At 49.0% G+C, this 70612-nt stretch overlaps 1 protein-coding gene and 1 long non-coding RNA gene across 4 annotated transcripts; both read right to left on the bottom strand.

The window, feature by feature from the left end:
• Positions 1-10953: 10953 nt before the first annotated feature.
• On the bottom strand, positions 10954-26439 carry C21H16orf78 (chromosome 21 C16orf78 homolog). Of its 3 annotated transcripts, none has more exons than XM_087853345.1 (5): positions 26209-26439; positions 22523-22632; positions 21853-21995; positions 13256-13514; positions 10954-11101 (listed from the first exon to the last, which is right to left on the bottom strand). In XM_087853345.1, the coding sequence occupies exons 1-5, from the start codon at positions 26362-26364 to the stop codon at positions 10954-10956; spliced, it is 816 nt and encodes a 271-aa protein (XP_087709471.1). In that variant the 5' UTR covers positions 26365-26439. The 3 variants fall into 3 exon arrangements, with proteins under 3 accessions (XP_087709471.1, XP_087709470.1, XP_087709469.1); XM_087853344.1 differs by having other exon boundaries at positions 21853-21982; positions 22522-22632; positions 26209-26364; XM_087853343.1 differs by having other exon boundaries at positions 21853-21990; positions 22518-22629; positions 26209-26364.
• A 12713-nt stretch (positions 26440-39152) lies between these two features.
• Positions 39153-63882, bottom strand: LOC148108212 (uncharacterized). Its single transcript, XR_015720840.1, has 4 exons — positions 63665-63882; positions 62908-63042; positions 57420-57589; positions 39153-39452 (listed from the first exon to the last, which is right to left on the bottom strand). It is a non-coding gene; the product is annotated as an uncharacterized LOC148108212 (long non-coding RNA).
• Between the last annotated feature and the right edge of the window lie 6730 nt (positions 63883-70612).

Raw genomic sequence — 70612 nt, 5'->3', positions numbered from 1 at the left:
GGGCTGGGACAAGCTCTGGGAAAATGCATCTCTGGGAGCAAAGCCTCCCCCTCCTCTCCTTACAGAGACACCAATCGGCTCAGCCCCCGAAAGCCTTCGGCTTTAGGAATGTTAAGACTTAATTGCCTCATGGACATGGAAAGAATGGAGGGGCTTCTCCAGGGAGTGGTTTCTCTCCCCCATTGGACAAGGACAGGACTTGTGACTGATGAGAGAGGGAGGCGAGCCCCCTCCTGGGGGCCGTGACAGGTTCCGCCGACATCGAGAGCGCGCACCCTCGGTGGTTCCACTCTTCTTCCTGCTGACTTTTCAGAGGTGATTTCTCATGGCGTTTTCCTGATCCGGAAGAGGAGCCCGGGGCCGGGGACTTTCTCAGCGCCGGGGACAAGTCTCAGCCACTTTCCCCAGCACCCCATTCTTACCGGGGCACGCAGGTCTTGTAGGGTTTGGATTCTTGGTAAATTTGCACAGGAGGCCAGCGTGAAGAGTAAAGGGTGGCACGCAAATTCACTGTCCTGGCCCCTCCTGCCTCCCAGGAAGCTCACTCACCTCCCTGCCCTCGCTGCCCTGCGCACCCCCTCGCTCTCCTCCTAACACCCCCAGCTCACCCCCAGCTCGGGCCTCCACCCTTGCCCGTTCCCCGCCCTGCAAAACCAGCTCCTAGACCTTCGTGTGACTCACTCTGTCTTCTCATCTGCAGGTTGCTTCCCATGACCTTGACGACCCATCCATATAGAAGGGCCAGGTACACCCGCAGGGGGCGCTCGCCCCCATTTCACGTCTTTGTGTGTTTATCAAGGGCCGGTCTCCCCTCACTGAAACACAGCTCCTGCTAGCTGGCTAGTCCGCCCGCCCTGGTTTCCCCAGGGCCTAGTGCAGTGCCTGGTCCGTAAATATTTGTGGAAAAGGGAGCGCAACTTCTCCTTCTTGCCCCGCAAAAGCTCTTCTGGCCCCGCAGAAAGCCTCGCCTTGCTGGAGCGGACCCCTCCCAGGGCTTTGCTGTTGACAATGGTGCCTTCTTGAAGTCACCTCCACTTCCAAGCTTGGCCCAGTGGGGCCAGGATAACGAAGCTGCTTTAACATAAATAATTTGCTTCCGAGGTGTAAGAAATGGGGAATATTTTTAGAAGGCCTGCCCTCCTAGGGGAAGTAAATGACTTATGAAAACGGGATTTTTCAAAGTGGCCTTCAAGAGAAAAGGGAGCCGTGTGTGATGGCCAAAATGGAATTCTATGAATTAGTGCGACTCATTATTCTGGTCGTACGCACGCAGACACACGCACACACACACACACACACGCACACACACTCGCTCGCTCACTCACTTTTCCTCCTGCCTTCCATTTCATGGCCTTAGCTCAAATCTGAAATAAAACCACCGCAGCCCTCCCCCCCTGGCCCTCAGCGGCGGCCTGTCTGATTGGATGCCTCCCACAGCCCTCAAGACCAGAGCTTCAAGGAGGAAGCTGCGGGGGCACGCTGAGCCCTCGCTTCTTAAAGTGCGCGCCGTAAGTTACCTTGAAATGTTATATTTAAAAAAAAAAAGTATTTTAGGTTCAACAGACACTTGGGTTCCTGTTAACAACTCATTTAAGGAGAAAGTGGGGGGAAGGCATTCAGTTCAAGGCTTCTTTGACGACGTGAACCTCCTTACTTTGAATCCTTACACTGTGGATGGGATGAAAGATTTCGTGGAGGCGCAGATGGGTAAATGTGCAGGTGAGCAAAGACAGATGTTCCCGACAACGGGGTGGCGGGCATCTTGGGATGGGCTTTGTCTGGCCAATAATGGAGAACAGATACTGGCGGGAGGGGGGGAATGGGAGACCCAGAAAACCAAGACACAAAACCCACTTTTGTGGCCATTGTGTTTCCACCGGACTCTTGATCTAGGGAAGACGTGCTGTTTGGAGAACTAATAAGGCGCCCGGTCCCTTTGATGAGGCACGGGCTGAAAACCAGGTTCTGGAGGAGTTATCCATCGCCGGCTCCCTGAGGCCTTTCTCCCCTTGTCTACAAAATCTGGCCTCCAAGGGGGCACGGATGTGTCTCCTGCCCACCACTTCTGAAGGCCCAGACAACCAGCTCTGGGCTCTTTGTCTAGAAGAGTCATGGTGGCTTCCCATTGTCCGTAAGCTCCGACTATGACTCCGAACTCGCAGGCTAAAAACCAAGGTCCACCGTGAGTTGGCTTCGCTCTGCCTTTCCTTCGCAGTCCCCTAACCTACTTAAGATCTCCACTCCCAACACAGCCATCTCCTTCCTTATCCCACTGCACTCTTCTCCTCTCCCCTTCTCCCTGTAGTCTTTCCTCCTCTTGTCTAAGGTCTCCGCGTCCTGACAGACCTGACTGCCAGGCGCCTTCTGAGACGAGCCCATCCACACTGAACTCCTGTGGTGGGTTCTCAGACACTGATTCGATGTGTATTTGACCTATCTCGCTGCCAGGCTAGACTACTCTCCCAAAAGGTCCATCAGCTTCCTAGGCATTTGCCTGACAGGTGTCGGCACATGGCCCGGGGTGAGCAGAATGGGCACAGTAAGAAGCATTGGCTTCTACTAAACTGCGAGAAGAGGCCTAGCGGTGGGTCAGAGATGCAAGGGATATGGGCTCACTGCCTGCCCCTGGGGCTCTTCCCTCCCTGAGGCTGGGACGTAGGATTCGACCGCCACCATGTGTTGTTACCCTCCGCTATCACACTAAAACCTGGAGGACCCGCTGGTCCCTGGGCAAAGCCAAAACCGCTCAGCTTCTCAACGTTGGTCCAATTCTTTCTGTTCTCTAACAGCTCGTTCCATCAATAAATGGTTGTTGAGTGCCCCACCACGTGCCAGGCACTGGGGATCTGGCAGTGAATATCCCAGACATTGTCCCCATTCTCTTGGGACTTAGAGACAATGAATTAAGAGGCACAAAAAGATTGATTACGGTTGTGATAAATGCAAGTAGGTGCGGGCTGTTCTACAAGCATCTGGAGAGATACAACAGTGGCTTCTCAAGGACCTTGTTTTACATTTGGTGGGGTTTGAGCAGGCTGCCGGCTGTGGGGGGAATGGGGAGCCCTGATTTGCCTTGATGGACCACTCGATGGAATGCTGGGTGGGGGCGCGATGGAAGAAGGTCAGTTCTCACTGAGGTCTGTGGTGAGGCTGGTGAAGGGTCTCCAGGCAGGGATCACACTTACGAATGGAGAGGCAACCAGAGCAGAAATCGGCAGTCCCTCCAATTAAGGTCATCACCAGAGATGTTCCAGCATTCTCTGATGCTAAGCACCTTCTCCTTTTTAAAACGAGGGCCTTCTTTTCAACAAGCTCCCAAGTCCCGCGTCCTTCAAGGCCTCACTAACATCCCCCTAGTGGCTACAGATCATTCCCCCACTGGTTCTCGTTCACTTCCTTAGGTTTCTACTAATTAAAGCTGGTGAGCTGTCATCGATCCCGGCTTCCTCTGCAAATGTTCCTCCACTCGATCTCACAGTGAATTCCAGGAGAATTAGAATCACATCTAGCTCTTCTCTGGGTAGCAGGGATCCTAGATGAGGGCATAAGCCAGGGGAAGAAAGCGTCTGGCATGCATGCCACCCCCACTTGCTAATACGGTGGCCGCGGCAGACATTATCAATCAATCCCCACACTCATCTCTGCTGTGCTTGGACAGGGTTGAAAAGCACCTTCTCAGAAGCATCTTCTCTGGTCACCCACTGAAGGAGGTCACTCCCCCCCAGTTGTTTTCTATGACTAAACCCATCCTTTTCTTCACAGTGCTCTAATTACATATTTTTAAAGACATATTCAAGACCCGTTTCCCCAGTGACCCTGTGAGCTCCATGCAGGGGGAGCCTGCCTGTTTCTGCTCATCACACAATCTCTGGGGCTGAGCGGTCTCGGTCACAGACAAAGAGCTCCGTCACTATTTGCTGCAAGTCCACTTAACGCTTTAGTCAGTTAGAAGGAAAACCCAGTCTCCTTGTCAACACACCTGGGCTGAGTCCCGGCTCTGCACCTTCCTGACTGGGTGTGTGGGGCAATCCCCTCCCTTCTCCATCTCAGGTCCTGGAGCCGTGTCAGTGGGACTGTTACCTCCTACCTCGGACGTTCCAGCAGATCTGGGACAAAGCCTGTCCCTCCGAGATTGGGGGCCACAGGGAATTTTATTTTGGATTCGAGAGTTGGTTTATTTTGGAGCTGGCGGGCCCTCCGTGGCAGAGGTCCTGGGTCCTGGCTGGCAGGCTCTGCAACTGCCGGGAGCCTGTGGGCGGGGACGTTGGCTCCCAGGCACCGGGTTCTGCTGCAGGAGGTGTGGACTTGACTACTTAGCGTGCGGCAGGGGCATTGCTGCCCGCGTCTTACTTCCCTCCTCCTGCACCCCTGTGGGAGAGCAGGGAGAAGGGCTCTGTGTGCACACATGCCTGCTTGTTGTTTCTACAGCTGGGGCCCGACGCACCCCCCCCCCCCCGGGGATTTGAGCCCTCCTGAGCCTGGGTCTCCGCAGACTTGCCCTGCTCTGGCCAGCGAAGCCTGCCTAATGCGTCCTGGGGGAGGTGGACGCCTTAGGCAAAGCGGCTCCTCTGGCTCTGCTGAATTCAGCTCCTGGCCCACAGGCCTGGAGCCACTGGGAATTTGTGTGTGTGTTTGAGGGGTGGGGGCGCCAGGGATGGTCCAAATGGATCAACTGGGCTCTGACGGGCTGTCTGCAACCCCAGAAAGGGTGGGGTGTGCTGAGGCTGGGCCCAGTGACACTGGGAAGCCATAGAGAGACCCCCTCACCCCTCCACACCCCTTCACCCCGCACCCCGGCCCTCCATGGTGGTACAGGGCAGGGCCCTGCAGGAGTCCAGCCTTTCTCCTAGAAGGGGGTGGCCTCATGACGCATCCTCCCAGAAGGCCCCTGAGCTGGGGGAAGGCGGTTCTTCCTGCAGAGACACCAAGCCCGTTCTCTCTTAGCAGCCAGACCTGGAGTCTGGGGGCAGGAAGCAAAGGAGGGCCAGGTAGCAGGCCCCAGAGCGGCAGGCAGGTCTGGGGGGCCCTTCCCCGGGCTTCTCTTCTACTCAGCAGCACCGACTCACCACGCCCCTCTTCCGAGAGTGCCCGTCCTCCCATCTCCGCCTGGTGAACTTCTCACTCTCAACGTCCAACTCAAACGTCACCTCCTCTGAGAAGCCTCCCTTGATCCTTTCAGCCAAGGTTACTTGCTACTTCTTTGGGTTCCTACCCTCTTCCCATTACTGTGCATGTCTCAGCCGAGTAATTTCTAATTCACTGGGACCTTCTTATCTTCTGTCCTCCCCTGGACCGTGAGCTCCAAGGGCATCATCTGTGTGCTGAGCCAAGCCCCACCATGGCCCCCGGTGACACTCCACTCCTGAGCTTCCTGTTCTCTGTCGTGCTGAATGGGGCCGAACCGCGTGACCGGCAAGACCGTCGCCTTCGTGATGGTGTGCGTGACTTCAGGGACGAGAGTGAGGAGGACCCTGGAGCGTCTGCCTTGCTCTATTTTGGGTGGTGAGGGAGCCACGTCACCCCCCGGGCCCCTGCGGAGAGGTCCTGGGGCCTCCTCCCCACAGCCAGCGCCGACCAGCCACCCCTGTGACGAGCCAGCGTGTCCTCCGGGCCTGGCCAAGCCTGCAGACGGCGTGACTGCCACCTCACGAGCGCTCCGGAGCCAGGACCTCCTGCCAGGCTGCCCCCCACTCCCGCCCTACAGAAACGGTGAGAGATGGTCCGTGTTGGTTGTTAGTGGGGGAACAGTCTTACCTGGCAGTAGGTAACCCGTAAGCACCTCAGTTTCCTTCGGGGAACTACCCTGCTTCCCTGCGTGTGTCTTTGGTGGAACTGTCTGTCCTGGGGCTCCATCCTCTCTGGGGCCCTGACCCTGGGGAGGGCAATCAGACCCTCTGCCTGGCAATTGTGTTTGCAGCAGAAATACTCGCCTGGGAGTGGAGGGTAAGACTAATTCTAGAAACGACTCGATGCCACACAAACACACACATACGTACGTTCACACAAACAACACACACGTTTGTGTCCACGCATGCATCACATATGTGTGTGTACAATGCACCAGACACACGCATGTATGCAGGAGACACATGTTTCTATTATATACACACGCACATAAATACATGCATTTTCTTTTTTTTGCAGCGTCGACTATTTTTGGCAGCCAGATAAACTGGACGGGGACAGTTGCCTCCCTCTCACCGTCCTCACAGTGCCATCAACCACCACACCCATCACTGAAGCCCCCCAAGTGCCTAGAACACACGTCATTCAGTAAGCGCTCAGCCACTGTGTTGAATAAGTAAGAGCCCAGAAATATGAATCATGTCAGGGCTATTTATCATGATTTAAATTTGTGTTTTTGTTTGCACCCTGGGAAAAGAATTTAAAAGCCGGAGAATTCTTTATGCTTGCTTCTCTGAATTTCTCCCTCCCTCCCCTACCTTCCCAGAGGCCAGCGGCTCCGGCTCACCATCTATAGGCCACTTCTGTTGCCAGGCCAGGGGCTGAAGGGGTCTGCAGACAGCTGCGTGCCCTGGCCCGGTACCCTGGGTGTTTTGAGGTAGGAACTGGGGGGAGGAGAAGCATAAGCCATGGAAAAGGGAGCCAGCACAGCGGTGATGGAAATGGATCTCCCTCGTCAGCATCCTGGAGGGGACAGGTCCTTCCTGGGAGCCATGGCTGTGTGGCCCTTCTCAGGAGGTGGGATCATAGCCTGGGGGCCTCCCTGCAGAAATCCTTGAGCCAGCTTGGTGCAGAACCAAATGGAGCTTCCCATCTGCAGGGAATTTGGGGCTTTTGTGGACTGTGACCCACAGTGAGTCAGCAGTGACCGGTGTAGACTGACACCAGGGACAGGGAATCCTATACCCCGGGGTACCGCTCTGTGTTACATCCCAGGACCTGGGGCTGCGCCAGGGGGAATCCCACCGATGACTGAAATGGAGTTTCCCACCAGTCCAGCTTAGCCGGGGCACAAAATCAGACTAATAGTCCTTTGCTTTAGGAAAACGTGACATTTCTTTCACACCCAGGTTTGTGGAATAAGGCTCAAAGCTCACAGTGGCAGGAATTTTTCTTTTTGTCTGTTTTGTTTATTATTGTTTTACAGAGCCTAGGACATTGCTTAACACGCAATAGGCCTTCAAGAAATATTAATGTATAAAGGCACACATAGGAAACAATTTGTTGGGTGCCCACGAAATGCTAGAGATTTTACAGAAGCTTCCCTTAGATTCTCTTTTCACAACCACCTTAGACACTTGGTGTTCTTGTCCACATTTTCCTTCCTTCCCTTCCTCCCTCTGTCCCTCCCTCCCTCCCGTCCTTCCCTCCCTCTCCTACTTCAGCCGTCCCAATGCATTTACACATGTTCATATAAGCAGGCATTTTTTACGGGTACATCTTTTAGTTTGTATGAAGGTTAGTGTGTCACAGTTCATCCCACCACGTTTTGCAGCCCGCCTTCCCATGCATGGTCGGCCCCAGCACCCAAGCACCTGTCAACACTGGGGGGAGAGTAAACAGATCCCCTGTGATGGAACTTCTCTGGACTGTCTACTCAGGAGTGGAATAGCTAGTCACTGTGATGTCCGTGTGACTTCACCAAGAAAGGCCACGATGGCCTGCACTACCCACCGGTGAGGCTGGAAGCTCCTTGATTTCCATATCTGGGCCAACCCTGGCATTCCCCAGTTTACTAATATTTTCCCAGTTAATTAGGTGTAAAGTGATACCTCATTGTTGCTTTAAATTGCACGTGTCTTCCCCATTTTGGAGGAAGGCTTGAAGCTTCAGAGAAGTGACATGGCCAGGGGCCCTCCGCTGGTGCATGCTTAGCTGGGCTTTGCCCATCAGCTCTGGGGTCAGGCTGGAGTCACCTGGGGCTCCGCTGACCCTCACCTGGGCTGAACGCCTCTGCCAGCAATCGCCGGACAGGCGTGGGTGCCGCTCTTCTGCTGTGATCGAGCCCCACCTGGTGGCGCTGAGGGGGAACTGCAGCTGTGGAAGGGATGGGGGAGGGGAGGGGAGGAACTCTGAACTACCTCCGCTTTTGAGGCTCCTATTTTTTTTTTTAAATAATTTTTCTAATTTTATTTTTTATCGAGATATAATTATCATATAACGTATTAGTTTCTGGTGCGCAAGATAAATTTTTTTGTGATGAGAATTTTCAAGATCCAAATATACCTCCATCCCCAAATATACAGCACCCTATTATTAACCGAAGTTACCGTGATGTATACTCCCCAGGACTTATTTTTCTTATAACTGGAAGTTTCTACCCCCCTGGCCAGCTTCCCCTCGCAGGTGGAGGGAACCTGAACTGCTTCACTTTTGAGGCTATTTCTGTTTTAGCAAACAAAACCAGAACTCTGTACTTTAAAAGATGTACTTTTAATTAAAGTATACACCTGCCTAAAAGGCATAAATCCCAAGCGTACAGAGAACGAACTTCACAAGGGAACACCTGTGCAGCCAGCACTGCAGGTGCCCCTCCAGCCATGACACACCCTCCTCCAGGGGCTGCCACTACCCTGGCTTCTAACTGGGTCGATTCGTCTCACCTGGGGGACTGTTGAATACACGCACACAGTTGTTCTCTTTAGTATCTTGCCACTTCCGCACGATACGGTGTGCTTCGTTCATCCATATTTGTTCATCCCAGTTGTTATGCAGTATCGCATTGTATGAATATACCGCGAGTTATCCTTTCTACTGCCGAAGGACGTTTGGGTGGATTCCAGCATTCGGCTGTATTGAATAAAGCCGCAATGAACTTTCCGGGATCGTCTTTCGGTGCACATATTGGTACGATCCTGCGAAGTATGTATCTAGGAATGGAAGCACTGGGCCACAGCATAGGTGTATATGCAACTTTGGTAGATACTGCCAGTTTTCCAAAGTGGTCGTGCCCATCTCCCACCCCAACCACGTGTTGAGTGTTCTCCTTGCCCTACACTTTCAACTATAACTGATATCGTCACTTTTTATTTTATTTATTGTATTTTTTAATGATTTTACTTATTTATTTGAGAGAGAGAGACAACAAGCAGGGGGGAGAGGCAGAGGGAAAGGGAGAAGCAGGCTCCCCCTGAGCAGGGAGCGGGACGTGGGACCTGATCCCAGGACCCCGAGATCGTCACCTGAGCCGAAGGCAGATGCTTAACTGACTGAGCCACCCAGGCGCCCCCTGTCACTCTTTTTAGCCATCTCGATGGGTGTTCGTGGTATTTCCTTGTACTTTTCATGTGCATATTCCTGATAACTAATGACATTTCTTACGTTTGTTGGCCACTTACCTCAACACTTAACGAAGTGCCCTGTACAAGGCCCATTTGTTTATTGAGTTTGGCCCATTTTTTGATGGAGCTACCTGCCCTTTTCATACTGATTTATGGGAGGTGAAAGCAGGTCACCTGGGTATGAGCCCTTCATCAGAGCTATCTTCTCCCACCGTGGTCACTCTCTTTCTCGCTCTCTTACTGATGGGTTTTGATGAGGAGACGTTCTACTTTCACTATGATAGAATTTATTAATATTTTCTTCTGTAGCTGAGGCTTTCTGTGTTGTTTAAAATTTTTTGGCGTATCCCAAGGTCATGGAGATTGTCTTGTACGCTTCTTCTAGAAGCTTTCGCAATCTGCATCCATCTGGACCTGATTTTTGCATACGGCGGGAGGCGGGGGGCCGGTATTTTTTTCCATATGGACATTTAATTGATCAGCCTGATTTATTGAAAAGATTGTCTTTTCCCCGCTGCGCCACAGTGTCATCTTTGCCATAAGCCAGGGGACTGTACCTGTGTGGATCTGTTCTCCGGGTATCTGTCTGTGCCTGTGTCTGGTGACAATTCTGCTGGAAAATGTAATCTCGAGGCCACTTCCGAGTTTGTCAAGTACTAGTGCAGACCGAGCTGCGGGTGGGGCTGTCCGCCACGGGACCCTGGCTTTGGGTGGCTTTGCATTTGCTCTCCTTTTTTTTTTTTTTTTTAAGATTTTATTTATTTATTTGACAGAGAGAGACAGCCAGCGAGAGAGGGAACACAAGCAGGGGGAGTGGGAGAAGAAGAAGCAGGCTCATAGCGGAGGAGCCTGACGTGGGGCTCGATCCCAGAACGCTGGGATCACGCCCTGAGCCGAAGGCAGACGCTTAACACCTGCGCTACCCAGGTGCCCCTGTATTTGCTTTCCTGATAAACAACCACAATTGTCACTTTCTCAATGTTAGTTATGCATCTTGGAGCTCACTGGAGGCTTATTTCGTCAGAACGTCAAGAAGCTGAGTTGGAAGCTCCTTGTGCCTGTGGAGTCCACACAGGAAAGCCCCCTGGACCCCAGCAGAGCACCCAGGGGACCCTAGCCACTGGGGTGGGGCAAGGTCTCTCCTGTGCATTCCTTTCCCCTCTCTTTTCGGGTCTCTGCTGAACCCCGGGGGAAGCCTGAACCCAGACTCTGCAGGAGCAGCTGGGGTCTGAGAGGTGAGGCTCCCACAGCAGCCCCCCACCCCCCACCCCTTGAGGGTCTGGAAGCACCAAGCGGTCCCGTGAAGGTGTGGCATTCAGCTCCCCAGGGTCCCACATGGGCAGGGGTGGGGTGGGGTGTAAGACCTGTGGTGTGTGTGTCCCCAACCAGCCTCTGAGCCCTTTGCCCCTCCTGATGTCCCTCTGGGGACTCTGGGTCTCCATTTCTCCTTCCTAAGACTTCTTTTCTAAGAAGGCCTTTCTACAGAGTCTTCTTTTGGTGGGGAGAAGATCCACCGATCCCCCTACGTTGGTTCTGACTCGGGTCAAGGACAAAGGCGACATTCGCACGATGATCCACGCAGTTTAGCCTTGTTCTCTGATGGCTAGTGTCTAAAAGGGACACCCCAGGTCTGGAGGCCTAGGCTTGGCATACCAGAGGATGCCGTCTGGGGGCCGAGGTCCCCACGGCAGAGGGAGCCTGAGGTGACCTAGAGGGCCACGCTGGGGTTTGAGGCGAACACCTTTTTAGCATCTATCTCTCCTTCGACCATGTGGGGGTGGATGTCCACGTTCAGGCCTGCGTCTCTGCACAGCTTGAGCAAAGTGCGAATGTTGTTCTTGGATAGCCTTAGGTATCTGTGTGAGACAAGGCCAGAGAGCTCAGTTGAGCGCAGCGTCACCGTACTGAAAAGAGCTTAGATTTAAGCCCTGTGGGATCTTGCACGGGAACTGGCTCTGCAGACATTTCTGGAGCTGACAGAGATCCTAGAAAAGAGTGGGACACCCTAAGGAGTCGGTGGGAGTTTTTATCGGTAGAACTCTTGCAAGTTCATTTGGCAACATATGTGCCAGGTATCATCCCTGCCCCCACAAGTCCCCCCCCCCTCCCCCCCCCCCCCAATTTCCTTCATTATCTTTGACTCAGGAACTCCACTGGGGCCTTCAACTAATCCTGAGGAGAGAAGTCAATGGAATGAAAAACTGTATAAATGCAAGTGTTCATTTCGGGATTATCCACAACAGGGAAAGGGGCGATTCCATTAACCGAGGAGTGGTCAAGCAGATAATGGGATCTCCATCTCAAGGACGCTCCTGCCAAAGGACGTGGCTTGGGGCGGAAGCAGGTGCACCACGGTGATGGTGAGACTCGATGCCACGTGGGGAGAGAGGCAATTGTCAGGGCTTCCATCACGAACAGCTGTGCGTGACCTCAGCCCTGCCAAGGCCTGGGCGAAATACAGAACAGTGGCAATAAAAGCTGGGTAAAATCATAGGAAAAGGGAGGCTTTTCTTTTAATAATATTCAAGCAATTAAAAAACCAGGCCATTGATTTAAAATCTTAGCTGAAGCCCCACAATTCTGACTGACACCGGAGAGTGGAACTGATCCCATCGACACTGTGTGGTCTAGAGAGTATCTGCTGTCCTCTCCTCCGAGCTCCTTATTCTACCAGCGGCTTTGACCTTGTCCCCAGCTTTAGTGTAAGGAGGTGGGTCCCCTACTCAGGCCACCTGCTGCTGGGTTGCTTTGCTACAGAGGGTGGGGGAGGAGCTGCCTATTGATAGAACCTGAGTTTTCAACCCATTGGGAATGGCTCCCCTGTCCGTCAAGATCTACCCGGCGCTTACCTGTTTTTACAGCCATCTGACACCCCACCCCCCAGCCCTGTGTCTAGACTACCTTTCTCTGACAGCGCCAGGCAGGGTCTGCTCCTTCCCTCTCTGCCTGAACCCAGCCCTGGAGGGTCTCACACACGTGTTTATGTGAGCACTCACGAAGATTCCATTCTGGACAACTTCATCTTTTCCTTGGATATTTTTCTGTCTTGTTCAATGCCATCTCTCCAAATATTCTCTCTCCCTCTTTGGAGGGTAGGGGCCCTGTCCAAATCTCTTTTCTGCCCACCCTAAAGCCCAGGTAGGCTGTCTGTTGACCAGAGCCAACGAGCATCCCCCTGTCAAACTGAAAGCCATTGCCAAAGTCATCCATCCAGGGAGAGGTCAAGCAAGAAGCCCCCTTTGGCTGGGGAGGCCGCCATTCTACCCATCCATCTCTCAGCCAGTCGGGGAGCAGAGCAGGACTTCGTAACGGGGTCGCTGGATGCCAGGCATCTGAGGCTGTCTGAAACCTACAGAGGAGCACACTGCTGTTCTGTCTATATGGACATCCACATTATTCTGTTGTCCGTGAAGTTTCTGAGCCTTGTCAGTCACATCTTTACGGGAAAAGCTAGCACCGGGCTTGGGAGGGGTACTTGGAAAGCGGCAGGTCCCGATAAATAAGACAGCACGGGAGAAGGAAGACCTCTGATAAGAGCAGTGATACTGAACGGCTTCACACTCTGTTCACAGCACCTCCGGGAGCTTAAACCCCCACCTGCAGAGCAGATGGCCCCCGGCGATGGTGGCGATGGTGGCGAGGACCACCAGGCACTCCACACCACAATGTGAAGGCTCTTAGGGGGATTTCCTGTTAAAGATAGGCCACAGACAACACATTCCTTCTTTTTGGATAATATTCATGGTTTCTATTGTGAAACGTACGGAAATATTGGAAGGGTGGTGCCAGTGTCCAAAGGCGTGGCATCCAAATGGCAACACCCAAACGGCGTGCCCATCCCAGAGCCCGTCCACCTGCCGGGGAGGCTGCCGAGGAACCTGGGGAACGGCCCTCCAGGACACAAAGGCAGAGCCGTCCAGCCACCGCCGCCCTCCCCTCGTGCAGGCTCAGCCCAGGTGTGTGCAGCAGACAGCGGGGACCAAAGCCTGTCCCCCGGGCACCCCACTCACCGGCAGCTCAGCACCTCCTCGGGCTTCAGCATCCTCACCAGCTCCATCTTGGGCTCGGCACCCTTCTCCATGAGGCTCTTCAGCTTGCGCTCGTAGGAGACCTCGGGCGTCCTGCTGGTCACCCAGTCTCTCAGGAGGGTCGACTTCCGACCGCCGAAGGCGGGCGGCTCCTGCAACATGGGGTCCAGGGCGCTTTGGCGGCGGTAGGTCAGGGGCCGCTGGGCGGACTCCAGGGCGATGGCATCTTTGATGTCGAGCTCTGAAATCGAAATCGGACAGATGTCACCAGGGAGTTAGAGCTGGGGGAAGGGGAGAGGCAGGACGGGCTGAAACTGGGGGAGGCCAGCAGGATGGCCCAGGCTTCAAACAAACACCTGTTCTGAGATTCGAGGGCTCTTCAAGACTCTTCTTTTTTTTTTTTTTTAAGATTTTATTTATTTGACAGAGACAGAGACAGAGACAGCCAGCGAGAGAGGGAACACAAGCAGGGGGAGTGGGAGAGGAAGAAGCAGGCTCATAGCGGAAGAGCCCGATGTGGGGCTCGATCCCAGAACACCGGGATCACGTCCTGAGCCAAAGGCAGACGCTTAACCTCTGTGCCACCCAGGCGCCCCCTCTTCAAGGCTCTTCTGAGCATTGGTTTAATTCTCACACGTCTTTACCTCCCTCCTTTCTCGCTGCCTCCTTGGCTCCCTCCCCTTCCCTCCTTCTTTGTCCCCTTCTCTCCATCTTCTCTTCTGTCCCTCCTCCCCTAAAGGGAACCTCTGCCTGGAGGAGGTAGGGGAAGCTAGGGGAAGCTATCGAAGATCAACTTTGAGATGATTTTTTTTGTTTGGTTGGGTAAGATGGGGTTTTTAAAGGAAAAGCAATTTATTGGATGAAAGGGGAGAAAGGTATTGCAGGCAGGAGGAACAGCAAGTACAGGCGGGGAGACAGCATGAACAAAGACACAAATACAGGGGCGCCTGTGTGGCTCAGTCGTTAAGCATCTGCCTTTGGCTCAGGTCATGATTCCAGGGTCCTGGGATCGAGTCCTTCATCAGGCTCCCTTCTCAGTGGGGAGCCTGCTTCTCCCTTTCCCACCCCCCTGCTTGTGTTCCCTCTCTTCCTGTCTCTCTCCGTCAAATAAATAAATAAAATCTTAAAAAAAAAAGACACAAATATATGAAATCAAATGTGAGTGTCTGATGTTACCCAAATATGGAGTTTGTACTGAATTAAATACTGTGGGGGCTGGTGCTGAGAGAACTTAATTTTTTTCTTCTTGCTAAGTTTACCACTAAGTATTTTATAGATTTTTACTGATAAGAATGGGATATTTTCTTCCTATTTCCATTTCTGGAAATGGGGCTAGTAGAGAGAAAAGGCTATTGTGTTACAGTGTGTTTTTTTTTCTAATAAGAATTTCTTGAGTTTTACAGATATGTAATAATATCAGGAGAAAAATGAAAATACCTTCCCTCTAACATTTAGCAAAATCATATACTCTTCTTGACATACTGCATTTGACAGACATTCTAACACAATGTCAATAATGCTGATAGCAGTCATGCCTCATTTTGTTCCTGATTTTAATTAAAATAATTAGCATGTCATCATTTAGAATGATAATTGCCACTATTTGGGTAAGTTTTATAGTATTAGGAGTTTAATTCTTAGTTTACATCGAGTTTTTATTAGTAATAATTGCTTGATTCTACTTTTTGCTTTTCTCTCATTTACTGACATGCTCGTATGGTTTTTCCTTTATTGATGGAATAAATTATGTTCTTAGATATTCTGATAGTGATAACCTAACCATTCCTAACCTGCTGTAAGAAATCGTACGTGTCACCAAATCCTACCCCTGAAACTAATACTACACTCTACGTGAACTAACTTGAATTTAAATAAAATCTTGAAAGAAAAAAAATTAAAAAAAAATAAATAAACTTCATTCTCTCAAAAAAAGGAAAAAAAGAAATCCCATTGGTCATGGCATGTTATCGATTTCATACACTGATATGTTTTCATACATTTGGTATATTTGTTAAAATGTTTAATATATTTTTTACATCTCTATTACGTTTTTGCAAATATTTTAATATTGTGGTTCTGATGGCCTGTTGGATTAATGCAGACGTGCATGTGTTTCATATGGTCTGGAATAGTTGATGTGACATTGGGATTACTCATTTTTTTAAAATTTATTTATTTGAGAGAGAGAGGGGGCACAAGCAGGGGGAGGGGGCAGAGGCAGAGGGAGAAGTAGGCTCCTGGCTGAGCAAGGAGCCCGATGTGGGGCTCGATCCCAGAACCCTGAGATCATGACCTGAGCCGAAGGCAGATGCTCAACCGACTGAGCCACCCAGGTGCCCCGGGGATTACTCATTTTTGAAAAGGTAGATAGAACCTGGTGTGAAGCCTTTTGTCCTGGTGACTTGTTCTGTGAGAAAGGGCCAACCAGCTTTCCATTTTTACTTCAGAAATTGCTCTCTTCGGGGCGCCTGGGTGGCTCAGTCGTTAAGTGTCTGCCTTCGGCTCAGGGCGTGATCCCAGAGTTCTGGGATCGAGCCCCACATCAGGCTCCTCCGCTATGAGCCTGCTTCTTCCTCTCCCACTCCCCCTGCTTGTGTTCCCTCTCTCGCTGGCTGTCTCTATCTCTGTCGAATAAATAAATAAAATCTTTAAAAAAGAAAACAGCACATCTGCCTTTAAAAAAAAAAAGAAATTGCTCTCTCCAACTTTATTATGTCAATTTTAATCATTTATGGTATGAGAGGAAATGATCTATTTCTTCTGGGTTTTCAAATATATCGGAGAAAGATGCATCTAGTGTTCTAGTACAGCTCCGTTCACGTATTTCTCATCTTTGCTCACGCGTTCTTTCTCATGCCAAATCTTGCACATTATTACTCTTCTTTTTTAAAAGGTTTTATTTATTTATTTATTTATTTATTTATTTATTTATTTATTTATTTATAGCATGAGCAGGGGGAAAGGTCGAGGGGGAGGGAGAGGGAAAGAATCTCAAGCAGACTCTCTGCCGGGCATGGAGCCTGATGCGGGGCTCGATCTCACGGCCCTGAGATCATAACCTGAGCCCAAATCAAGAGTCAGATGCTCAACCAACCGAGCCACCCAGACACCTCTTTACTCTTCTTTTTAACAATGGTCATGAGGAGTTCACACTATTCATCTCTTGCTTTTGCAAAAAGCTAACTTTGGATTTAAGGCTTACACTTTTAAGTAGTTTTTATCTTGGGTTTCATTAATCTCAGCTGGTATTTAATGAATGAAAGCTCTCTTTTTCATATTAATGATTCCTCCTATCTTATTATAAATAATAAATTGCTAAAAGTATTCATTTTTTCTTCTGTGTTTTTTTGTGTTATAAAGACAGGAATTAAGAATTTTAGGTGTTACTATAAATTTTCTTCTGAGGATAGATTTCGCCTTTATTCCCATAGTAAGAAACAGGCTTATTTTCATGAGTTTTTTTTTTTCTCTGATATAGAGTATTTTACGAGTGTATTTCTTAATTTCTGACTGTTAAGTTGGGAATATATTTTAATTTAAATTTTATTTCTAATTATTGCTTCAGGATAATGTAGGCCACCCTAAAATCTTTAATTTTTGAAAGGTAATGTTTTCTTAGCAGTGAATATGCAGATGAGTTTTGTAGATATTCTTTGGCCGCATAAAAATGCGTTCTTTATTCAAATATAAAGTTATGTTTATTTGATTCTAAAAGAGGTGTATTAAAATCTCCCACTGTAACTGAATTTTATTAGGTTCTTTTTGCAGTTCTCAATAATTACCTATTTAGCTACTGTATTTTTTGGTCCATGTAGGCTTGTGATTACTATTTATTCTCTTTAACATTTAAAAATACCCCTCTTTTACCCTGTTTCTTTTAGCCTTAATCCCACCTCATCTGTTTGCATTTCACGTTTCCTCTTGGCCTATCTTTTTGTTTTCCATCTTTCTATATTAAACCTGATTTTAGGTGTATCTAGGTTCTGATTTTTTTTTTTAAAGATTTTATTTATTTATTCGACAGAGAGAGAGAGAGACAGCCAGTGAGAGAAGGAACACAAGCAGGGGAAGTGGGAGAGGAAAAAGCAGGCTTCCAGCGGAGGAGCCTGATGTGGGGCTCGATCCCAGGACTCTGGGATCACGCCCTGAGCCGAAGGCAGACGCTTAATGACTGAGCCACCCAGGTGCCCCTAGATTCTGACTTTATTTTTTATTTTATTTTATTTTAATAATTTTTATTTTGTTATATTAGTCACCATACAGTACATCCCTAGTTTTTGATGCAATGTTCCATGATTCATTAGTTGCGTATAACACCCACTGCACCATGCAATACGTGCCCTCCTTACTACCCATCACCGGCCTGTCCCATTTCCCCACCCCCCTCCCCTCTGAAGCCCTCAGTTTGTTTCCCAGAGTCCATAGTCTCTCAAGGTTCATTCCCCCTTCTGTTTTTTTAAACCAATTATTGCCTAGTTCGGTGCCTCTGCTGTCACCTTAAGCATTTTTTTTTCTTTTGTGAGTAAATCATTCTTCCTGTAAACCCGCAAGATTTCATCAATAAAGTTCAGGAATTTTACTGGGGTAAGTCTAGGGAGAATGCGTCTAGATCTCCCCCCCAGTTATATAAATGGAGGAACAGCCTCCTGGAAAGAGGCTGTGATTTGCCCAAGGTCTCATGTGAATGCGTGGCTGAATTGTGACTCTGTTTGCCCATTTTGGTGCTCTGCACGGACAGGTCCCTGACCAGGGGGCCTCAGCAGTCCCTGTTTATGCACAGTGGAAACTGGTGCTATGTTCCAGAAGAATCATGAGCTGCATAGCCTCATTAACACAAATGGGAGATCCCTCGGAGAAAGAACCATAGCCTTTCCAAGCACCCTCTGGGTCAAGCTAGGTCTCACGTAGGAAAGAACAACAGTCATATAAATGGCAATGATCATTAAACATATGAACTAATGTTTAGGGAGTGACTTATGTGCCAGGCCGTGTAGAAGGAGCTTTCCAGGGAGGGAGGCACTACGCTCTCACAGCCATATCATGCCCATTTAACAGACGAGCAAGTTGAGGATCAGAGAGATGAAATCGTGTCCCCAAGACGCCAGGGTTAATTAGTGGTGGATCCAGGAAAATGGGAACCTAGGTTGCTGGTCCCTTTTTCTGGGCACCCATCCTGGCTACCATCTGAGCAAAAATGACACATACTCCCGAGTCTGCGGCTGAACAGGTAAGCTCGGCTTCTAGCGGGCTGTGTCTGGGACCCCAGGGGCTCCCTCTGTACTCATGGAGACAGAGGGTGATTATTGCCCCCAGACCTCCGCGTCAGGGATGCACTCCTGTGCGGCCATCTACAGAATGCCCGGGGCGCAGGAGCCCAGGGAGAGGAAGCCAGGTGAACGCCCCTTTTCTATCTAGCTGCTCAGACGTCACCAAGATTTACTTTGGAACTGTGTTCCGATGCTTTCCCAGCATCTTTTGCTGGCCCAACGCTGGAGTGACATTTTACAAATTCAAAACCAACAGGGTGGCCCTCGGAGGGGGGCCAGGGGAGTGGCCAAAGAGGAAGGGGCAACAGAAAAGGCTGTTCGCAGGAAATTCGAGGGAGGAGAGGTGGTAGGGAGAGGGGAGTGGCCCATGGCACACAGCGTCAGTGTGGCAGAGGCTGACGGCAGGGTGGCGGCCAGCAGCGGGATGGACCTGACGTTTCAGCTGGTAATAGGAGTGAATGGGAGCTTCTGTGAAAATGGGGAGAGGGGACAAGATGAAATGGTCGGCTTTGGAAAACACCGTGCTCCGCATTTGGGGCTGTCACTGCTGTGTTCTATTAGAGTTGGGGCTCTGGAGCTGGAGACAGTTATCTGTCCCTCATGGGGGACACACCATGTTTCACAGATTTTGATCCTGTGGCCGTCACAACACTACACATGTGGCCGAGTGGGAGCTGTTGTGTTTGTACAGACCGAGTGGCCGCGTTCAGTGCTGTGTCTGAGGGTCTTGCCTCCCAGAGCCTTGCTCCCCGGATCACAGAGAAACGTCCCATCAGGAGTGCAAAGAGCTTACTCTGCTGCTAGGGAAACCAGGACACCGATGGTTCAGGGACTGAGTGGGGCTGGGGAGGCCAGAACCAGAAGTCCTGGTCTAGAATACCCCTCCTTGATCTGTTTGTATCTCGTCGTGCACTCCTGCCATAGCCCTTAACGGGCCCCATGCCCTTCCTAGGGGCTGCTTTGTCTTGAACTTGACTCCAAAACCCGATCCTGCCCACTCGTGTTAGGCCTCTTGCTGGCCTGCACGGGAAGCTGCCCTTGCTGTGTTCAGATGCAGCCCTGACCCAGTTCCTGGGTGCCACACTTGGATGCCCAAGCGGTTCCTGGGTGCCTCTGAGCACCTGCTGCAACCGGTCACCTGCTGCCCCCCAGTGGCCATTTGTTGTATTACATTAGATAGGAAAAAAGGTCCCCTCTGTGAACAGGGTGGGTTTTTGTCTTGGGGCGGCGGGTAGCAGGGGAAACTGCAGAGAACCAAAGAACTGCTAAGTCAGTCTGCCCTGCTGGCATTTTTGTGCAGTGTTATGAAAAAGGATTATTCAATCAGCTGGTAAGTCAGTTTCTCTTAGGGAAGGAACTGCCTTTGTTTAGGAAAATAACTTGATAGACTCCTTTTGAGTGTTGACTAAGACAGTGAAACAAAGAAAAGTAAGTGATCCTTCCAGGTAACAAGCCAATGGGAGCTGTGGGGTGAGGACAGCAGAGGATGGAGGAGAGGGGAGAGAACAGAGAGAGGAAGAGGTGGGAGTTAGGCAGGTCCAGGACTAGAGTGAGACCAAGTTGGGGGGGGGAAGCAAAATTTAAGGAGGTGTTCACTCTCAGGCTCATGCAAGCGCAGAGTCAGTACCAGAGAGCGAGCGCCTCCTTAAATCTTATACCCTGGGTGCCTGGCTGGGCTCAGTGCAGGGGTGAGCAAAACAGCTGGAGGGGACCCCCTGCAGGCAAATGTATTCAGGGACCACCTCCTGGTGGCAGGGGACATAGGATTTGGAAGAACTCTTAAGGGGGTTTTGTAATCAACTTCTCTTTTGTTTTCTGTATAATTCTGCCATTAAATTCTTTCCCTTCATTGCCCCAAACCTTCAGTAAAGTCTGTTTACACACAAAAGCTTCACGTGAGAGGTTTGGGGGGAAAGGAAGGAAACGTTGCTGTGGTCTGTGTGTGTGTGCAGTGTCAAGGAGCAGGGAGCAGGGAGGAACCACTGGAATCGAGATCTGCAGATGCTCAGGGGCTCGGCTGAACTCGGACCACAGAGCCAGACTTGCAATGGGAGTCACAGAAGACTTGGGGAATGTGTAAGGCCTCCCATAGGGCATATGGCAATCTATCTATATATCTGTATCTATATTTATAGCTACATCCACATCCGTATCTCTATCTATAAACTTTTTATTTTGGAGTAAGTTCAGATTTGCAGAAGAGTTGCCAAGATGGTATAGAGCGCTCCTGGGCACTGCTCGCTCAGTTTCCCTGAATGTTAGCCTCTTACACAAGCAGGGCACATTTGTCAAAACTCAGAAATTAACATTGGCACATAACAGCTTTTTTGCATTTCGCCAGTTTTCCCACTGAAGTGTTGTTCTAGGATTCAGTCCAGAATCCTGCACGGCATTTAGAGCCAATCATATTTAAATCTGACAGGCAAGCGAGCGCAGTTTGGTTTCAACGGCTTTGGTGTATTAAATGAGAAGGGGGGGGGAGGATGTTTTGCTGGGCATGATGGGAGCAGCTTTATGCAGGAGAACTGGCGGCCCCTACTCCAAAACTTTTGCCCACTCCTCCTTTGGGCTAATTGGAATTCCTTCCACCTTTGACCACACACCTCCTTTCCAAGAAGCCAGGCACAAGAAATGCAACTGTTTCTCCAACACCATGGTCCAGCCCACCTGAGCAATTTAGCAATTTTTTTCCCTTAGAAATAGCTATTTGCCACCATTATCAGGCTAGATGTTTTATATGCCTCATCTCACCGAAACTCGACTGGGAGGCAAGTCATGCTATTGTCCCATTTTACAGATGTGAAAACTGAACCCCAGAGATGGAGTGGCTGACTCACCCTAGATTCTTCTGAGTTCACTACAGAGCAGCGGAGCCAAGGTTCGAACTCGGGCAGCCCTGGGAACTGGAGATCCGGCCCAACCTCAGCCTGCCTCTTCCTGGGTGTGAGTCACACCTGGCAGGTTTCGGCCAGCAGGTGCGGTCCCTCATGTGCTACGCTGACCTTGTCACAGTATCTAATTAGACAAGTTGGAGCTCACGAGTTTGCTGCCACCGGCTTTAGGAACTGGGGGGCACACCCTGCTGCACCCAGAGAAGAGAACTGCCAAGTGTGGGCGGAGCCTAGACACCAGCCCACCTGCCCTCCTGCTTGTGCTGTGACCGCTAAAGAGCCACGTGGGGCTCCACGACGGTGCACAGCAGCCGGGATGATGTGGGTGCCACTGCTCTAAGACCGGCCTGAGCTTCCTGTCCCTCTGAGAGGCCAGAACCGGGGACGGTTCTGGACCCCAGGACCAAGATGCTTCCCTTACCGGGTTTCCTGGGGCCATCCCTGGTGTAGCTACCGGGAACCATGCTGAGGCGTCTTCCCTTTGGGTCCCCGCGGTTGAGCTTTCCGTGCACAGCAGGGTCCCTGTCCTTCTTGGCGGTTTGCCCCGAGGCCTGGGAGGGGAGCCGGAGAGAAGTTAAACCACGAGGAACGGGCCTTGGCATGGCCTCCTCCACCCTCAAAATGAGTGATTACAAGGGTTTGCTGAAAGGCAGGCAAAGGGGCCAAAGGAGGGGCCACCCTGGGCCCTGGGGCAGGGGAGGGGGGCCGGGATGGCGGGTTGGTGCCTGCTCACCCACTCCCCACTTTCAGTCCCCCCATCTCAGAGGGAGGCCACAAGGGGCCACGGAAGCCACAGCCCTCAGGGGGCAGGGAGGCCCGGGTGTCCTCATCTCTCAGCCGGCATTCCTGAATGGTGGGGTGGGGGGCGGTGAGAGGAGGGACAGGCACTTGGGAAGAAGGACCCTCCATGGCAGGAGTGCCAGTCTCCACCGCACGGGGCAGTGTGTGGGGTGGGGGCTGGAGGGGTGAAGGGGGCAGGTGATTCATTTGGGTGTCAGTGTGGGACAGGAGCCTTCAATTTAAACAGTGTAGCCAGGCTTTAGGCGGGAGCAGGGTGGGTTCCCCTCCTCTGTGCGTGGAGCCTTGTTACCTGGTTGGTAAATGCCACCTGGCGGTTTCCTTTCCTCTGTTTCAGGGTGCTTTGGGTTTTCTTTCCTTCCTTCCCATTTGTTTCAGGGGTCATTATCCCCTTGGGTTTCTGCTTGAAAAGACAGAGAGGATTGCCCTGTGGCTGCCTGGTGTCCCCACAGAGGGGCGACACTCTGGTGAGCGAGCTGCCCCCTCCCCACCTCCAGATTTGGCCCGCACTCTGGGACTTCTGTCCCCCCACCCCCCAGAATTATTCTTCTGTCTCCAGACAGGCCCTGGTGTAATGTCACACTGCTCCCAGAACAACCTCTAAACGTCGGGTCTGATGGTCCCTCCCAACCTCAGAACCCACCATGAGCTCCCTAAGACCCTCTACACAAGGACCTGTTGGAATTCCTCTCCTAGCCTCTCCCCAGCCTGGTAGGAATTCCTTCCGGCCCCCAAATGGCCTGTGTAGCTGTGACTTCCCTGCCACGGCCTCCAGTCTGAAACCACAGGAAGGCCACCTTGTCTCAGAGTCCAGCCAGGACAGTCCCTCCGTCCCCAGAGCTCCCTCCTCTCCCAAGCCCTCCCCATCCTGTCTGTCATCACAATTCATCCTGCCTTTCCCGTTCCTTGGGCGCTCCTCCTGGCATCGGGGGACTTCCTTGGGTGCTTGCCTGGCCTTCTACCTCGACCAGGCAGGCAGGGAGGACGCCTTTGTTACGGAGCTCCAGGGTCCATGGGGGAGGGGCCCACCTAAGGGCCTCCAGGCTCATCTAGGAGGGGTGGGGGTGCCGAAGCACCTCAAGGAAGCTGAATCGACTGGGTCTCCACTTGCAGGGTGCTGCTCATGGTTGTGGGGACATGGCGGCTGGGACTGGTCTCCAGGTCAGACGCCTGGTGGGAATCCCGCTCGATTGCTCGGTGGCTGAGAAACCGTGGCTTGGTTTCCTTCTCTGAAGATGGAGGGAAGAGAAGGATCTATCTCCTAGGGTTATTTTGGGAAATTAATGAATCCCTGTGCGGATGCCAGGAGAAGGGAGAGGAGGCCACGGTTAGTACCCCTCCAACTGTCTACACCAAAGGGCCCCCTCCACCTGTGCTGAGACCATCCATGGAATCACAAGAGCTTCAGTCCAAATCCAGGTGCCCTTGGGAGGGATAATGGTGCTTGAAAATTTATTTTCTATATATTTTTAAGATTTTAAAAGTGTATTTATTTGAGAGAGAGAGAGTGCACAAGACTACAAGAGCAGGGGAGGGAGAAGCAGGTTTTCCCCCCGAGCAGGGAGCCCAATGCAGGGCTGGATCCCAGGACCCTGGGATTATAACCTGAGCCGAAGGCAGATGCTCAACAGACTGAGCCACCCAGGCGCCACTTCACTGTATTTTCAATTTAAATTTGTTCCCTTCCTGAGTCCAAAATTATTTCCAGTAAAAGCCACATTAAAGGTAAAGCTGTGAAAACGTTATTAGAATATGATCTCCATGAGAAGAGATGCATGTTAATCATTGAAGTGAATGTAAATGTCTGTGATTGGTACTGAGTTCTGAGCGACCCAGCAGTCAGATTGGGGGGCAGGGGGTAGCCTATCCATCAGTCATGAGCGCCTGAATGTAAAATATGTCTATCAGATGTGTTTTAGTACGTTTAATGGAACTGGCACTTCAGATCTTTCTGAATATAAATGATAAGTAAGCATATACGCAGAAGGGAGCTTTCTGGAAAGGCAGGGGGCGCCTCAGTGGTTGGAGCCGAGAAAGTGGAGGTGACTACAGGGAGTTGACCTGACAAAGCCCGTGAGCTTGAGAACGGGGTAAATCTGGCTTGCAGCCCTGGCTTGGCCCTTCATTCATTCTGTGAGATCGAGCAAGTGACTTCTCTACCCCTCGCTCAGCTTCCTTATCACTGCCCGGGCGCTGGGGGGTAAGCATGGTGCCTACCCTGTAGCCCTGCTGGGATCAGTTGACAAGATAACTCGTGTGTAACGCTGAGCTCAGGGCCTGGCACGTGGTAAGTGCTTAATAAACATTAGCATTGTCATTAGGAATGCCGTTTTTCACCCATTTTCCCCTGGGGGCTGGGGAATTCAAGATCAGGTGGCATCCTTTACGGAGGAGACCACTTTCTAAGGGCATGGCTTGATTTTCCATAGATGATGGGCCTGGGGGATCTCTGGGGGAAACTGAGGCAAAACTGATTGTCTTAGCTCCTGCAGAAAGAGGGAAGGGTGGTGCTATAGACTGAATGTTTGTGTCCCCCCCCCACCCCACTTCCTATGTTGAAATTCTAACTTTCAGTGTGATGGTAGTAGGAGGGGGCCTTTGGGGGGTGATTATGTCAGGAAGGTGGAGGCCTCTCGAATGGGATTCGTGACCTTATAAAAGAGACCATAGAGAGGTCTCCCTTCTCTTTCTTACTGCGAGGACACAGCAAAAAAGTCTATGAAGCAGGAGATGGGCCCTCATCAGACACCAAATCTGCCAGCACCTTGATCTTGGGCTTGCCAGCCTCTAAAACTGGGAGAGATTAATTTCTGCTGTTTATAAGCCACCCAGGCTATGGTTTTGTATTATCGCAGCCCCATAGGACTAAGACCTGTGGATGAGAACTAGTTGTGATACAGGGTAGAAAGGGGGAAGTATGTTAGTAGGCGTCCCAGTGGCATAGTGCCGGTGGAGACCGAACACCCTTTGGCCCTGGGGCCATCGTCAGGATGGAAGTGTCTGGGGACACTGGGGAGGACCCATTCTGCCACCACCAAGATCTGAGAAGCTATTACCTCTGAGCTTTTCTGGAACACTGATCAAGACAGCTTTAATGCCCGTCTCATCTTGATTAAGCTCCTGATATGTTCCTCCCTGTCTGTAGGCCCATGACTTCTCTTTTCTTTTCCTTTAAAAAAACTGGCAGTTGTAAATTCTTTGTCTGCCCCCTTGAGATGTAAATCTTCTCCTAGCCTCTTGCCAGTTTTATAATCCAGGAATGTTTTTCTCAAGGACCTGGAAGCCATCCCTTTGAAATGTAATCCTCAGGGGGCACCTGGGTGGCTCAGTCGGTTGAGGGTTAAGCATCTGCCTTCCACTCAGGTCATGATCTTGGGGGTCCTGGGATCAAGTCCCACATAGGGCTCTCTGCTCAGTGGGGAGCCTGCTTCTTCCTCTCCCTCTGACCCTCCCCCAGCTCATGCTCTCTCTCTCAAATAAGTAAATAAAATCTTTTTTTAAAAAAAAGCGTAATCATCAGGGGGCGCCTGGGTGGCTCAGTCATTAAGCGTCTGCCTTTGGCTCATCGCGTGATCCCGGAGTTCTGGGATCGAGCCCCACGTCAGGCTCTTCTGCTGGGAGCCTGCTTCTTCCTCTCCCACTCCCCTTGCTTGTGTTCCCTCTCTCGCTGGCTGTCTCTCTGTCAAATAAATACAATCTTTTTTAAAAAAAAAAGCGTAATCATCAGGAAAGATAGCACCCTGTCCTCCCAGTCTTTGTGGGAAGGTAGGAGCCTAACTACTTGAGTGACAATTGGCAAACACAGCTGGCCTAACCGCATGGATAACGTCCCCTCTCTCCTCCAGGATTTTTCTACTAGTTCACTCCAGTGCTTGAAGCTCCTCCCACCTTCTGTTTTCTGAGAGTCAAGTTCGATCTCTCCCCTATTGGAATAATCTTGAGTCCAACAGCCTCACAGTTTTGCTCGGACAGTCCATACCTGGGAAGCCTGTATCTGCTTTTTCTTCCCCTGCCTCCGCTCCAGCCACTCCAGCACCCGAGTGAGGTCGGACATCCGCCTCTCCTCGGCCGTCCTCCACGTGGACTTCCTCTCTATGGGCATTGCGTCCTTTAGGTGCTCTGAGTTCTCTGTCATGTTGGAGTCCTGGCTGTGCGCTGGGCGGGAAGGTGGCACTCTCTTGCTTTGTCGATCCCTCTGTCTCTAGTAGCTGGCCTGGAGGACCTCGGCTGGCAGGGGGTGGCCCTTAGGAGGTGGATATAAAAGGCAGATGTAGGCCAGCAGCTGGGATGTTGGCCTCCAAGGATGGGAGGTCTGCAGGGTGATTGTGAGGTCACTGTCAGGCTGGCCTGTGGGGGCTGCTTGTGGCACAACATCGGCTTCCCCACACGGCCGCTGTCCCTCTGTGGGCACTGTCTCTTGTCTGGACCCCGCCACAGCCTCCCTGATGGCCTCTCCACCTCCACTTCCATAGACCTCTTAAACAAAGTTCACTTAGCTCTTTTTCTCAAAACACTTCCGTGGCTCCTGCAGCCTATAAAAAAAACTAAATTTCTTAGTTTGGTATCCGGGCCTTTCACAATGTACTCTAATTAGAATGAAGTTTTATAGCCTCGATAACTTTTATGTTCACTGAACAGATAGTTATCAGATACCTGCTATGTACCAGGCATGGTCCTGGGGACACAGTGCAAAACAACATAGCCAGACCTCCTAAAACATATGAGCTAGTGGGAAAGACACAGCAGCAGTCAAATTACTCTATGAATGCATAACAGCAAGTGAAAACGAGTGCTCTGAAGGAAAGAAATACAATTCTGTAGAGTAGACAAAAGCCCTAGATCTGGATGGGTGGTGGGTGGGTCACCACTCAAACTTGGAACTAAAGGGTAAGTAGGTCTCAATGGGGCCCTGGACCAGAGGGGTGAGCATGTGCAAATGCCCTGTGGCAGGATGAAAGCACGGCAGACTTGAGGACTAACAGAAGGGCAAAGTCTAGAGTATCAGGTAGTGAGAAATGATTCGGACAAGACACGACCTTAGAAGTCACAGGTTTGCTCAAATTGAGGAGGAGGGGGGAAAACAATAAAGGGATTCAAAAAGAGGGGAAGGAGTGGTATGATCAAGCTTCCTTTTTTGTTTCAGTAAACTTTTATTAAAGGAACCTATCTACACAGAAATGTGCCAGAGTCACCAGTGAAGACACCTGTGTAACCAGTTTCCCCAGAGTTCCTCCTCATGGCTCCTGCTGGTCACGGTTGCCCTCCAAGAGTATAAACCCTATCTTAACTTCCAATTTCATAGGTTTGGTTTGTGTGTTGGTGTTTTATATAAATGGAATTATATACATGCAGTCTTTGTATCTGGCTTCATTCATTTTACAAATATATTTGCAGGGTTTTAGCAATGAATTCTATTAGTCTTTGTGTATGTGGAAATGCCTTTATTTTACTTGCATTTTTGGAGAAAGATTTGCTGGATAGTAGAATTGTTGGTTAACAGTTTTCCCCCCAGCATTTTGTGTATGCTATTTCACTGCCTTCTGCTCTCCATTGTTTTGTATGGGAAGTCAGCTGTTAACCTTATCGTCGCTCCCCTGCACATAGGAGTCATTTTTCTTTTGCTGATTTTTTTTCTCTGTTCTTGTCTTTTAAATGTTTACTGTGGGCAGCCTGGGTGGCTCAGTCGGTTACGCATCTGCCTTCAGCTCAGGTCATGATCCCAGGGTCCTGGGATCGAGTCCCACATCAGGCTCTCTGCTCAGTGGGGAGTCTGCTTCTTCCTCTCCCTCTGCCCCTCCCCTCTGCTCATGCTCTCTCTCTCAAAATAAATAAATAATATCTTTAAAAAAATGTTTACAATGGTATGTCTGGGTATGGATCTTTTTGTATTTATTCTCCTTGAGGCTTGTTGAACTTTCGGGATATACAGTTAATGTTTTCCATCAGATTCTGGAAGATCTTGGCTACTGTTTTTCCCATTTTTTTTTTCTGTTCCTTTCTCTTTCTATCTGTGGGACCCTCATTACACATCTGTTGACATGCTTCATGTTGTCCCCCTGGGCTCTAAAGTTGTCTTTTTTTTTAAGATTTACTTTTTTATTTACTTGAGAGAGAGAGCGAGCATGAGCATGAGTTGGGGGAGGGGCAAAAGGAGAGAATCTTCAAGCAGGACTCGCCAGTGAGCATGGACCCCAGTGCAAGGCTGCAACTCACGACCCTGCGATCATGACCTGAGCTGAGACCAAGAGTAGGACGCTCAACTGACTGAGCCACCCAGGTGCCCCTGGGCTCCGAAGTTTTATATCGTTTTCTTCAGTCATTTTTTCCCTTGTTCTTGGGTTGGATAATTTCTATCAACTTTTCTCCAAGTTCGCTAATTCTTTCCTCAGCCATATATAAGCTTTTGTTGAATCTTTATAGTACAATTTTCATTTCAACTGTACTTTTCAACCCCAGAATTTCCCTTTTTTAAAAAATAATTCCTAGGGGCGCCTGGGTGGCTCAGTCGTTAAGCATCTTGCCTTCGGCTGAGGGCGTGATCCCAGAGTCCTGGGATTGAGCCCCACATATCAGGCTCTTCCACTGGGAGCCTGCTTCTTCCTCTCCCACTCCCCCTGCTTGTGTTCCCTCTCTCGCTGGCTGTCTCTATCTCTGTCAAATAAATAAATAAAATCTTAAAATAAATAAATAAATAAATAAATAAATAAATAAATAAATAAATAAAATTCCTGTCTCCTTATTTAGAATTTCTGTGGATTCATTGTTGTCATACTTTCATTTAACATTTTAAACATCATTTTAGTTCTTTGGTCATATTGATAAGCTAAATCCAACATCTGGGAACACTCAGAAACAGTGTCTACTGACAGATGTTTTCCTGAGCATGTGTCAGACTTTCCTGGTTCTTTGCATAACTTGGAATTTGTTCGTTGAAAACTGGACATTAAAAAAATATTGTAGCAACTTTGGATTCTGATTCCTGTCAGGTTTATCGTGGCTGTTTTTTTTTTCTTCACCTGTTTATTTGTTTAATAACTTACACAGGCTCTGTGAACCAGACAATTCCCATCTGGAAATCTGGGAATCCTGTCTTTCTAATAGTGTGAAGCCACTGAGGTTTCCACTTAAATATTTTTGTATTTTTGTTTTTATATTTAAGTCTGGCTTCCTAAGCATTGTTTCCGTGTCTGCATATCTGAGTGGACAGAGATTGTGCTCAAATACCTCCAGTCAGTAACCTGTCTGTCCCGCCGAGCAATCTGTGTGAGGTTAGGGGAGTGGTGTCAGTCATCCCGTTTCTGCGTCACAAATCATCCTGAAGCTTAGTGGCTTAAAACAAAAACATTTATTTTTGCAGTTTCCATGGGTCCAGATTCTGGTTGTTCCTGAGCTGGGTCCTGACTCAGGCTCCAAGCAGGGTGTTGGCCAGGTTGCAGTCATCTGAAGGCTTGACCGGGGAAGGATGTACCTCCAAGTTCCTGATGGGGTTGTTGGCAGGGTTGGGTTGCTTGCAGCTCATTGGACTGAGTTAATTCTTTGCTGGCTCTTGGCAGAAGGCCACCTTCAGTTTCTTGGGACATGGGACTCTCCATAGGGAAGCTCACAACACAGCAGCTTCATCAGAGCAGCAAGGGAGAAGAACCAGAGAGAGAAGGAGGGCAAGGTGGAAGTCAGTCTTTGATAACCTAGCCTCAGAAGTGACACCCATCACCTCTTCCATGTGTTTCCTATGGTTTCCCTTCTGCTGGATTCTTCTCATCTTTGCACACAGCCACAGCTTAGGGGTTGGCCAGGAGGGTGTGGCTGGATTGGGTCTTCTCTAATTTCCACAGGGCACACACGTCGCTTTAGCCAGGGGTATATTTGCCCAACCACAACTGGCGACCTCAGTCTGGCGGAGCTGTTGGCCTTGCTTTTCTGCCTTGGAGATTTTCACTTAAACCTAGGGGGCTGCCAAGAGTGGGTGCTGCTTACTGCCCAAATCCAGAGATCCCCTTTTAACCAAAGCAGAGAAACTTCTCCACACTAGTGGAAGCTCTCTGCTGGGAGCTGGGAGGAGAGAATGGGAACAGCCTTAGGCGAGAATGCCACAGATTCTCACTGTTATTGCCCAAGTTTCTAGCTTTCAAGCACAAATACTGCTCCCATTGTGATATGCCTTTGGTTGATGTCCAAAGTGCTACATGGTTGTTTTTGTCAATTTTGTTCAGCGTTATGATTGCTTTTAGGGAAGAGGATTTACAAGCTCCCTACTCAGCCATAGGCAGAAGTCGCTTGCCAGTACCCTCTTTATATATTTTGTAAGACCCTCTTTGCTATCATGACATAAAATTAAATGTAACTGAGCCAACATGCATACACATGTTTGTAAAAGTTACTGGAATCCCCCAAACTAATATAAAGGAGAAATTTTTAAAAAATGTAGTCTCCCTTTGGGTCTATCTCAATATTTCAATGCTTGGTCACAGCTAAAATAGAAGGCAATCATCCAAATTTTCCAAATGCCTCTTAGGGAATGGTACCTCGCTACTAAGGGCCAATGAAATAATTAACTGTAATCAATCAAGGGTGGCTGGTATGGGGGGGGCAGTCACATGGTAGGTCCCCATTGAGCAGGGGCTGGGGTGGGGGGTGGGGGGCAATAATAAACAGGCATCAATACAGTGAGTAGGTAAGTGAATGAGTGAATGGACAATACATGGGGGCCTCTTCACCCCAGGTTTCTCATCCCAAACCTACAGTAGAAATCAGTGTCTACATTCTAGAAGCCCTATTCTGGAGTGGAAATTGGGTTGCCAGAACTTGATGCTTGTGAACATAAGTATTAGCACTCCCTTTCCTTACAGCCGTTATTATTTTAAAAGAGACCAGAGGTCTGGACACCCAGGACCCAGAGGGTCATCTCATGGGACATGACAAAGTTCAAATCAGGGAACATTTATGGACGTGTCTCTGGTACTTAGCACCGTCCTGGGCAGTGAGGGAGGGGACACAGAAGTCAAGTAGAATCAGTCCCTGTCATCATGGATTTATTTATTGTTTTCTTGGGCAGACACCTGCAAAGCCTGGTGGGCGTGGTCTTGTCTCTCAAGCCCCCTCCACGGCTCCCCCTTGTGGTTTGGGTGAGTAAACACCACTCCAACTTGAGAGAAGGGATCAGGTTGGTGTAAGCCAGTCAATACCCTGCATTCCCCAGGCTGGAGTGATTGATGCAAGAGGGGCCCAATCGGCATAGATTTGGGAGCTTCCGCGGGGCATGGGAGGAAAAAGCCTCCCCTGTGCATGATGGGGCATTTGGATGTGAAGCCCGGAATAGCTGTGGTCATTTTGCTCTGAGGAGGGAGGGAAGCTATAGGGAAGTTGAAGGCCATTCAGAGAGCAGGGCAGAGCCAAGGGACTCACTGAAAAACTGAGCCGGCGTCTGAGCTTTTCACACCTTTAACGAGCCTCAGTTGTATTTTTTCTTAACGTGCAATACAAATCTTTCGTGTGATACAAATAGCTAATACGGGGAGATGGTAACGGTACAGGGGCGACATCACCACGATGTGCTGTGGGAGCACAAGGGAGGGCAAGGTGAAGTCTGCAAGGTGGGGGCGTCAGAGAAGACCCCACCGAGAACGCAGGGGAGTTGGGTCTTGAAGGAATCAGAAGCTTTGACAACAGGGGATTCACATTCCACCTGGAGGGGACAGCAGCTGCCAAGGCACGCAGGTGTGCAGGGAGGAGGAGAGAGCCCGTGTGTCTAAAGAGTGGAGGCATGGGGACAGGAAGTGGAGAATTAGCTCAGAGCCAGAGAACAAAGGTGTTGAAATGCTTTGCTGCTTTAGAAGCTCGTTCATTCGTTCATTCATTCATTCATTCATTCATTCATTCATTCATTCAACAAGCAGCTCTTGAATGCTTCCAACGGCCGGTACCTCCGAGGGATGTGAGCAGAAACGGGGGCAGGTGGGGAGGAGAGCGGGCAGGCTCAGCCAGAGAAACACCCAGGAAGACTCCAGGCTTATAGAGAGGCCACATCTAATCGAGCATTGCGGCTGGCAGGCTGGGATCCCGAGACCAGAGTAGGGCCTGGGGCTGGGTAGCGAGAAAGGAATGAAGCCCTCGGGGATGTTAAGCGTAGAGTGGGGGACAGTGTTTCCCCCACCCCATCACCAAGTGGTACTCACTGAGACGAACTGCAGATTGAGGAAGCCTCCAGTGTCAGGAAAGGTTTGAACACACCTCCAACCTCACAGGCTCAAGCTGCAGGGATATATGCAGGTAAAATCAGCGGGTTTTTCACTTGGTGCTGCATGATTTTGTAGAGATGGGCTAGCTGTCTCTTTTTACTTTGCCCTCCTTTCTGGCATCTGAATACGCAGTGTCACGGCAATACTCAAGGGCCATTTAAAGTATATATATCATCTTATTAGCAAAACCTGTTTCCCTGTGGCTGGTCCAAGTTCCAGAGAACAGCCATTGGTCCCCGGTCTCGGCAGGGTGTCCGAGGAGGGTGGCTCTGGTTCTCGGAATGTCACATCTGCCCTAGTTTTCCAGGACACTCCAAGCAAATGTCTCAATTAGGCCTCAGGATGGATGTGCTGTGGAGTGGGCTGTGATTTGCATATTCCGAGCCCTGCAATCTCCTTCGTCCTGAGCATGTCCTTCCTTTGCTCTGCAGGGCCCCCAAGGAGGCTGCCAGGGCTTTCCAGGGGCCAGGCCTCAGGGCTGGATGGTTCCGAGGGTGATGTGAGCTCAGAGCAGCATGGGGCTGGACAGACTTGGCTGATCAGGGAGCCAGACGCTCAGTCGGAGGCCCACCTGGCTCTGCTTCCTCTGGCTGTGTGACCTTGGCTGTGCTGTGGGGCCTCTGCAGTCTTACAGTGACTAGGACTCAGCGAGGGGTTGCAAACTGGTGCAGGTGACATTCGGCCCACAGATGTATGTTATTCAGCCTGCATACATGTTTCAGAAATTGGGGCATGTCATAAACAAATTCAGGTTTCTGATTTGCTTAATAAATGAGCGATGGGGCATGACGGGGTTGGCATCTTCCCCCTTGGGTGGATGCACAGATGTCAAGTGCCGAGCCCACGAGTGTCAGGCCCTTCCTGCATTCTCCTTCCCCCACCCTCGTCCCTGGAACCCCACTGGGTCTCGGGCCCTGCACCCAGGGCATGACCCTCCCCATGCCTCAGCGTCTCTTGCAGTGAGGCTCCCCTCAGGCTGGCGTTTGCCTCCGCGGACATTCAGCAAGGTCTGGAGATATTTTGGGTCGTGATGGAGGTGGTGCTAGTGACATCTAGCAGGTAGAGGCGGGCATGCTGTTGAACACCCTAGACCACACAGGGCAGCCCCCGCAGTGAAGGATTATCCGACCCCAGATGTCAACAGCGTAACGTTGGGGAATCTTGGTCTGTTGGGCAACACAGACATGCGAACAAATAGTTAAAATGAAATGTAATATGGCTACAATAGAAATAGGGCCAGAATTAGTTGGAAACCCAGAAGTGGGAGGGAGTAACTGAATCAGAGAGGAGCAAGGGACTCCCTATCTGGAGAAGTGACAACACTGCAATCTTGTTCATGCCTCGCGTAAGCTCCCTGCATGCACTTGACCTTCCCAGGATGCCAGTGCTGCCCTGAGAGTTTGGGCTCCATCTGCTCTGGTAGTTTCCTTTGTACCCCTGGATCCAGCCATGCCTGAAGTCCTAACTCTCTGGTTTATGGCACTTACAGGTTTGTTTTTTGTTCCTTACACTCATTTGAGTTGAGTTGTTTTTAATAATACATAGATAGACACCACTGCCACATTTGCACACTCAGATCTTGTGCAAACGTCCCCTTTCATACTTATACACCTGCGGGCACCCCCAACCCTCAACGGACGGCCACCTTCTCTTCTCCTTCCTGTGGCTGGCAGCTCAGTCAGGGCTGCAGAAAGAAGTGGCAGCTGCCGTCCCTGCAGCATCAAAATACCCAAGCATCAGTTGCGTGATTGAAGTGTTCCATCAGCTCGGACTGGGGGAGCCGCGAGCTGATGTGGTTCGTGGAACAGCTGCCCGCCCGCGCAGGGCTGGCAGTTAATTAAAAGCCCCATGCACTTAGTGATTAACTAATCACAGCATGGTGGCAGTCGGAGACAGTGCGGCGAATTCTCTGCTGGAGTCAGCTCAGAAGCTCCAAATGTCTGCCTTTGGGCGGCGGCGGCAGCAGGAGGCCTGGGTGGCCCCAGTGTGGCCGTCCCAAGCAAGTTACAGAGCAGATTCCCAGCTGTCTCTCCTGCTGACAGCTTCTAGGAGACAGAGTGGAAAGGGGACCTGGGTGGGCGGTGAAGACGTGGAAGTCACTGTGGGGGTGGGTGGTTGTAGGGGTGTAGGGTGGGGCTGGAAGGGCTGGAAGGGAGCAGAGGCTGGCAGGATTTTGGAGCCCCTGTGGGGTTGGGGGTTGATGGGACCTCAGGAAGCTGGGGGACTGGGCAGGGCTCCGGAACAGCGCGGTGGTGTGGGGGATGACGGACCCCCCTTCGTTTCAGGGCAGCGTGGTACCTGGTTGGGTGTGGGGCAGGGCCAGACCGCTGTTAAGTCATAGCTCACAGCCCGTGTGACCATGGACATGATTTTCAACCTCTCTGCCCCCTTGTCCTTCCCTGTAAAATCTGGGATTAATAACCATGCCTACCCCCTGCCCTGCCCCCCCCACCTCCCATAGGGTTGTGGCGAGGATTAATCCATGTGAAGGTTTCCTAACATGATAAGCACATGAAAAATACTAACCATTAGCTTACAACGCAGAGAGCTACTTCCTCTGGGAGACATACAAAGGACCAATACCCCAGACGTGACTCTGGCACTCCTCCTCCCCCACTCCCCTGGGAGAAGCCGTGGGGCCTGGGGGCAGGAGGCCAGGAAGCACAGAAAGCCAGGCTGGAACTGTATCTGCCCTGCATTCTGCATAGGTGGAACTCGGAGGGGCAGCTCCAGGGGCACCTCCTGCAGTGCCCCGAGCTGGGCCCCCTTACCCTCTCTGTCATGCTGCTGGGCCCAGCCCCGCTCCTGACTCTGACCCTGCCCATCGTGGTGACCCTCCAGGACTGCAGGGCTTTGCCATCTTTAATGTGGGCCCCAGATGCCCGATTACCCCAGAGGAGAATCTCCTCCTTCCTCACCCGGCTTTCATGCCCCCACTGTCTACTCCAGCTTATCTTTCCAGTTCTCTCGCTCATTACCTCCATGCTGCCTAAGGTCCCCACCGCTGCCACCCCCTGGGCTGGCTCCATTCTTGCTGACCAGTGCTTTCTCTATCTTCCTCCCCCTTGCATTCCAGAGCAAAGCCGGCAGGAATGCCCACTCCCACCTGCGTCTTGCTGTTAAGCAAGGCCTGGGGGTGACCAGGTAGAGCTCCAACTTTCAGGGGTCCTGGAGGGTCTCACTGAGAAGGTGTTGCTGGAACTCACGCCCACAGGATGGACAAGAGCAGCAAGACTCGTGCGGCTCTGGGAGGGGTCCCGTGCCAGGGGTGACTGTGCAGCCGGCCAGAGGAGGAGGCTGGAGTGAGCGGCCAGTAACGGGAGACCAGGCCACAGCCGGGCAGCGGGGGCTCACAGCCGGTGGGTCATCTCTCACTGGGGCGGGGTGGGAGACCGCACCTGCCTCGCTGGCCATCATAAGGCCCAGGGAAGTCTGCATGGGGAGGCTGGGTCCCCAGAAATAGATCTGCGTCCAGGATTCCTATGAAAGCGATTAATCAGAAATCCCAGAGGAGTAGGGGCTGGGGAGCCGTCTGCACAGGGAGAGCCTGGCCCTGCGGGAGGGGGGCAGGTCAATGCGGCAGCTCCAGGGCTGGTGGCCTGTGTCCTCTGGGAACCCCCGAGCCCCTGGGAGTCTCCCTTGGCGGAGCCTGGCTGGGTCGTCAGTCAGGCACTTGGGTTGGGAGCCCCAGCCACTGCCTCTGGCTAACCTGACCAAGTAGGCATCTATTAGAAGGATCTGGAGTAGCTCTCAGCGTAGGAGGAAAAGGTGGAAGATTAGGTCTTAGGGAGCCTGAGATGCAGGCAGACCCCTATGCTGTCTGCCTGCTGGGGCTTTGTCACCGGTGTGTCCCCCTGCGACAGATTCCAGGGAAACAGAGCTGACTGGCTGGGCCAGCATTATGACGTAATCACCCCTCTGCCGAGGGGGGTGGGACCCTTGACTAAGGACTCAGAGTGTGTCCTGTGAGGAGGGATGGGGTGCTACGACCAGAAGAGAGGAGTGGGTATTGAGTGAACAAAACCAACAGTGTCCCCTCCACTGAGCCATGTCCAGGTTTCAGGAGGGGCATGTGTCTATGGACATATGTGTGAGGAGAGGCAGGTCGGACCCCTAGGAAGATGGTGTCCCTCCCCAACATCTGTCCAGGTCCTTCTCTAAGGGACCAGGCCACAGCTGGGCAACAGTCAGCAGAGGAGTGTTCCTTCCCATTGCCCTCTAGTCTACCAAGGGCCCAAGTGTCTGGAATGTTCTCCCATGTCTGAGGCATGTTTAAGGTGGGTCAGTGAAGTGTCTCTAGCTGCTGTGTGACCACGGGAAAGCTCTCAGCCTTCTCTGAGCCTCTGTCTTCTCCTGGGAATAAGGCGCAAAGAAGGCAAAGTGCTTGGAGAAACTACTCATGACTGCTTTTGTCTCTGGTCAGGACTTAGGAGGAAGTGGCCTGTTTGCCCCCTGACCACCAGCTCCCCTCGCATCCCCATCTCTCCCTCCAGCGTCCTCCCCTGCCTTCTCCCGGCCTTCAACCTGGGGGCTCAGACCTGCGCCCTTCACCCTGGGGGCTCAGACCCGTGCCCATTTCCTGCTGCAGGTGTCATGTCGGGAGACTTCCCCAGGGTCTTGCCCCTTCCCCCCAGCCTGGAGAGGAGACATGCTGGGCAGTCAGTCAGCAGAGCGGGGTGAGTGGCCGAGGTGGCCCCGGGGGGGGGAGTGGCGGTGATGGGGTGAGGGCTGGGAGGCCAGGGGCACGTCCTCACCCACTTCCTGATAAGCCAGTCCCTTCAGCCGTGCTCTGAATAGACAACATTCAGGTCACATTCCCTATAGCAGAGTCTGAGGGACCCCATTTCTCAGCCAGAATTGCTGGAAAGAAAGCAAATATCTGGGGCCTGGAGATGATCATTGATTTGTGGGGGAGTTCTTGGTTTTAACGGATTGGCCATTCACCAGATAATACAAACAAGTACCTTGTCTCAGCTCTGGCCGCTGTAACAAAAATACTGTAGACTGGCTGGCTTAAAGAACAGAAATGTATCTCTCCCAGTTCTGGAGGCTGGAAGTCCGAGATCAGAGATCCAACTGCCTGTTGGAGTTCTGGTGAGAGCCCTCTTGCTGGTCTGCAGACGGCCATCTTCTTGCTGTGCCCTGACACAGCAGAGAGAGAGCAGAGAGAGGAAGCAGCTCTTGTGCGTTCTTTTTATAAGGACACTAATCCCATCATGACCTCATTACCTCCCCAAAGGCCCCACCTCCTAATGCCATCACACTGGGGGTTAGGGTTTCAACATAGAATTTGGGGGAGGGAGACACAAACATTCAGTCTGTAACCTCTTACAGTTTACAAAATACATTCGTGTTCATTTTCTCGCTTGGCTTTAAATGAAACTTAAAGTCAGAGAGGTCAAGAGACTTGCCCAGGTTCACACACCAGAGATGTAAGCCTGATAGAAGTTTCTCTCTCCCCTACAGAAGTGTGCAAGCAGACGGCCCAGGGCAGGCCCTTGGGCGCCGCTGTATTACTGCCCAGCTGGCTGTCATATAGGCCAAGTAGGAAGGGAGGGATGTTGTAGGCTGGGTTCCCAGAAAGACCCTGCATTCAGGACTCCTGTGAAAATAATTCATTAGGAAGTGTCTCTGAAATGACCAGTAGGGGCTGGGGAGTGATCTACTTGGAGAGAGAGGCCTTGTCCTGTGGAGAGAGAGGCTGGGTCCGTCAGTGCACTTGCCCAAGGCTCGTGGCCTGTGTCCTGCTGGGAACTGAACCTGTCATAGAAGTATGCAGGTGGGCGGTCCAGGGCTGCTGTGGCCCTGCCCAGGTCAGGGACCTAGCCCCCCTTTATCCCAGGCTCTGCCAGCCTCCAATATGGCAGCACAGGCTCCAGCCATCACGCCTGCCCTTCCAGCCAACAGGAAGGAGGAGACAAGTAGAAAGGGGATGCCACTCTCTATAAGGACACATCTTCAAGGGTGCACATGATGCTTTGGCTTCCAGGTTTTCGGCCACATCTAAAATCTGTCGGCATATCCAGCTAGCAAGGGAAGCTAGGAAATGAAAGCTTTGTTCTAGGCAGCCTGTGCCCAGCTAAATTTGGGTTCTGTTACTGGGCAGGAGGGGGGATGGATGTTGGGGGGAAAGTAGCAGCCACTGTCACAGCTAGGGAGTGTGAAACATGGCCCCTTTGTCTGCACTATCTGCCCAACGGCCTTACCCTCTGCCTGGGGATTTCTCAGCAAGGCGAGCAGAGAGTTGTAGCTGTGGCGAGGGGTCTCCATAAGAGGAAGGGAGGGCTGAGGCGGGGTCCACTGAGGTCCTTATTTGTGGGGTAAGATTCCAGCTAAGGAACAGCTGACCCTGGCAGGATGGTGTGCCCACCGAGCTCCCTGGATGCACCTTGGGGATGAGCAGGCAGGGGGCACTGTACAGAACGAAGTCCTTAGCTGGAAGCCAGGGCCTTGCCTTCTGACGTCTGGTCAATCATCTTCTAGGTGACCTTGAGCAGGCCTGTTAACCTCTAACATCCCCCAGGCTCAGTTCCAGTGTCGGTAAGATGGGGACAATGTGAAGAATTCAGGATCAGGCAAGGGTAAGGCGACAGGCTCTCAACTCAGGCATACAAGTTCAGAGGGTGCCAAAGAACTCAGCAATTAAGATCAATAATATTTTAATGCAGTACTTTTTGTTATGGTAAAATACTCCATAAAGTTTACCATTTTAACCATTTGAAGTGTTCAGTTCAGTGGTGTTAAATACATTCACACCATCCCCTCCAGAACATTCTCATCTTCCCCAACTAAAACTCTCCCCATTAGGGGCGCCTGCGTAGCGCAGTCGTTAAGCGTCTGCCTTCGGCTCAGGGCGTGATCCCGGTGTTCGGCTCAGGGCGTGATCCCAGTGTTCCGAGATCGAGTCCCACATCGGGCTCCTCCGCTGGGAGGCTGCTTCTTCCTCTCCCACTTCCCAGCTGTGTTCCCTCTCTCGCTGGCTGGCTCTCTGTCAAATAAATAAACAAAATCTTAAAAAAAAAAAACACCTCCTCCATTAAATACTGACTCCATATTCCCTGCTCCCCCCAGTCCCTGGCAACCTCCATTCTGCTTTCTGTCTCTATGACTTCGACTACTCTCCGTACTTCATATAAAGGGAATCATACAGTCTTAGTCTTTTTGTGTCTGGTTTATTTCACTCAGCATGATATCCTCCAGGTTCGTCCTTATGGAAGCAGGGGTCAGAACTTCCTTCTTTGTTTGTTTGTTTATGATTGTATGTATTTATTTGAGAGAGAGAGCAAGCGAGCGCACAAGCTGGGGGACAGGAGGATGGAGAGGGAGAAGCAGACTCCCCACTCAGCAGGCTGGATCCCAGGACCCCAGGATCATGACTTGAGCCGAAGGCAGGTGCTTAACCGACTGAGCCACCCAAGCACCCCTTGAACTTCCTTCTTTTGTTTACCCATTCCTCCGTCCATGGACATGTGGGGCGCTTCCTACCATTTGACTGGTGTGGATAATGCTGTTATGAACCTGGGTGCACAGGTACTGTTTAAGTCCCAACTTTCATTAATACGATATTTGATAAAAATGAAAACTCATGCAATAAAGTCCATGATGAATAAACTGTCAAAATGTTGAAGACGAGATCAGGACAGCGCTGTGCCGAGCCGCACGAGAGTCCGAGGCCAAAGGGAGAGTGGGCAATTCTCATCTGGCACAAGCCTGTTCGCGGCACCCCTTTAAGCCGTGGCCCCCAGGCCCCTAGTCCAGGCTCTGAGGAGGACGCGAGGAGCCTGGCTGAGCCCCTGGGCCTGGGAGCCTCCTCTCCCCCAGCCACTCTGGGCTGATCTAGGAACTGGGGTGATGGAGAAGCCTCTAGGTTGGAAAGCTGGAGCCAGAGCTTGCTCTCCGCTTGGGCAGATTCATCTTAATTATTCCCCCAGATAACAGTCCTTTCTGGGGCTGAGGCACCGACTTACAGAGACAGTCACTGTGTCTTCCTTCCCTTCGAGTTGTTTTGCCAAGTGACACCAGGAGGAAGAGCCGTTTCAGCCCCCCAAAGATGAGAGCCCACGAATGAAATCCCCCAAAGGGACTGTCTTCCCTTAGCCACTCGAGAAGCATCCCGTGAGCACCTGCTGTGTGCCGGGCAGTTAGCGGGTGGGAACGAGGGTTGACAGAGATGGGTGAGCTGTGGCCCTGACGCTGAGCAGCTCATAACGAAAGATAAGTCAGGAGTGGAGGTATGCCAGGTTATAGGGTATGAGAGAGGACAAACAAAGCGGACTGAGAAGCCGTCTCAGCTCTCCTTGGCTGCTGAGTGTGTGTGTGTGTGCGTGAGTGTGTGCGTGCGTGTGTGCTCACGCGAGGATGGGGAGGGGCGGCCCGGGTCTGGCTGTCCAGGAGGAGGCAACGCCTCTCTGAGGCCTGCACTTGCCTGCTATCCCGAGACTGACCAGCAGATGGCGGGAGCGCTACGGGAAAGTCAGGGACCGCTGGGGAGGGAGGAAGGGAGGGGGACAGGAAGAGAGACAGATACAGACAGTATATTAGTCTGTTTGCGCCTTCATAGCAAAATACCGTAGGCTGGCTGGCTTAAACAACAGAAATCTCTTACAATTCTGGAGGCGAGGAAGTCCAAGGTCAAGGTGGCAGCAAGGAAGGTTTCATTCTGGGCATGTTCTCTTGGATGGCAAGTGGCTGCCTTCCCACTCTGTGTTCACATGGCCTTTCCTCAGTGCATGTAGGGGTGTGGGGGGGTAGAGACAGCCAGCCAGACAGATGTTCCTCTTCATATAAGGCAACCAGTCCTCTTGGTTTAGGGCCCCATCTCCATGATCTCCTTTAACCTTAATTACCTCCTAAAAACTCTCTCCCAGAAAACAAACGCAGTCACAGCGGGGGTCAGGCCTTCGACATATGAATTTCAGGGGGACACAATTCAGTCCAGTGCAGAGAGCTAGAGAGAGGAAAAAGGGGGAGAGAGAGGGAAGGAAGAAGGGAGAGACAGGCAAAGGGTGGGGTGCGGCGAGGGGAGGGAAGAGCCTGTGGCACTGGGTGGGGATCCGGATTCCTGGTCCTGGGCCAGCTTTGCCATTCGCCTTACTGAGACCCTGAGCGAGTCACTCTTCCCTTTGATTCCCCCATCCTCACCTCCAAAGGGGGTAGTGGTGCACCCCATCCCCCGTGCACGCTGAAGTAGTCACAGAGAGGAGGGAGCTCTCAAGAGCCTCCCCCCATTTCCTCACTCAGGGATACAGCAACCCTATGAGATGGGCATTACATTAGCCCCATCTTTCAGGTGAGGAGACCAAGGGTCAGGGAAGTTAAGTGGCTTGCCCAAGGTCTGAGCTGAGACTCAAACCCGGGTCTTCTGACCGCAAGGTCTAACCAGGAGGGTGAGCACCCTCGGAGGGGTAGAAGATACAATACAGACAGGAAGGAAACTTGGAACTCCTTGGCATAGCCGAGGTTGACAAGTTGGTCTCCCACTGGGGGCCTCTTTGGAGCCCCCACAAAACCCTTGAGAATGGGCAGGTATGGTGGAGCATACTTGCAGGGAACACAGGCCCCGGAGGGAAGGGCCTGGAAACTGGCCCAGAGACCGAAGAAACACTCCTTGGACCCGAGGTGACCAAAGAAAGCTGCCCGAGAGGTGGCCTCTGTCCTGCCTTGGTTTGCTGACAGTGAAGTCCCTGCAGCTCTTGGCTTCTGCCGTGTGGTGTGAGCAGGGCTGTAGGCAGAGAGGGGAGAATCTACTCCTTTGCTCTCAGAGACACACGAGGGACGCCTGAATCTAATAAGTTAATCTAGACTCCTAGAAACAAGATTAAATTTTCAAATAAAAGCAGGCTCTGACAGCTAAGGCATAAATCTTTTATTTAAAATAGAGACTAAACCCATTCAAATGCAATCAGCGATGACAGATGCAGATAGAAACAAGCTCTGATAGAGTAGTCGCCGCGTAGACTTGTTCGCTTTTGGTGACATACCACACAGGGTGACCTTAAGGACAGTCTGCGCGCCTCAGCAAATAGTGGGGCCTTTGCATCCATTTCCATGCGCTTTGTCGGCCCAAGGTGGGGCCAGGGTAGTTGCTGGGGCAGGTGGGAAGGAGCCGGCCTCGGAGGTCGTGGTCCAGCTGCCATCACCCCAGCTGCCCCAAGAGGGCAGGGAAGGGGGTCAGCAGCCTTTGGACATATCTGGAGCACCAGCGAAGCATCTCGAGGAGGAGAGGAGGGGGAGCTGTCAAGAGCAGGGGGGAGGTGGTTGAGGCAAGAGGATAAGGTAGACAAGGACAAGGGGAGAATTTCCTGCAGCGGCCAGAACAAAGGGTGAAGTTCTGAGGACCCCAAACCAAGACAGTCTTCGGCCTCAGCTGCTCTGGAGGAACATTTCTGAGTGCCAGCCAGACACTGTGCCTTCAGCACACGATCTCATTTAATCCTCACATCAAATCCTTTTACAGATCACCGGCTGACGCTCAGAGGGGTTAAGTCCATGCCTTAATTACACAGCCAGTCAGTGGCAGAGCCGTGAGTCTGCCCCAGGCGTGCGGAGCCCAGCCCCTTGCTCTCTCTACGTGACACTCCACAGCTCACAGATACAGAGATGCCCTGCAAACGTACCGACACCTCATTTGTTCTAATGCAGGCAAAGCACAGAGAAGGATTTCTCTTAAATATTGCCCCTTAGAAGCTTTTCCATGCTTGCTGCCAGACCCCTTCACTGCACAAACTCAAAGCTGCCGCTACAAACATACACCCCTTGAGGACAAGGGGGTTCCCAAGTGGCTAATCCCATGAGTCCCTTTCAGGGAAATGTTTAACAGGATGCTGGCGACAAAGCAAAGCCCCATTCCAGACCGCGTGTGTGAAGTAAGTTCGGGAAACACCGCCTGCTATAACCCCTCGTGGAGAGTCGCTCGACACATGAGAACGTTGAAGAATATTATGACAATTCCTGCAGAAAAGAAGCCTGTTTCACCCAGCATTTCCCCCAACTTATTTGAACATGAAACTGTTTTTGTTTCTCTTACTGGACATAAGATCACATCGACCCATCTTCCAGACGTTGATCTCAGAGTATCATTTCAGGAAACACTGATCTCAGAGTATCATTTCAATTTGGCCCATAGCTTCCTGCTTCTCTAGAATAAGTACCATGGAACATGAAATTTTCACCACTAAATACTTGAAACACACCCAGAGAAGCCACGGTTGACATTGCTCGTTCTCAATACTTTTTAGGTTAAGTGTCCTTAGGTAATTTGATGAAAGTTGTGGGTTTTTTCCCTTGATGACGAGAAGAAGCTCCCATATACATTACGCAACATACACACAGTCTGTTGAACTTAGATTTAGGGGTTCACGGGTCATTTGTTGCCCATAGGCCTGAAGTCGTGAAACTCTGTTTTAAGTCATCATCAGCTTACGTACCCCCGTGTTACTGGCAGCCGAGCACTAAGGGGCAGGGAGGTGCAAGCCTGCTGGGGGCAGGGCCACTGAGAAGGTCTGGGTGAAAGGGCCAAGCACAATCCTGGCCTTCTGACAAAGAAAACCTGGAGAGTCACAGCAGCTTCATGTGTTCAATGCATGGGGCACTCCACAGGGGTCTGGGATGGGGGTGGGGGCAAGGCATTAAGCAGCTTGGTGAGCAGAGACCCCTCTGCAGGTCTGAGGGACTGCTCCTTCGTACAGTCCTGTGGGGAGTCTCAAGTTCAGAGCTCCACCTCTCTTGGAGCCTCCCATAGCCTAGTGTATGAGAATCCTGTTGATGCTTGCCTAACATCCCTTCCCTGTCCCCCTTATCCTGGGAACAGCACCCTAGTTGTCCTTGAGGAGTCACCCCACTGCACACTGGTTTGTTTGTGGTATGGATCTGACCTCACCCCCAAACCCAGGATGATCTCATGACCCAGACCTGGACAATCAGAGGCCACCATCTTTTTGGTCACAGTGATTGGTTCAGGAATAGGCTTGGGATCCAAGCCAGGACAATTAGTGCCAAAGGGATAAATTATGGGACTTTTACAGAGAAAGAGTAGTTTTCATGGGGTTATTCATAAAAAAGTATGCCTGGAGTTGCTAGTGGCCACCTTGACCCATGAGGGGGAGATGGCCCAAAAATGGATCCTTTCCTGAGGAGAGCAGGTGAGAGATGGAGAGTGGGGGTGACCCAATGAGACTCTTCGTGTCTGTATCTTGCTATGTCCCAAAGTAGTCCCACCACTGGCACAGTTACATGGACCAACACATTTCCTTTGGTGCTTAAGACCACGTGAATTAGATTTCTGTTACTTGTAACTGAAAGAGTCTTAATTCCCGTGTCTTAAAAACAAGTCACCTGGATTAGAATTCCCTGGTAGCTGAATTAGAATCTTCAGGAATATGGAGATGATAGGTAGATCGAGCTTCCTGGGGAATCAAAGGGTCAAATAGCTCTAGCTTTTGACAGTCTCATCCAATTTTGCACCATGGAAGGATGTAAAATGCTCAGTTGGGGAATCTAAAACTACTCACATGGGCATCAGGTGAAAAGCCCAGTAGTCAAGATATTTTACATGGTTGATCCTTAGTTTATTCCAACTCTCCAGCTCTTGAATGGGGCTAAGAATCATGTGATTGTGACAACTTCTCAGCTTTGTACAGGATTGGGAGACTGTTCTCTGTTCCTCAAAACTCATTTCCTTATCTTCCTGTACCCACAGCTAGACTACACTTCTCAGACCCTTTCTGGTAGATGTGGCCATGAGCAGGGTTCTAAGCAATAGAATGTGAGCCAAAGGGTTGTATGTTACTTCCAGACTTGGCTTATAAAAAGCTCCTTGGATATTCTTCATGATTTTCATCCTTCTAGCTTGATGCAAATAAACACAAGGACGTTCAAGGCCATATTGTTAGGTGGCAGAGCAACGAGCAGGAAGGGCTCTGGGTACCAGAATCACTCTGGGAGGTGAGCCTCATGACAGTCAGAAGTCCCTGCTTGGGGCACTACACAAATGAGAAATAGATGTCCATTACGTTAAGCCACTGGAATTTTGGGGTTTGTTAGTTGTTTTTTTAACAGTGAATTTTTATGAATTTCAGATAACTTTTCCAACTGTTGATTCATCTTTGCTTTACAAAAACTCTGGGTGGCAGTCTGGGAATGGCATTTTACGTATGAAAATGCTTGTCCTAGCTAAACTAGTTGACGGGAGGATAGAAATTGGTTCTAAAGAGAGCAGCTTGATAAAGATGTGAAAAGATCATGATGATGGGCCCTTCCTTGGCCCTGACCCACTTCCTGTTAGTTTAGGCTCTTCCCTGGGATTCAGCACCCATCTTCCCACCCACTCTGCCCCCATCCCTTCCACAGTGAAGACTCTAGGGACTCTGCCTCTGTCCACGGTCCTGAACCTTGGGTTTACAGAGCAGTGTAGTGGGAATGATCCTGGACTCAAACACTAGAGATTTTCCTTCTAAACATATGTTCCCTTGGAAAGTCTTTTAACCTCTCCAATGGTAATTTCCTTAGCTGTAAAATGGGAAAATTATACTTTCCCCATGAGATTGTTCTGGAGATTAAGTAATGTGGAGAAACTATTGGTGTAATAGGTGTGGGTTTTTTTGTTTGTTTTACATCCCCTTTCCCCCACTTTTAAAAAATATAAAACCTCCTCCTTCCTCTCCCTGCCAAAAGTAGCAGGTAAATTGGTGACAATTTCATACTTATGTGTAATATTGACTCCAAGAGCCAATTGTTCACTGAGGTTTGAGTGAATTAAGAGAATAAAACAAACAGATTCTGGAGACATTAACTCTAATTACTATGGCTGCTACCGGCTATATGGGAATATTCTAAGAGTTTAAGGGAAATTTGAAGCTTGAGTAAAGGTCTGGAGTTTTTTGCCCCCTCGCCCTAGTCTCTTCATTTGTAAAATGGTTGGTAGAGGGGTGATGGCTCGGTGGTTTCCAACCCCACAGAACAGGGGCATCTTTTAATATTCTCAACACTCATTGATCCCCATCTTTGTAATCATTTTGTCAACGAAACACACTGCACTTATTAAGGAATAACAAATTCATTTCCCCAATTTTATTAATAAAAGACATTTAGAAGTGATTGTGCAATAAAAACAGTATTAAGCCTCCCAGTTTAATGAGGTGGCTGATGCTTTAGTTAGTCTGTGTGGCCTCATTATCAGCTAATGTGTGGATTCCCTTAGGTTTTCTGAAATTTTGCCAAGAATTCACAGAACCCAGTGCTACTTCTGTGAACCTCAGAGCAGGAGTCATTGTTTTCAATGGACTCTCAGGATCCTTCCAGCTCTGACCTGATTCTGTTGAGCTCTGATGTACCAAGAGGGGTGGAGCAGAGCGGGCCCAGAAGAGGAGAGAGGAGATGCGGTTCTTGTGGGTCAGCAACATTTACCTTGGGGATTGGAATCATTGAGACATCCCCTGGTGTTTTGTTTAATCCACACCTGAAAGATGGAATTCATAATCCCTTCCACTCCTTCCACTGTGAATATAGTGAGAGGCAATCTGAATGTGTGTGTGTGTGTGTGTGTGTGTGTGTGTGAGAGAGAGAGAGAGAGAGAGAGAGAGAGAGAGAGAGAGAGAGAGATTGATTCACTGGAAGGTTGGTTTATTAATGAAAAACATGCCTGCCAAGGGAAATAGTCAGTTGGCCTCCTTTCTGTCAACACCCCCCCCCACCTCCCTGTTGCACATGACATGGGAAACTAATCTGAAACCAGACAAATGCTGGGTGGGCATAAAATTAGAGTTAAATTCATTGGATAGTTTTAATGACATGGTCTTCAAACTCTGATGGCTGTTGGGCTATATAACTTCCTAGAGGTTTTATTCAGGCCCTTTCAGGAATGAGGACCCCACTCTGTCGCAGATAATGCTGGAAGCAATCCACTAACACTTTACCTTTTGGCTCTGCTGCTGACTTGTGCCTGTTAGCATGGGACCCACCTGAGATACTCAAGCTGCTGTACCTCTTACCTGCTTCAGGGTTTAGTGCCAGCTGAAAGTCTGTTCTCTTAGTATGGCGGAGACCCTGGGGTGGCCCTCTAGCATGGGCACAGGGGAGAACAAGCTCCTTCCTCATGCCGATGGACTCCTTTTGGAATATCTTACTGGTTGTTTTCAGCCTCAAGGGTGCCATTCTCAAGTTAAAATGACAACCAGTCTGGATTTGAGCTGATATCATTATGAGTCCAGGGCCCATTCTCTGCAGTCAGCGCCACCCTACATGCTTCTCTAAGGCGCCCTGACTTTAAACTCTAGAAGCACAGTGCGTCCTAGCCCACTCTGTACAGGAAGTTAAGCCAGAGGGCCCGGGGTTCTGGAGCAGGAGGAGCTGTCCTCCCAGGAGAGGCTGACCCTTACCCAGCTCTGCAGGACTCAGCACAGGGGAGGATTTACTCTCCTCCCGAAGTCTCAGTGCTCAGCCTTTCCCCTGGTTTATGAGCTGAGTAGGGAAAGGGCATGTTTGACCTTTTCAGTTTCTCCCTTCTCATCACTGTAGTTGCTACAGAGAAATGAACTTCTTTCATGTTTTTCCTGCTGCCAAAAAACACAGCAGCCACTTCTGAGGACTAGATGTGTGGTTTGCTATAAGCCTGGGAACTCAGTCTTGAATTCTGATGCCTGCAGCCCAACGGCTGCCACAGCCCAGGTACCAAGCCGAGGCCTGGGAAGACCTCCCCCGGGCCTGGAATTGAGATTTCCCTGGGAGGGTAGAAGCTGATGGGGCCACATGAGGTCCACAGGAGCCATTCAACTTTACATCTGCTCTCAAACCCTGCTCCCTCCCCAACTCTCATCCCCACACCCTATCTTTGGTCTTCCTGGTCGACCCCTAGAACAGGCACATCTCTCCCCAGCTCTGTGAGCCCACCTCCACCTGCTCACGCTTCTGTGCTCAGGAAGAACTGCTCCTGTCTTGGCGCTGCTCTTCACCTTGTGTGTTGTGGTGTTCCCTCCCTTCCTTGTCTCTGGGGCTCTGTGTATTTGCAGGCTTTCTCCTTGTTTAGAAAAAACCAGGTGCCATGGTTGACATCTTAAGAAATCATAGAACCCTCCTCATCTTTCTGCATTGCTGAGTATATTTCTGGTTTCTACCCAAATGATCTACTAAGGTGAGAATGTTAATTTATCCAAGTGGGAGCATGTCGACATCACCTAGAAATAAAGGTGCCAGCACTCAGAATAAAACTCCAGCTCTTCATGATTTGGCCATGCTCGCCCTGACCTCACCTCCCATCTCTCTCCATTACTAAGCTCTGGCCACACAAGCCTTGATTCTGGTCCTCAGGTGGGCCGAGCTCCCTTCTGCTCAGGGCTAACCAACCCTTTGGCCTCAAGCACACTTCTCTGCATCTTTGCAGTGGGCTCCTTCCCATCCTGTAGGTCTCAATTTGGGCTCCCCTGACCTCTCCATCTTGCTCCGCACTTCCCCATACCTCTCTATTAGAACTTATTTCCCTGATTTACTCTCCTTACTGCACTTATCAATTTCAGAATTCATTGTGGTTTTGTTTTTTGGTTTTTTTTAGTTAAAATTTTTTAGGGGCGCCTGGGTGGCTCAGTCGTTGAGCATCTGCCTTCAGCTCAGGTCATGATCACAAGGTCCTGGGATCGAGTCCTGCACTGGGCTCCCTGCTCAGTGGGGAGCCTGCTTCTCCCTCTCCCTCCTGCCTGCTGTTCTCCCTGCTTGTGCTCTCTCTCTGTAAAATAAATAAAACAAATTTTTTTAAAGTTTCAATTTTAATTCTAGTTTGTTAACATATAGTGTTGTATTAGTTTCAGGTGTACAACATAGTGATTCAACACTTCCGTACATCAGCCTGTGCTCATCACAAGTGCTCTCCTGAATACCCATCACCGGTATCACTCATTCCCTCACCCACCTCCTCTCTGGTAACCATCAGTTTGTTCTCTAGAGTTAAGGGTCTGTTTCTTGATTGCTCTCTCTTTCCCTCTCTTACTTTTTTTTCTTTGCTTGTTTTGTTTCTTAAATTCCACATATGAGTGAAATCATATGGTATTTGTCTTTCTCTGGCTGACTGATCTTGCTTAGCCTTATACTCTGTAGCCCCATCCATGTCATTGCAAATGGCAAGATTCCATTCTTTTTATGGCTGAGTAGTATTACACTCTCTCTATATACAGTGTGTGCGTGTGAGTGAGAGAGAGAGATTAACTGGAAGGTTGGTTTATTAAGGAAAAACATGCCATATATATACACACACCCCCCACATCTTCTTTATCCAATCATCAATCAATGGACACTTGGGCTGTTTCCATATCTTGGCTATTGTAGATAAGGCTGCTACAAACACAGGGGTGCATGTAGCCCTTTGAATTAGTGTTCTTGTATTCTTTGGGTAAATACCCAATAGTTCAATCTCTGGATCATAGGGTAGTTCTATTTTTAACTTTTTGAGGAATTTCCATACTCTTTTCTCCAGTGGCTGCACCAGTTTGCATTCCCACCAACAGTGCAAGACAGTTGCCCTTTCTCCACATCCTCATCAACACCTGTTGTTTCTTGTGTTGCTCATTTTAGCCATTCTGACAGGTGTGAGGTGATATCTCCTTGTACTTTTGATTTGCATTTCCCTGATAATAAGTTTGTTGAGCACCTTTTCATGAGTCTGTTGGCTTTCTGTATGTCTTCTTTAGAGAAATGTCTGTTCATGTCTTCTGCCCGTTTTTTAACTGGATTATTTGTTTTCTGCAGGCTGCCTTTTAGTTTTGTTGATTGTTTCCTTCACAGTGAAGAAGCTTCTTATTTTGATGTAGTCCCAATAGTTTATTTTTGCTTTTGTTTCCCTTGCCTCAGGAGACATATCTAGAAAGACGTTGCTATGGCCAACGTCAAAGGAGTTCCTGCCGGGGCTCTCTTCTAGGATTCTTATGGTTTTAGGTCTCACATTTATTAAATGGTCTTCAATCCATTTTGAATTTATTTTGTAAGGAAGTGGTCCAGTTTCGTTCTTCTGCATGTGGCTGTCCAGTTTTCCCAACACCATTTGTTGAAGAGACTGTCTTGTTCCCATTGGATATTCCTTCCTGCCTCGTCGAAGATTAATTGACCATGTAATTGTGGATTTATTTCTGGATTTTCTATTCTGTTCTATTGATCCGTGTGTCTATTTTTGTGCCAGTACCATACTGTTTTGATTACTACAGCTTTGCAATATAAACTGAAGTCCAGAACTGTGATTCTTCCAGTTTTGCTTTTCTTTTTCAATATTGCTTTGACTATTTGGGATCATTTATGGTTGGTTCCATACACATTTTAGGATTGTTTTTTCTAGCTCTGTGAAAAATGCTGTTGGCATTTTGATAGGGATTATTAAATGTATAGATTGCTTTGGGTAATATAGACATTTTAACAATATTTGTTCTTCCAATTCATGAGAATGGAATGTCTTTCCATTTCTTTCTGTCATCTTCAATTTCTTTCATCATGTTTATCATTTATATCATTATAATCTTCAGAGTACAGGTCTTTCACCTCTTTGGTTAGGTTTATTCCTAGGTAATCTTACTATTTTGGGTATAGTTGTTAATAGGATTGTTTTCTTAATTTCTCTTTCTGTTGCTTCATTATTGGTGTATAGAAATGCAATAGATTTTTGTATCCTATGACTGTACTGAATTTTTAAAATCAGTTCCAGCAGTTTTATGGTGGGGTCTTTAAGGTTTTTTATATAGAGTATCATGTCATCTGCAGATAGTGAGAGTTTTACTTCTTCCTTGCCAATTTGGATGCATTTTATTTCTTTTTGTTGTCTGACTGCTGTGATCGGGACTGCCAGTACAGTGTTAGATAACAGTGGTGAGAGTGGGCATCCCTGTCTGTTCCTGACCATAGAAGAAAAGCTCTCGGTTTTCCTCCATCGAGGATGATATTAGCTGTGAGTTTTTTGTATGTGGTCTTTGTTATGTTGAGGTATGTTTCTTCTAAACCTACTTTGTTAAGGGTTTTTATCATAAATGGATGTTGTACTTTGTCAAATACTCTTTCTGCATCTATTGAAATGTTCAGATAGTTCTTATCCTTTCTCTTATTCATGTGACTTACCATGTTGATTGATTCGCAAATATTGAACCAACCTTGCAACCCAGAAATAAGTCTCTCTTGATCATGGTGAATTTAAAAAATTTTATTGTTGAATTTGGTTTGCTCGTATTTTATTGTGAATTTTTGCATCCAGGTTCATCAGGGATATTGGCTTGTAGTTCTCCTTCTTGGCAGCGTCTTTATCTGGTTTTGGTATCGGGGTAATGCTGACCTCATGGAATGAATTTGGAAGTTTTCATTGCTTTCCTATTTTTTGGAATAGTTTGAGAAGAATAAGTATTAACTCTTTACGTGTTTGATAGAATTTGCCTGTGAAACCATCTGGTCCTGGACTTTTGTTTGTTGGAATTTCTTTTATTACTGATTCAATTTCTTTGCTGGTTATCTAGTCTATTCAAAATTTCTATTTCTTCAGTTTCACTTTCTATGTTTCTAGGAATTTATCCATTTTTTCTAGGTTGTTCAATTTGTTGGCATATAGTTTTCCATAATATTCTAATTGTTTGTCTTTCTGTGGTGCGCATTGTTATTTCTCCTCTCCCATTTGTGATTTTATTTATTTGAGTCCTTTCTCCCTTTTCCTAATAAGTCTGGCTAGAGGTTTATCAGTTTTATTAATTTTTTTGTCAAAGAACCACCTCCTGTTTTCATCGATCTGTTCTATTGTTTTTTAGTTTCTGTATTCTTCATTTCTGCTCTAGTCTTTATTATTTCCTTCCTTCAGCTGGTTTTAGGTTTTGTTTGTTCTTCTTCTAGCTCCTTTAGGTGTCAGGTTAGATTATTTGCGATTTCTCTTGCTTCTTGAGCTAGGCCTGTATTGCTATATTCTTCCCTCTTAGGACAGCCTTTGCCGCATCCCAGAGGTTTTGGACCGTTGTGTTTTCATTTTCATTTGCTTCCATGCATTTTCTTATTTCTTCTTTTATTTCCTGATCGACCCTCATTGTTTAGTAGTGTGTTATTTAATCTCCATGCATCTGTGGTCATTCCTGGTTTTTTCTAGCGTTTGACTTCCAGTTTCAGAGCCTCATGGTGAGAAAATATACATAGTATGACTTTGATGGTCTTGAATTTGTTGAGGCTTGTTTTGTGAGCTAATATGTGATCTATCCAGGAGGCTGTTCGTGTGCACCTGAAAAAAGGGTGTTTTCTGCTGTTTTAGGATGGAATTTTTTAAATATCTGTCAAATCCACTTGGTCCAATGTGTCACTCAAAGCCACTGTTTCCTTGTTGATTTTCTGTTTACATGGTTGTCCACTGGTGTAAGTGGGGTGTTAAAGTCCCCTACTATCATTGTATTATTCTCAGTTCGGTCCTTTATGTTTTATGTATTTGGGTGCTCCTATGTTGGGTGCATAAATATTTACAGTTGTTACATATTCTTGTTCGACTGTCCCCTTTATGATATACAGAGTCCTTCTTTGTCTCTTGTTACAATGTTTGTTTTAAAGTCTATTTGTCCTATATAAGTACTGCTACTCTGGCTTTTTTTTGATCCATTTGCATGATAGATGTTTCTCCATCATTTTCAATCTGCAGGTGTTTTTAGGTCTCAAATGAGTCCCTTGTGGAGCAATTTGGGCATTTGGGGGGGATGTTTATCATTTTATTTTCTCTTAGAAAAGTTGGTGGGCAATGCCGCAGTTCCTACAAGTGGCCACATGAGGGCAACTCCAGGAAAGCACCAGCTGGCCACAGGGGGCCACAACCACAGGGAATGAGATGGGCACCCAGCATTGGCCTCTGGAGTGTCTGGGGCACTCTCTTTCCTGCAGAGGTCTGAGGCCAACAGGGCTAGGGCTTGGATGGTGACAGTTAACCAAGCTGGGTGGAAGCAGATAAACAGGTAAACAGCTGGTAGGGCAGCAGAGGTGTGTACCTGCTGGACTTCAGCCCTGAGTGTATCTTGTTCTTCTCAGCCTCTTCCCACTGTGTAGGGACCACCAAACCTTCCATATGTGATAGCCAACGAAAGCTGACTAAACACATAGATGACCATCTCGAAGGCCATCGGAAAATAATCTACCTTCGTGCCTGATTGATACTGATAAGATTTCACGCCAGAACAAATGAGCAAATGCTTCCCTAGATTCTGCACAGTGTCTTGGGCATTGATTCTCTACTAGAGGCTTCTGGACATTGAATCAACATCTGCTTGAGGTTTGCGGGGTGAGGGCATCTCAGCATCGAGATACACATTGATTCCGTTGTACAATTTTGGAAGCCCATATAGAGTGATAAATTTGGCTGTGTTTTGCTTGAACCATCTATCATTAAATGAATGTCCACATTAAAAAACCATGAGATTAAAATAAATACATAAATAAAATGAGTCTACAAGAGACAGCGTATGGATGTGGTTTTTGTTTTGTTTTGTTAGAGAAGGAGAGAGAGCACGAGCGGGGTGGGGAGGGGCAGACGGAGAAGAAGAGAGGATCTTAAGCAGGCTCCATGCTCAGTGCAGAGCCTGACATGAGGCTTGATCTCACGACCCTGAGATCATGACCTGAGCCAAAACCAAGAGTTGGAGGCTTAACTGACTGAGCCACCCAGGTGCTCTGGGTCTTGTTTTTTTTTCTTTTTTTTTTTAATTCATCCTGTCACCCTATATCTCTTGATTGGACCATTTAGTCCATTTACATTCAAAGTAATTATTGATAGATATGTATTTATTGCCATTTTATTACTTGTTTTGCAGTTGTTTCTGAAGACTTCTTCTGATCCTTTCGTGTCTTTCTTTCATGTTTTGCTGACAGAAATCATCTTTTAAAAAAAAAGAATTCGTGTCTGGGGGCCTGGGTGGCTCAGTCCGTTGGGCGTCTGACTCTTGATTTTGGTTCAGGTTGTGGGATTGAGCCCTGAGTTGGGCTCCTCATTCAGCGGGGAGTCTGTTTGAGATTCTCTCTCTCCCTCTGCCCCTCCCCCTGTGCTTGCGCACTCTCTCTCTCAAATAAATAAATCTTTAAAAAAATTAGTGTCACTTTAATGTCTGTCTACACCATAGGACACGAGCTTCACATGAATTGAGGTTTTGCCCATCTTACTGGATGCCGTATCCTTAATGCCTAAAAGAGTGCAGGGCTCACAGGAGGCATTTATTCACATCTGCTGAATGAATAAGGATGAGGAGTCACACACGAAGTACTCACATGTGCATGTCTGTCCTTCCCGTTTGGGGAATCTCTACCCCAGCACCTAGTGTCTTGCCTTTAGCATACATGTGAAAGAAATGACTCAAAGGACCCCTCGTCCACTAGATGACCTGCCTTTTAAGGGGACAGACCAAGCTGTGTGTTTCTCTGACTTCCCGGCCTCTTAAAGAATAACCACTCAAAGTGCCTGCTGAATTGAAGAGATTCCTTTGAAAGTGTTGTGTTGACAATGTGGGTAATTGAAGAAGAAGAGGGTCTGTCTGGTCCTTCAAATGTGACTTGGGGGAAAAGCTAACACCTGGCGTTCTCGCTCTCAGCTGTGGGTTCCGGATCATGTGAGTGCAAAGGCCACACCTCACCCAGCAGACGTGTTGATGAAAAATGGGGAGAATCCGCCCAAGAGGCTGAGTGTCAGAGGAGCGGTACAATATCCTTCTGACACTTGAAAATTGCAAATTTGAAAGGTTCCTTCTCACTTGTCAGCTGTCCAGGCCTCCTCTGCACAGACGGATTCCAGGCCTTGCCCTCCCGGGCTAGATTTCCCACGGCCTGGGAGTCAGCCAGCTGCTATCTCTGAAATCCACTGTGGGCACAGTAACTCAGGTGTCCTAGGCACTCGGATTTCAGGGAGTTTTATTAGGGACTCTTTCAGTGACAAGTGATTATAAAAAGGGAATATATTGGCTCAAGCACTGAAAAGATTTGGGCTAGAAGTTGCTTCAGGCATGGCTGGATCCAGGGGGCTCCGCTTGTCTCTGCTTCGTTTATTCTTCACGTGAGCCCCTCCCAGGGGGCAGCTGTTGAGGGCAAGGTAGCCCCTGGGTGCCCCAGACTCATCGTTTTAATTGCCCTAACATTCTATTCACCTCATCCAGCCACCCGCTATTCTGTTTGGTTTTGGTTTTTGAATAAGCCAGGCATATTCGTGTCTTGGGAAATGTGCACTATTCAAGTGCCTGGAAATCCCTACCTCCTCCCTTCCACAGCTGCATCCTCATTCGCTGACCTCCTACAAGACTCTCCTCGGATCCACCTTCCAAAGGAGGCTGAACCTGACCGCCTGATTTGGAAACAGAATCTATGTCCGCAGCAGTCCAGTTCTTCTTACTTTGCTCCCCCACCTTAGCCATCACTGCCTTCTAATTTCCTCTGTATAGTATTTATGTATTATCCCTACTGCCCTATAGCCACTAGAATGTCTGTTTTATTCACTGATGTATCCCAAGAACCCAGCTGAGTCCTGTCACGTAGGAGTTGCTCAATTTGCTGGATGAATGCATGAAGCAGAAGGAAATTAATCCAACATCCAGACATTAGAAATACAGCAGTGAACAAAACAAACAAGCAAAAAAACCCCTCTGTCCCTTTGGATCTCACTTTCTGGGGTGGAAGGCAGACAATAAATGAGATTTTTAAGAGGTACTAAGTTTACGGAGTTTCAGGTGGTTAGAAGTGCCAGGCAGGCAAACACAGCAGACACCCACAGTCAAGACGCGCCCTATGCCTGTCATATGCTGAGAACCGAACAAGGATGGAGATGATTCTTGCTCCTTCTGCTGTTTTAATTTTATTCTTTTTCAAACTGAGAGAAGACAAGCACACCACTAATGACAGTAATAAAGCTTCTCCCGGACTTATTCACAGGTGGTGCTTGCTTTTATTTTCTTTCCTTTCTCCATTTGGGAGCAGGCATGGGCAGCCCCCCGCCAGTCCGCATTCCCCTGACATTTTCTACTCACATGGTAAAAGTGAAGAACTATGCAGACCGGCCAGGAGCTGGTGGTGTTTGGAAACCCCTCTTGGAGCTTGCTGCATGGAGAAGCAGCCCAAACCAATAAGCAGGGATTGACTTGCACTGGCATTAATGTCTTTTTGTATTGACACCAGTATTTTATCAAAACCTGTCTGGGGGGAACATCCACCTTCATATTGACTTAAAATAGAAGATATTGCAGGGTGGGTGTCCTATCTACATAGCACAGACCTCTGAATACAAATATAGAGGTAGAATCAATATTCCATCATGGAATCATGATCTAGCTTTCAATGTTTTGCAAAAGAACCTCAAGATGAATATTGAAGCACAGTAATAATTTTGAAATGCAAATTTTTTTTTCATTTTAGTAAGAGTTGGATGCTCCCATTGTCCTTTCTGTGTGGGCAGCAGAAAAAGACTGCCTCCCCCCCCCCACCCCCGTAGGAGGGATATGGGGAAGAATTTGCAGAGCAGAAGGCTGCCCCAGCGTTGCTATTTGCTTGAGACTTGAGAATCAATTGTGGACGCACCCAGAGCCTGTTCATTTACCCCATGGCCCACATCCGGATCCTCTTTGACCCCTCTCTCACTTCTATGTATCCCTCTGTTAACTTCACTATACTTTTGCCTCCAGTGGTCAGCAGGTGCCACTCTTGGGTTCCTAGAACCATTTAAACTATAGGAGCTGAGAGCTGGGAGGAGGCTTGGTGTTTATATCCCCCTGGGTTAGTTGGAGACTGGAGATTGAGGAGTGGGATTAGGAAAAACTGGCCCCTTGCTGCAGGTGGGACAACTCAGGAGGAGTGGCTTCCACTCCAGAGTTCCCTGGGGGACCAGGTGGAAGTTGCCCCCAGGGGGCTTTGGTTAAGTTCGCCTCTGCTTTGGCTTTCTCCCTGCCTTGTCTCCTTTTGCTTTCTTTTACTGGACCCCCGCCCCCCAACCGGGAGCATTTCCATAACACAGTACCTTCACATGAAGCCTTGTCTCCAGGTCTGCTTCTGGGGAATCTGACTGAAGACATACCGTTCATTCCACAAGCATTTATTGACCGTCTACTGTGTATCAGGCACCAGGGTCGGAGCTAGAAGCAAAACAGTGAGGTCCACGTCTCTGTCAATTTTGGTGCTTTAGGTGGCCTATAAAAAAGGGACATTAAACAGTAACTAATGATCTCCCCTGGATGGGAAGTCTGAGGGCTCCAGGAGCTCAGTGGTGTCATTAGGGCCCAGGTTCATGCATCTCTGCTCGGCTGGTGTGGGGTTGGCTTCACCCTCAGCTGGGAGCAAGTGGCTGCAGCAGTTCCAGCCATCACAGCTGGACATGACAACATCCAGAGGAAGAAGAGAAACCATCTCTTCTTGCGGCTTTCTTTTACAGCACAGACACTTTCCCTAGAGGTTCCCGCCTCCCTACAGGAATTACCTGGCCTGAAATGAGTCCTATACTCCTTCTTGAGCCCGTCACTGTCAAGGAAGTGGAACTATCCTTGGGCCAATCTGGTCCACCCTGGGATGTGGGGATTGGGGTGGTTTCTCCTAAGGTCCAGGGGATATTTGAGGGGATGACCACTGAAAGCAAGTGGGGTTCTGTTAAGAAGGAGAATGGCAGGCTGATGCCAAGTGGGGAACCGCCCACTGCTTCCTCTCCTCGTTTCCTTCCTGGCACTGCCCTCTGGCTACCATCTGACACTCTCTCATGGTTTTTACGACATGGTGACTCCCTGAGGACAGCAACCTGTCTGTTCTGCTTACCACGGTGTCCCTGTGAATAGCACAATGTCACATACGTAATTAAGCTCAGTAAGTATTTGATAAATAGGCGAATGGTCATAGGGAAGGAGATGAACAAATGGATGGGTGAACAGGTGCCGATTCATGAGAAGACGTGGAAGGAAGGCTGGGGTGGAGTTTCCATCTCCTCCCGTGGACAGTGTCCAGTGACAGTGGTAGGGGCGAGGGGACCTCTCCTTGACAATGGAGCCCAAGGATGAAGCAGGAGGGGCCTCCTTCCTGAAGCAGCAGCTTTGGGTGAGAAAGACCATGGCTCTGAGAGTGACCCGTGGTGTGAGTTTAGGTGGGGCCCCTCTGGGTCTCCCTTCTTTCTCAAGAGATATGGGGGGACATGGACACTTTGCTGAGCACCCATTATGTAGAGATGCTGGGGCTGCACTCAGGAAAAACAGGGTGTTAGGCCAGCATTTATGGGGATCTCGGGTGGGGCTCAGGTCCAGGGCTTCATGCTGAGGTGTGAAGGATCGGTGACTGGGGGTCGATACGGGGGGGTGGGGGGCAAAGCATTACAGGCAGACAACAAAGCAGGGTGAGTGGCCCTGAGGTGGGGCCGGGCTTGTTTGAGGAAAACAAGGTTGGTGTAGCCTGAACTCGGGGTGAGGTGGGGAGCATGGTGTGAGAGGTGGCAGTGAGGTCAGCAAGGGCTGGTGGGGAAGGGTGGCATGGGCCACAGCATGGGCTGCAGCCCTCACTCCGGGGTCATCGGACGTCACTGATGAGGTATGCCCGTCGAGTGCAGGAGGCAAGAATGGAGGGCAGACGGCCGTCTGGGACGAGGTGAGGGGTTGCTGCAATTTCCCAGCGACAGTGGAGGTGGCCGGGTCTGGCACATGACAGTGGCACAGCACAGAAAAGAGCTGATCCTGGAAATGCCTGAGAGGCAGGTCTGGCAGCCGAGGGCCGGAAATCCTGCCCTGCTGGGGCTTCAAGGACACTGTTCTCACCTGCTTACTGAGGAGCATAAAGCAGCTTCTGCCCACCACGGAGGATAAAATCCAGGGCTTTGCAGAGGGAAGCTTGCTTCCACCCGGTGCCGGGGTACGAAGGCGAGAATGAAGCATGATGCAGGTAAGAAATACTACGTCATCAATCATGCTTAGCTTAAATTAAATGCAAGGTCCAAACACGTTGCCTAGCATTCTTCACCAAACAAAGGCCGAGGTGGAAAACCAGCATATCTGGGGTATCTCTATTTGAAGCCGGAGGACAGGAGCCTCGTTAGTTTTGGTGGATACGTAGGTTGATAGTGAAAAAATAAGGGAAGTGTTGAGGGGCGTAAGTTCTGGAAAACCTAACACTCTGGCCAAAATGTCACAGAAAATGCATGGAACTTGGGAGTCGGAAGGCCTGCCTTGGAATCCCAGTCATGCTACTTATGAGCTGTGTGACCTGGGGCGGGTCACTTGGCTTCTCTGATCCTTCTGTTCCTTATCCATAAGGCCAGGATGATAACAATTGCTTCAGAAGGTGACTGTGTATGAAATGAAAAAATGTTGGTGCAAGTGCTTTGTCAGCTACAAAGCGCTCAAATGCCAGAGATTATCAAGAAAGTATTTTTTTAAAAGATTTTATTATCTGTCAGAGAGAGAGCGAGAGAGCGAGCAGAAGCAGGGGGAGCAGCAGGCGGAGGGAGAAGCAGGCTCCCTGCTGAGCAAGGAGCCGGATGCGGGACTCGATCCCAGGACCCCGGGATCATGACCTGAGCTGAAGGCAGACGCTTAGCTGACTGAGCCACCCAGGCATCCCAAGAAGGTATTTTTAAGCAAAAAATAAAATTAAAAAAAAAAAGGGTGATATTATTGAGTTGTGTTAATTTTGGGGTGTTGGGTAGGAGAATGTCTTTATCCTTGGGAGATGTATGCTGGAGTGTTAAGGAGTGAAATGTCAAGACATCTAAAACATTCAAATTTGGGTTCAGCAAAACCCAAAATTGTACAGCTCAGTGAATTATGTATTATACATCTATACACAGTTGACCCCTGAACAACTCAGAGGTCAGGGGTGCAAACCCCCATGCCGTTGAAAATCCACATATAACTTTTGACTCCCCCCAAAACTTAACTCTTCATAGTCTATTGTTGGCTAGAAGCCTTACTGATGACATAAACTGCCGATTAACACATATTTTATATGTTATGTTATACTGTGTTCTTACAATAAAGATAGAGAGAAGATGTTATTAAGAAAATTGTGAGAAAAAGAAAATACATTTATAGTACTGTACTGTATTTATCGAAAAAATCTGCATATAAGTAGACCTGTGTAATTCAAACCCACGCTGTTCAAGGGTCAACTGTCTATTTGTAAGTCTACATTGAGAGATATAAAGAAAATGTGACATAATATTAACCACTGGGGAATCTAACTGAAGGATATGTGTCTTATTAAGTTATTTAGGTTTTCAGTAGATTTGGAAACTTTCAAAATAGAAAGCAGAAGGAAAATATCGATGCCACATGGACTGTAAATTTAAGCAGGGAAGGTAAAACAGTACCCCGGAAGGTAACGAGAAGCATTATCTCCCTGACCTGGTCCTCTAGTAGGGAAACACAGACCCTGCCGAACTGTGGTCTGGCAGGGTCAGAGCAGAGGGAATAAATACCTCATCTTCTCTCCTGCTCCCTCCCAACTCCCCCTGGGCCTCCCCTGGGCTGAACTCCATCAAAAGCCAAAGGGAAAAGCCTGGTGGTGAAATCCATAGAACATCAGCCTCCAAGAGCATGGAGTAAGGGCAGAGGATGAATCCAAAGGGGCAACTGGAGAATAACCAGTACCCCTCCTTTTGCAGGGACTGGCAGGCAGAAGCCACAATGCCAGATACTACCTTTCCTCAATCTTCCTTAACACTGACCAATAGGAAGGTAACACCTGGCCAACCCTTCACCTAGAGTCTGTGCCTGGATCTGGAAGACTGGAGAGTGGTGTGTGAGGAAAAGCCAATCCCTCCCTCTCTGATTTTGGATATTATTGTGTGAGGACATGATGTTAGAAGCCATGCAGCCACCATGATGGATGGAAGGCCAAGAGGATGGCAGAGAAGCCCTTCGTAATTCTGCACGTAATGTCAACACGTGTGTGTTTGGCGTGGGGGCAGTTTCCACACGGATAGGTAGTCCTCCAATGCCAGCTGGTGTCCTCCAAGTATTCAACTCAGTTCTCACACTGTCTACCTGGAGACAGCATCTGATCCCCAGGTGGGGGCTCCATCCCCCAAGACCGCCTCTCCCCCACCCCTGCTTCAGATGCCAATCATCACCTGTGCTTCTGACCAGCCGGCTACAGACTGCAGGTTCTAAAGATGCTCTCCTTGAGTTCAACTCCTTAGAGCAGCCCACAGAACTCCGAGGAACATTTTGCCTATTAGATTACTGGTTTATTCTAAAAGGATGTAACTCAGGAACAGCCAGGTGGGAGAGAAACACCAGGCAAGGTCCTGAGAAAGGGCAAGGAGCTTGCAGGCTTTCTCTTGACCGTCTCACTCTCCGTAAATCTCCCTGACTGATGAAATCATTGACCATTGGTGGACTGAACTCAACCTCCAGCCCCTTTCCCCTCCCTAGAGCTTGGGGGTGGGACTGAAAGTTCCCACCCTCTGATCACATGGTTGGTTCTCTGGGTAACCAACCCCACCCTTAAGGTGGGATCCAAAAGTTGCCTGATTAACAGAACAAAATCACCTTTAGCTCTCCTCAATTAGGAAGTTCCAAGAGTTTTAGGAGGTCTGTGCCAGGAGTAAGAACAAAGACCAAATACATGTTACTTACTATAAATCACAGTGTCACACCCTTACTGAGTCCGCCGTTGTTGAGCAGCTGAGTCAAAGCTAGACCACCTGGCACCTGACTTCTTGCACGAGGAGAAGTCTCCCATCACAAGGGCCCCTTTGGTTGGCTATCTTGTCTCTGGCCGCAGAGAGCATCCTAGCCGCCATGCAGGTCGGAGTGGCCTCCTTGTCCCATTTCCCCTAGCTGCCCCCTCCTCCAGACTTCCTAGGTTTCCCACGCTGACCACAAGAAACAGAAAACATTGAAAACAAGGAACCAGGCAGGAAGGAAGAGAAAGGTAATGAGAGGAAATCTACTGCATCAGAGGAGGGAATGTAGAAATACGCTCTGTGATTTGTCAATAGAAATACAGGCAGCGAGGAGGCGATGCTTTGGCTGGGGCAGCAGGTGGTCGGTATCCTGCCCAGATCCCCCCGGATCCCTTCATCAGCTTGTGCACCCATCTCCCAGCTTCTGTAGGCTATGCTGCTACTAGCTTCCACCTGTGACCTTCAGGGGATGCTCCTTAGGCCCTGGAGCTGCATCCCTCCTACGGTAACCCACCAAGCCTCAGGTGGCCTTTGGCCAATGCGTAGCCCCTGCGGGAGTACACAGACCTCACTCTTCTGCTCCCAGGCTGGGCAAACCCCAAGGTCCCCTCTTGGGACCAGGCTGCATCTGGGAGGTCACCTCCACTGCCCCCTTATTTGGCTTCTTCCCCTTCCTCATCTTCTCCCCCACTCTGATTTGTCCTGGGACCATGTAGGAGGTGTGAAATCACATGGCGTCTCTATACCCCAGGGCCCCGGCCGGCACTGGCCTGTGTGTCTCAAGCTGCGTTGGATCTCTGCACAAACTTCCCCAAAGACCCCACCTGCTGTCCTACACAGTAGAGCTTACCAGGCCCAGGATTGCTCCGCTTCTGATTCTTTCTCAAGGATTCACTTCATCTGCAAGTGGCTTTTCTCACCATGGTATCATTCACCGAAGGAGGGACCTAAACGACAGAGAGGTCTGTCCTGCCCGTTGCTGTTTCTGCAGAGAAAGAAGCAGTCAGGAAGTCACGGAAGGAAGGGGACAATTGCCCCACTGTGGATGCATTCGGTTTTTCCCACCAAAGTGTCTCCCTTGATGAGGAGTCTTTGCCCTCTGCCGAGCCCCAGGTGTGTCAAGACCTTGAGCTCAGTGGATTGACCACCAACAGTACTTCCCTGGTTACCTACTTTGGTCACTAATCTGGGATGACATCAGTGGTTCCTAATTCTGGCTGCATGTTCAGGTCCCCTGGCAGCTTTTGTAATGTACACCCATCCCCCAGAAATCTGGGCAGGAGGCACAGGCCTCCATATTTTTCAAGCACCTCAGGGGACCTCAGTGTGTGGCCAGCACTGAGACCTGTGGCTTCCCCTGATGGAGTGTGTCCTCAGGGAGCCACCTGCCTGGGCCCAGCCTTCCCGGTCATCTCATTTCTGGAGAGGCTGCTAGGTCCTCATTGCTTCCCTCCTTCCGCTCCCCCAGGGTCACCCCTCTATTTTATAAAATATCGCTTTCTTTAAATATTCAAGTATGTGGCTTGTCTGAAACTACGAGCATTTCTCAAGATCATCCACTGTTGGTAACCGTAAAATCCAAGGGGACGGGGTGGCAGGGAAGATACCTGGGGGTTTGGTGGCCACTCTTCCGAGCCTCAAAGGTGTTTGTCTGAGTTTATACGGGGGCTGAAAACTTCAGTCTTCCCTGTGAGGAGCAGAGACCGTGGTAGAGCAAGGGAGGCCGAGGCGTGAGTTCAAGACGCCGCCTGCAGACTTCTTTCCAACACGCCAGCGGACTTTTGTGACGTGCCCATCAGATTGCAAACACTGCTTTTTAAAACTTCACCTTTTATCACTCTACAAAAGACAGGAATATTTTACCAATATTTTACTTAGAAGTGCCACTCTGAACAACAAGTTAGCTCTTATGAAATCGTTCTCGCTTGTTCTTTTTCACCCGAGTCAAGGGGAGAAAAAGCCAAGCTTGATCTTCAGCTCAATAACCTAAACCTCAATTAATTACCCAGAAAGATCTGTCCTTTATTCCAGTCTAAACACTTCAATGCCCACCATCAAAGGCACAGGCAGGCCGAGGAAGAGAGTTTCAGATCACCTTCACCACCGCACTTCGGGAAGTTCTGACCTTTTAAAATAATTTTAGAGGACATGTTAATTCCTTCCCTTTGATGGTTACCCTGTGGATTCTCCTATTTTCCTTTCTCTCATGTCTGCCGGTTAGGAAAGACACTGTATTTTAATTACAATTCCTTATTTGCCCAAGGATACAATATCCAACTCCTGGCTTATATAGAAAAATAAAATCATTTGTTTGGACCCACATAGGAAAATCATCATTTAATGCATGGTTCTTGCCACTTTGTGATCAGTTTTTACGGCGTGGGAGTGGGTGATAAATACACGTAACATTTATCAGCTGTGTAACCAGGTCATCTGGCCTCTGGATTCCTAAAAACATTTCTTTTAAAGTTGTAGTTATGAACCAAAGAGAAATATCATCATTTTCCAGTGCACGCCCACCTGCTCTTATTATGGCTTTTGTCCTATTGTCTGGGGTTTGCTCTTCGTACGTCCATCTTTCTACTAGACCAGTGGGTCTCAACTCTGGATGTGCATGAGTGGCACATGGGGTTTAAAAAATATGAATGTGTAAGCCCCTGGGCCAGAGATCTTGAACCAACTGGCCTGTTAGGGGGTCCAGATGCTGGTATATACGGAGGACCCCCCAGGTGATTCCAGTGTTTGTGTGAAGGTTTTAGAACCACTGTTCTTGACCATCAGCTCTTCCTGGTGGCAGGGAGCAACACTGCCTCCTTCGCCCGGTACCCCAGCACCTGCCACAGAGTCTGGTACAGGACAGACACTCTGAAGTCTGCTAGGAATCATGTCCCGGAATGAACATGGGGTCTGGAACCACCACACAACAACATCACCCTCTTCTGATGCATTTCCAGGTTCTGTGTGTTAGGTGAGGAGTCTTAGATCATCAATTCTAAAAAGCAGAATTGCCATTAAAGTCATTTGCCATGGTTCACCCTGGGCCCCCATTCGATCCCGTGCCAATACTCAAAGACAATAACATACCATTTAGACCATAAAAATGATTTAATACATTGAAAAGAAATATTAAGTTACTTAAAAAGGTATAGCAAGAGATCCTGGACACATGAACCAAGTAGCACAAATACCAGTGTTATCTAATTACTTTCATTTGCACAGCACTGCTCAGAATATGTACCCATTTCTTCCTCACGGATTTCAGGCAAAATTTTAAATAGCTACCCGAATAAAAAAGCAGAAACCAAACTGTCCGTGTTTATCTTTATTTTGGCTGGTTAGCTGATTGACCGACTGACTCACTCATTCTTCCTTCGTCTTGGGCCTTTGAGCCTCTTCTTTGTGCCAGGCACTGTTGTAGGCACTGGAATACAGCAGTGAACCCAGGTGACGAGTGTCTGATCTCATGGTGCATATACTCAAATGTGGGAGCTACGTAAGAAACAGACAAGCAGAGAGTGTGTGCAGTTCGGGTAACAGTAAGGGCTGTGATGAAAACAAAGCAGGAGGACCTAAGAGCAAGGGACCAAGAAATGACTTTGGCCTGCTAATCAGGGAGGGCTTCTCTGAGGAGGTGACCTGGCATGGCAATAGAGGTCTGAGTCTGAGGGCAGACTGTACTGGGCAGAGAGACAGCTAGGCGCTAGCAGTGCGAGCAACAGAAAGGCCAGGGGCTAGAACTTAGCAAGGGAGAGAAGACTGGTATGCAATGTGTCACTGAAGCCTGGTCACCTGGGGCTTTGGGAGCCATGATGAGGACTTGAGATGCACGCACTTAAAACGGTAACTAAAACCATCAGCTTTCATGTTAACAGAACTGCTACCACAGAAGGCGGCAGCAGGGAGATGACTAGTTCTCCAGATCTGGAGAAGCGGTTCCACTGGGTCAAGCCAGCAGAAAGACTGACAAGGATTCTTGCATTCTTGAGAGTTATGATAGAAGTTGAGGTGTTGGGGGGCGCCTGGGTGGCACAGCGGTTAAGCGTCTGCCTTCGGCTCAGGGCGTGATCCTGGCGTTATGGGATCGAGCCCCATATCAGGCTCCTCCGCTATGAGCCTGCTTCTTTCTCTCCCACTCCCCCTGCTTGTGTTCCCTCTCTCACTGGCTGTCTCTATCTCTGTCGAATGAATAAATAAAATCTTTAAAAAAAGAAAAAAAGAAGTTGAGGTGTTGGGCCAATTCATATGAATGAAATACTCTTCCCCTCGCCCAAGAACCATGGGGCTTGTCTTCTCTCTTCATTTAAACCTGTTCACATGACACTTCCCCAAAGAGACCTGCCCTCACTACCATCCCTCGCTCTCAATGCCCTTCTCTTGTTCCGGTGGTCTTCGTGGTCTCACCACTACCGGATATTACGTATCTGTGTTACGGATCTGTATCTATGCATTACGTATCACCCACAATTCGCCCTCCCTACCCACATACAAGCCCCTGAGGCCAAAGACCTCATTTACTTTGTTTTCTGCTGTATTCCCAACACTCAGCACAACCCCTGGCACACAGCACGTGCGCAACACACACTTGTTGAATGAATCTGTTGGAATCAATGCCGTTGGCTTATGCCGCATTTATGTGGGCACGAGGCACTCGGGAGCACCCCAGCGTTCCTGGGCGTCTCCTTCCCAAGCACACACATGTCCCTTCTAATCTTTCTGCCTTAATCACTTTAAATGTACCGACAAGCACAATTGACCAATTAATAGCGCTTATGCTCTTGTTACATCATTTGTAATCCATGATGCTCCTTCTATGTGTAACGGCCTTTCAATTTTTCATGACTCAAAATGCAGGACACACATAATGAATACAAATAGCAAGTTGATTAAATGTAATGCATATTCTACTGCTGCTGGGTTTATGCCTGTTATTAATGACAGAAATCCAGCAAATTCTCATGAAAACACCGATGACATACAACCTTTAATGCAAGATGTTGGAGCGCTAGGGGTCCTAAATTTTCCTAATTACTGAGCAGCAGCAGACACTAATTTCCCAGACGGCAACCTTTGTAAATAAGAACATCAGCATGGCTGCTTTGTCCAAGTTCTTTTTGCTGAGCACAAAACCCCTCGTGCAACCCATTTTTACTTCACCAGACTATTTGTGTTGTGTTTCCAAAAAAAAGAAAAAAAAGATACACTTGAGAGATTGCCTTATGAGCAAAGTATAAAGGATGCCACTTGTGCAAAATCAAATTTATTGTCTACTCAGGGACGGCATGTATTTTGGAATGCTAATATACTGTGATACAGATTGCACGGAGCTTCAGCTGGTGTGCTGAGCATTAAAGCATCACAAAGGTGATAAAGCAAAACAGGAAAGAAGATAGGGATAAGTCTGAAATGGAGACTATGGTAAAGGAGAAGCTTTTAAGAGATCCACCTGGCTAAATGTGCAGTCTTGGTCTCAGATTGCCAAAGGATGAGCTGGCTTGCAGTAAGAGGCCATGCAAACCAATCTGTTTTCCCCATTAGCTAGAGAATCTTATAGGAAGCAGGTGTTTTCTTTGACACAACGGTGGGTATTGTGACTGGTTTAGCTAGGTTGGTACTGGAATAACAGCAAAGCACTTTTCTGATAGGTCTGTAAAGAGAGTGGATGAAATGGACAGGAGCATTTGTTGAGGCCCACTCATGCTTAGAAACCAGCATTCACAGTATGTTGGATGCTAGAAGTCAGTCTGTTGCTACTAAAACTCCCCCCCCCCCAAGACAAATTGGCTGTCCTACAGACAGAAGGTTGAGTCCGTGAATGAGTGGCTAGGGTCCTTGCCCACTTCCCCACAGTCTAAACCTTGACAGGTCTGCATCCGTGATAAGCTGTGCCCTGAGTGGGTGGAATTTCAAACCCAAGGGAAGCAATGGTCTGCTAATTGTGCCCTGCCAATATGGGGCCCACAGTAGTTTTGGCAAAACCTAATCCAGGCTTAGCAGATGCCCTTCTGCCTTTATGGTGTGTATACCATCTTAGAAGAGACCCAGGGCTAAGGATCTGAGAGCCAAGTGGTTTCTGGGGTGGTACAGGGAGCTTGGGGAAGTGAAGGGAGACATGAGACAGGGAAGATACAGCAAAATTAGTGTAGCCCCCCAAAAGACCGCTTCAAAAGTCACCCCAAGGATTCCCTCTAGTATATACAAAATCCACACCCCACCCCCAACTTCTGAAGGCTTCACCATTACTCATGGTGGAAATGTCTGGTTAACCTCTACCGTGCATTAAGCACATCGTTGAATGGGATTTGAAAGGCGAATGAAGTTAACAGACTCTCCTTGCTGAATTTTCCACTCTACGGAGATGGCAAGACAGATTTCTTACAGAAATTTAAGAAATACACATCCCTCCTCCCCCATTGTCATATGTCTATGTGAGAGAATAAAGAATTCACAACCAGTTCTAAAAAAAGAACCAAACTTGGAAGAGAGATACACTCACAGACCACAGAGTAAGAGATAGTGCTAAGGGACAGCAAGTTAGGCATGAGGACTTCCTTTATTGTAATTTGAAAAAAATCCCACAAAATAATTTTTGGCACCTTTAAACATTTTTCCCAGCCGAAGCCTGACGTATACATATCCGTGCCGGACCATTCTGTCATATGGGATCTGGTTGTCAGGGAGGGCCTCATTTCATACTGGAATTTATCCTTTCAAGCCAAAGAGTGCCTCAGCATCTCCACTTCTTTTGATATCTTAGCTGTGAAAACCCTTTCTTCATACATATTAATAAAATCATGATAATTAGCATTTATTTAGTGCTTATTATTTGTAAGTCGTTTTGCACATATTAACTCATTTAACACTCATTATAAATGTATGACTCGTTGTAATTTCCCCCATTTTATATAGAAAAAATCTGAGGCCCAGAGAGTTTAAGTGACCAGCCTGGATCACTCAGCAAGTGGAGCTGGGACTGGAAACTAGGTCGTCTGACTCCAGAACCCACATCTCTGCATTATCTTTCTTCCATGTACCCTGATTACTTACTTTGATAGTTAAATGTCTTTATAAACATAAATCTTGTTCTAATTGCTTACCTCCTAAGGATGTGATGATTTGATATTTAACTCCATGGTAAGTCCAATACCCTCACACAAGGACCATCCGAGAACAGAGCCCATTCAAGGAGGAGAGAGACTTCAACTTCCCAAGGGCTGCATCTTGTTTCTCCATCAGCATGCCCAGGTTACTCTACCAGCAAAACCTTTCCAATTTTATCTCACACCCCAAAACCCCTGTCCCCTAGATCTGCGGACACTCACTAGGAGATTCAGGAAATCAGTTTTTTTTTTTTTAAAAAAGATTTTATTTATTTATTTGACAGAGAGAGAGACAGCCAGCGAGAGAGGGAACACAAGCAGGGGGAGTGGGAGAGGAAGAAGCAGGCTCCCAGCGGAGGAGGGAGCCTGATGCGGGGTTCGATCCCAGAACCCTGGGATCACGCCCTGAGCCGAAGGCAGACTCTTAATGACTGAGCCACCCAGGTGACCCAGGAAATCTGTTTTGTTTGCCTCTCTTGGCTCCCAGATGAGGCTATTCAACCACTGGACTCCACATTGACTGAGAGTATGAAACATGCAAATAGCACTGCTTTCTTATTAGCTTTTATTGGCATTTACTAAATAAAAGATGGATGCGTGTGATTATCGATGGAACCGTTGCTTAGAAAGCACTTGAGCCATTGCTTAGATTCACATTTACTATCATGTGATTCTGAGTATAAAAAGGCATTGACATTTTTTTTTTTTTCCAGTAAGGCTTATAAACACGGAGCTAGAGAGGCCTCTTGTTCTTCTAAACGTCAATTTAGGAGAAGATGAGATGGAGAAGCTCATGCCTGACAATGTTAAAAGCTTAGGGTTTGCTTTTCCACAGTGTTTCAATGACAGGGTAAGTGGGTAGATGGTATAAGCATGTATGCACATAAATGCTATTTGCTAAATTCAAAAGAAAGATGGTTTTCTCACTTGTAACACTCAGGGATTCATAAAAGATAATGTTTAAAGAGCCAGCAAAATCTACTACTACACACACATAAATGATACCCTCTTATTTCTCCAAATATTTAGAGAATTCTCTAGAGAAGGATCATAGTAAGAACAATCAGTGTTTGGGTAAAATGATGAAAGTCCACCCAGGGAGCAGTTCACGTATGCAGGTGTATGTGTGTGTCTCCATACACACATACAATAGAGTGATTTTAAACAAAAGCATTCCAGAATTTCATCAGTTTGCTTTGACTTGTTCTTTCCACACGTCTGTGTTCAATTACACCAGCAGCTTCAGAAGCGTCAGGCCCAAATCAGCCAGGAGGGTTTGTTTAGAAACCATGACCACCACAATGTGGCTTTATTGAATCGACACTTTATCCCACCCTCATAATAAGTACTCGTTATTGCACAGGGCTGCTGTGCAGGGAAGTAAGTGCAGTGTGCACGACTGAGGTTCTCTTGTCAGACACCCACAGAGCCTTTGCCGTCTATGCACGGAGAACAGCG

This window comes from Ursus americanus, chromosome 21 (genome assembly GCF_024610735.1).
Source record: "Ursus americanus isolate L20-20 chromosome 21, mUrsAme1.1.p, whole genome shotgun sequence".
Classification (NCBI taxonomy): Eukaryota; Metazoa; Chordata; class Mammalia; order Carnivora; family Ursidae; genus Ursus; species Ursus americanus.
This window is presented reverse-complemented; position numbering and strand designations above follow the sequence as displayed.

Excerpts from the sequence above, each read along its gene's own strand:
- C21H16orf78 (XM_087853345.1), bottom strand. The coding sequence starts at position 26,364 with ATGACAGAGAACTCAGAGCACCTAAAGGACGCAATGCCCATAGAGAGG. Across the intron at positions 13,515-21,852 it reads GGATGGCCCCAGGAAACCCG|AGCTCGACATCAAAGATGCC; the intron begins GTAAGGGAAGCA and ends TTTCGATTTCAG. Across the intron at positions 11,102-13,255 it reads GAGGAGGTGCTGAGCTGCCG|ATACCTAAGGCTATCCAAGA; the intron begins GTGAGTGGGGTG and ends TGTCTCACACAG.